Below are 72,089 nucleotides of genomic sequence, written 5' to 3'. Positions count from 1 at the left end.
TAGTCATATGTGCTTATGGAAAAGAACTTGCATGACATCTTTTGTCCTACCCTCCCGTGGCAGCGGGGTCCTAATGGAAACTAAGGGATATTAAGGCCTCCTTTTAATAGAGAACCGGACCAAAGCATTAGCACATAGTGAATACATGAACTCCTCAAACTACGGTAATCACCAGAAAGAATCCCAATTATTGTCACCTTGGGGTATGCGGATCATAACTCGTAATAGGTATCTACAACTTGGAAGATCGGATCAATAACACATATATATTCATGAAAACGTAATAGGTTCAGATCTGAAATCATGGCACTCGGGCCCTAGTGACAAGCATTAAGCCTAGAAAATGTCATAGCAACATCAATCTGAGAACATAGTGGATACTAGGGATCAAACCCTAACAAAACTAACTCAAGTACATGATAAATCTCATCCAACCCATCACCGTCCAGCAAGCCTACGAAGGAATTACTCACTCTCGGCGGTGAGCATCATGGAATTGGCGATGGAGGAAGGTTGATGATGTTGATGACGATGAATCCCACTCTCCGGAGCCCCGGACGGACTCCAGATCAGCCCTCCTGGTGAAGAACAGGAGGCGACGGCGGCTCCATATCGTAAAACACGATGAATCCTTCTTCCCTATTTTTCTCTCCCCGAATAGGGTTATATAGAGTTGGAGTTGAGGTCGGAGGAGGTCCAGGGGGCCCACAAGCCCTCTAGGCACGCCCCAGGGGGGTGGCCCCCAGGCTTGTGGCCTCTGGGTGGACCCCCTGGTTAATTCTTGCGCCAGTATTTTTTTATATATTCCATAAAAATTCTCCGTAAATTTTCAGGTCAATCCGAGAACTTTGATTTCTGCACAAAAATAACACCATGGCAATTCTGCTGAAAACAGTATCAGTCCGGGTGAGTTCCATTCAAACCATGCAGATTAGAGTCCAAAACAAGGGCAAAAGAGTTTGGAAAAGTAGATATGATGGAGACGTATCACGGAGTACTCAGACAATTCATCCTATGACATACAGTTCGCCGATTAGGCACGCTCATCGCACAAGACACTGATCTGGAAGGTTTGGGCTCCAGAGAAGATCAGAATGTTCAGTTGGCTGCTTCACCACAATAGGCTATGGTGCAATTACTGCCTACAATGGAGGGGATGGGAAAATAACTACTTTTGTTCTTGTGCAACAGAAGCCTTGAATCTTCGGTGCATCTATTCTGGGAATGCCCGATCTCCAGGAGCATTTGGGCGAAAGTGAAGTCTTGGAACGGTTGCACGCTAGATCCAGATACCTGGGCAGCAGGAGAAGGGACGACGGCGAGGACTGAAATCATGTCGGGTTGCTAATGTAGTGTCGTGTCGACAGGAAGGGAACCAAGACATTGTTGACACTTACCCTATGGCACATATGGCTGGAGCAAAATCGCTGCACATTCGCAGTGCAAGTTCCAAATATAAACATGGTAGAAAAAGCAATCAGAAGCTACATGGAGCAATGGTAGCTGGCCGGAGAAAAATGCATAGTGTCCCCATTCAGGGTACAGAGATGAGAGATTATTATTGTTGTTCTTGTAATGTGATAGGCGTATCCTCTCATGTTTTTTCTTTCCATTTGGTCACTTGATCGGCAATGTTTGCTGCCACTCTTCTGCTAAATCAATGAAAAGCTAGTGATCATTTGGATCTTTCAAAAAAAGTTTGTATCCTCTCCTTGCTTCCTTTTTTACTTGTTTTATTTCCTTAACTAATTTGGGTACTTTTCAACTAGTACTTCATGTCACAAATCCAACCAACAGAAAACTCCTTTTCATTTTTATAAGCTAGGAGAGAAATCATGTCATTCCCACATATCTGCCCTAAAATATCTCTCCCTTGTTGGATTTTCTCCTGGTTGATAAAAAATCAACTAGTTTTCTTTTCAACATAAGTGATGAACAACGGGGGCAAGAAAGTGAAGAAGGGATGACGTTAGCGGTGGCACGGAAAAAATGGCGACGAAAGATCGCAATGAACTGGACAATGGTATAGGTGGATGCGGATGCGGCTGCAGTGTGAACAAAAAGTTACTAGAACTCGAAAATCTAAAATTTAAGACACTAAAAACAAGCAACCCGACACATGATGCAACCGGAAATTCAACAATGAAGAAACTAAGTGGTAATGCCAAAAAGGCTTAGACTGTCTTGGACAAGGATGAATAGATCTAACTTTCTTTTCTGGCTTTTTCTTGAAAGATAGGTAATAAAACAAAAGCTAAACTATGGATAACTAGAAATTCTCACCGAGCAACCTAAAAACTGATACCGCTTGATAGATGTGAAGGTGTCCCGATCCTTTGATGAGATAATAACTATTGATTTGGTGGAGTCTACTTTAACGATCCGGCTGCAACTGTGCATAATGCTGCGCCTTAGTAATCGCTAAACCAATCTCCTAGAGGTTACTGATGATGCCAGAAGCACGATCAACCTGACCACGAATGTCTATTCCTGCAAGCAATTGAAGAACGAGCAAGAATCTGATAAAAGCAAACTGAATATTGCGTATATGGATGAAGTATTGATAAAGTGGGGTTCCAAAAGCGGTCTTGGTCTGGTCGTTCGATAAAAACGAAGTACACGAAGTTGTAGCAATGACTAACTTTTAACTAATTAAAACCCAAAGAGAACACTGAAACGTCTCCAACGTATCTATAATTTTTTATTATTCCATGCTACTATATTATCTATTTTGGATGTTTATATGCATTAATATGCTATTTTATATTATTTTTGGGACTAACCTATTAACCTAGAGCCCAGTGCCAGTTTATGTTTTTTCCTTGATTTTGAGTTTCGCAGAAAAGGAATACCAAACGGAGTCCAAACGGAATAAAACCTTCGTGATGAATTTTCTTGGACCAGAAGACACCTAGGAGACATGGAGTTCAAGTCGGAAGAGCCACGAGGCGGCCACAAGGGGGGAGGGAGCGCCCAGGGTGGTAGGGCACGCCCCCTGCCTTCTGGGCCCCCGTGACTCCACCGACCTACTTCTTCATCCTATATATTCACATACATTCCCAAACACTCAGAAGCATCCACGAAAACACTTTTTCGCTGCCGCAACCTTCTGTACCTGTGAGATCCCATCTTGGGGCCTTTTCTGGCGTCCTGCCGGAGGGGGATTCGATCACACAAGGCTTCTACATCAATTCTATTGCCCTTTCGATGAAGCGTGAGTAGTTTACCTCAGACCTACAGGTCCATAGCTAGTAGCTAGATGGCTTCTTCTCTCTCTTTGATTCTCAATACCATGTTCTCCTCGATGTTCTTGGAGATCTATCCGATGTAATATTCTTTCGCGGTGTGTTTGTCGAGTTCTAATGAATTGTGGATTTATGATCAGCTTATCTATGAATATTATTTGAATCTTCTCTGAATTCTTATATGCATGATTTGATATCTTTGTAATTCTCTTCGAACTATCGGTTTGGTTTGGCCAACTAGATTGTTTTTCTTGCAATGGGAGAAGTGCTTAGCTTTGGGTTCAATCTTGCGGTGTCCTTTCCCAGTGACAGTAGGGGCGGCAAGGCACGTATTGTATTGTTTCCATCAAGGATAAAAAGATGGGGTTTAGATCATATTGCTTGAGTATATTCCTCTACATCATGTCATCTTACTTAATGTGTTCCTCTGTTCTTCATGAACTTAATACTCTAGATGCAGGCAGGAGTTGGTCGATGTGTGGAGTAATAGTAGTAGATGGAGAATCATTTTGGTCTACTTGACACGGACGTGATGCCTATATTTCATAATCATTGCCTTAGATATCGTCATAACTTTGTGCTCTTCTATCAATTGCTCGAGAGTAATTTGTTCACCCACCATATTATTTGCTATCTTGAGAGAAGCCTCCAGTGAAACCTATGGCCCACGGGTCTATTTTCCATCATATAAGTTTCCGATCTACTATTTTGCAATCTTTTACTTTCCGTTCCATAAACCAAAAAACCCAAAAATATTTACTTTACCGTTTGTTTAGTTTCATCTATCTCTATCGGATCTCACTTTTGCAAGTAACCGTGAAGGGATTGACAACCCCTTTATCGCGCTAGGTGCAAGTTGTTTGATTGTTTGTGCAGGTATTGGTGATTTGTGCGTTGTCTCCTACTAGATTGATACCTTGGTTCTCTAACTGAGGGAAATACTTATCTCTACTTTGCTGCCATCACCCTTTCCTCTTCAAGGGAAAAAACAACACAAGCTCAAGAAGTTGTAGGAAGAATTTCTGGCACTGTTGCCAGGGAGATCTATGCCAAGTCAAGACATACCAAGTACCCATCATAAACTCTCATCTCTTGCATTACATTATTCGCCATTTGCCTCTCATTTTCCTCTCCCCCGCCTCTAAGACAATTTTCGGAAAGATTTTCATTTTCTTCACCCTTCTTCGGTTCGTCTTCTTTGTTTGCTTTTTGTTTTCTCGTGTGTTAGATCGTTCATCTGGTTTTTAGGGCTAGTCCTCCCATTATTGTTAGCACTCCTGATAATGAAGTACTCAATTTTAAACAGAGGGAGAAAATTTAAAAGATGCTTGGTATAGAATTTGCAATGCTCAGAATAGATCTACTCAAAAGCAATCTACTGTCGTTCTTCTTCGCAATTTTTATGTGGGCATTACTCCTTGGAATAGATATGTTCTAGATACCATTACCGGTGGTAATTTCTTGGGGATCCATACTTGTGATTCTTACAATGCTATGATAGATTTGTTAGGCCCACCACCTCTTTTGATTAATGGAACTGTTTAAACCTTGGAACATGTGATGCAAAGGCTTGATATTATTGAGAATAAAATTGCTACCACAGAGTTGATTGAAAATTTGGATTAAAAGATTCATAATCAGATTACTCAGTATGGATCTAAGGTAGGAGTTACTTTAAATAATCTTAGAGAAAAGGAACCCGTAGTTAATGAAAAGATAGATCAAGATTCTACTAGAATTGGCAAACTAGAAGATGGGTTCCGCTTTTTCTTCCGTTAAAACTACTCAAAATCTTCCTCCTACTAAGACTGCCAGGTTTATTTATGTTGCTAAGAATAAGGGTGAATTTTCTAGTAAAGACAATGAAGATTTCAAAACAATAAGAGTCCATCCCAATTTTCTCGATATTATTAAGGAACCAATTACCACGAGTGAATTTCTTGATTTCTTGCCTAGGAGTTTGATCATTGATAAAACTAAATAATCTCCTAAGGATTATAAGTGTGCAATTGAGGATTTGCATACCAAAGATGATTATACCTAGACCTATCTATGTATTATGCCTAGCTAGGGGTGTTAAACAATAGCGCTTGTTGGGAGGCAACCCAATTTCATTTTTTGTGCCTTTTGTTTTGCTACTGTTTTTTAATAAATTACACATTATTACCTCTGTAGTAATTGTGTTTTGGTGTTTTAATTAGTGTTTGTGCCAAGTAAGACCTTTGGGATAGCTTACGGTGATAGTTGATTTGATCTTGCTGAAAAACAGAAACTTTTGCGCTCAGTTCCAGAATTGTTAAAAATCACAGAAGCGCGATAATATACTGATTATTTTTGTAGAAGATTCATATAAAAATTTCCCCTATTGTCCTAATGTTTCAGAATTTTTGGAGTTACAGAAGTATTCTATGTTTACAGATTGCTACAGACTGTTCTGTTTTTGATAGATTCTGTTTTCTTTGTGTTGTTTGCTTATTTTGATGAATCTATGGGTAGTATCGGGGGGTATGAACCATGGAAAAGTTGGAATGCAGTTGATATTACACCAATATAAATAAAGAATGAGTTCACAACAGTACCAAAAGTGGTGATTTATTTTCTTATACTAACGGAGCTTATGAGATTTTTTGTTGAGTTTTGTGTTGTGAAGTTTTCAAGTTTTGGGTAAGGATTTGATGGACTATGGAATAAGGAGTGGCAAGAGCCTAAGCTTGGGGATGCCCAAGGCACCCCAAGGTAATATTCAAGGACAACCAAGAGCCTAAGCTTGGGGATGCCCCGGAGGGCATCCCCTCTTTCGGGCTTCACATATATGCTTCGGGGCATCCCCTCTTTCGTGCTTCACATATATGCTTTTGAGCTAGGAAATTTCGCTCTAGTGCTTCACATATATCTTATTAGAGCACGGCGGTGGCTTTATTTTGTAGAAATTATTGAACTCTCATGCTTCAGTTATATTATTTTGAGAGTCTCTAAACAACATGGTAATTTGCTTTTGTTATAAATTTACTCCTAATATGATAGACATCCAAGAGGGATATAAAAAAAGTTCCATATAAAATGCATCGAATACTATGAGAACTTTGATTCCTTATGATTGTTTTGAGATATAAAGATGGTGATATTAGAGTCATGCTAGTGAGTAATTGTGAATTGGATAAATACTTGTGTTAAGGTTTGTGATTCGCGTAGCATTGACGTATGGTGAACCGTTATGTAATGAAGTCGGAGCATGAGGTATTTTTTGATTGCCATCCTTTGTGTGGAGGTCGAGATCGCGCGATGGTTAACTCCTACCAACCGTTCCCCTAGGAGCATGCACGTAGTACTTTGTTTTGATGACTAATAAATATTTGCAATAAGTATGTGAGATTTTTATGACTAATGTTGAGTCCATGGATTATACGCACTCTCACCCTTCCACCATTGTTAGCCTCTCTTGTGCTGCGCAACTTTCGCTGATACCATACGGCCACCATAGACCTTCCTCAAAACAGCCACCATACCTACCTATTATGGCATTTCCATAGCCATTCTGAGATATATTGCCATGCAACTTTCCACCATTCTGTTTTATTATGACACATTCCATCATTGTCATATTGCTTTGCATGATCATGTAGTTGACATCGTATTTGTGGCAAAGCCACCGTTCATAATTCTTTCATACATGTCACTCTTGAGTCATTGCACATCCCGATACACCGCCGGAGGCATTCATATAGATTCATATTTTGTTCTAAGTATCAAGTTGTAATTTTGAGTTGTAATTAAATAAAAGTGTGATGATCTTCATTATTAGAGCATTGTCCCATGTGAGGAAAAAATAAAAAAAGGAAAAAGAAAAAAAGAAAGAGAAAAAATGAGAGAAAAAGAGAGAAGGGGCAATGTTACTATCCTTTTTCCACACTTGTGCTTCAAAGTAGCACCATGGTCTTAATGATAGAGAGTCTCCTATGTTGTCATTTTCATATGCTAGTGGGAATTTTTCATTATAGAACTTGGCTTGTATATTCCAACGATGGGTTCCTCAAATTGCCCTAGGTCTTCATGAGCAAGCAAGTTGGATGCACACCCACTTAGTTTTCTTTGAGCTTTCATACACTTATAGCTCTAGTGCATCTGTTGCATGGAAATCCCTACTCACTCACATTGATATCTATTGATGGGCATCTCCATAGCCCGTTAATACGCCTAGTTGATGTGAGACTATCTCCTTCTTTTTTTTCTTCTCCACAACCACCATATTCTATTCCACCTATAGTGGTATGTCCATGGCTCATGCTCATGTATTGCGTGAAAGTTGAAAAAGTTTGAGAATACTAAAGTATGAAACAATTGCTTGGCCAATATCGGTGTTGTGCATGATTTGAATATTTTGTGTGGTGAAGATGAAGCATAGCCAGACTATATGATTTTGTAGGGATAAGCTTTCTTTGACCATGTTATTTTGAAAAGACATAATAGCCTTGTTAGTATGCTTGAAGTATTATTGTTCCTATGTCAATATTAAACTTTTGTTTTGAATCTTATGGATCTGAACATTCATGCCACAATAAAGAAAATTACATGTATAAATATGTTAGGTAGCATTCCACATCAAAAATTCTATTTTTATCATTTACCTACTCGAGGACGAGCAGGAATTAAGCTTGGGGATGCTTGATACGTCTCCAACGTATCTATAATTTTTTATTGTTCCATGCTCTTATATTATCTGTTTTGGATGTTTTATATGCATTAATATGCTATTTTATATTATTTTTGGGACTAACCTATTAACCTAGAGCCCAGTGCCAGTTTTTGTTTTCTCCTTTTTTTGAGTTTCACAGAAAAGGAATACCAAACGAAGTCCAAACGGAATAAAACCTTCGCGATGATTTTTCTTGGACCAGAAGACACCCAAGAGACTTGCAGTTCAAGTCGGAAGAGCCACGAGGCAGTCACAAGGGGGGAGGGTGTGCCCCTGATAACCCACAAGTATAGGGGATCGCAACAGTTTTCGAGGGTAGAGTATTCAACCCAAATTTATTGATTCGACACAAGGGAAGCCAAAGAATATTCTCAAGTATTAGCAGTTGAGTTGTCAATTCAACCACACCTAGATAACTTAGTATCTGCAGCAAAGTATATAGTAGCAGAGTAATATGATAGTAGTGGTAACGGTAACAAAAGAAACGGTAGCAAAAGTAATATTTTTGGTGTTTTGTAGTGATTGTAATAGTAGCAACGGAAAAGTAAATAAACGAAGAACAATATGGGAAAAGCTCGTAGGCATTGGATCGGTGATGGAGAATTATGCCGGATGCGGTTCATCATGTAACAATCATAACATAGGGTGACACAGAACTAGCTCCAATTCATCAATGTAATGTAGGCATGTATTCCGAATATAGTCATACGTGCTTATGGAAAAGAACTTGCATGACATCTTTTGTCCTACCCTCCCGTGGCAGCGGGGTCCTAATGGAAACTAAGGGATATTAAGGCCTCCTTTTAATAGAGTACCGGAACAAAGCATTAGCACATAGTGAATACATGAACTCCTCAAACTATGGTCATCACCGGGAGTGGTCCCGATTATTGTCACTTCGGGGTTGCCGAATCATAACACATAGTAGGTGACTATAGACTTGCAAGATAGGATCAAGAACTCACATATATTCATGAAAACATAATAGGTTCAGATCTGAAATCATGGCACTCGGGCCCTAGTGACAAGCATTAAGCATAGCAAAGTCATAGCAACATCAATCTCAGAACATAGTGGATACTAGGGATCAAACCCTAACAAAACTAACTCGATTACATGATAGATCTCATCCAACCCATCACCGTCCAGCAATCCTACGATGGAATTACTCATGCACGGCGGTGAGCATCATGAAATTGGTGATGGAGGATGGTTGATGATGAAGAATCCCCCTCTCCGGAGCCCCGAACGGACTCCGGATCAGCCGTCCCGAGAGGTTTTAGGGCTTGGCGGTGGCTCCATATCGTAAAACGCGATGAATCCTTCTCTCTGATTTTTTTCTCCCCGAAAGAAAATATATAGAGTTGGAGTTGAGGTCAGAGGAGCTCCAGGGGGCCCACGAGGTAGGGGGCGCGCCCTCCACCCTCGTGGACAGGGTGTGGGCCCCCTGGTCTTCATCTTTTGCAAGGATTTTTTATTATTTCCAAATAGACGTTCCGTGGAGTTTCAGTTCATTCCGAGAACTTTTGTTTCTGCACATAAATAACATCATGGAAAGTCTGCTGAAAACAGCGTCAGTCCGGGTTAGTTCCATTCAAATCATGCAAGTTAGAGTCCAAAACAAGGGCAAAAGTGTTTGGAAAAGTAGATACGACGGAGACGTATCAACTCCCCCAAGCTTAAACCTTTGCTTGTCCTGAAGCAATTCAGTTGATAAACTGAAAGTGATAAAGAAAAACTTTTACAAACTCTGTTTGCTCTTGTTGTTGTAAATATGTAAAGCCAGCATTCAAGTTTTCAGCAAAGATTATGACTAACCACATTCACAATAACTCTTAGGTCTCATGTTTACTCATATCAATGGCATAATCAACTAGCGAGCGATAATAATAAATCTCGGATGACAACACTTTCTCAAAACAATCATAATATGATATAACATGATGGTATCTCGCTAGCCTTTTCTGAGACCGCAAAACATAAATGCAGAGCACCTTTAAAGATCAAGGACTGACTAGACATTGTAATTCATGGTAAAAGAGATCCAATCATAGTCATACCCAATATAAATTAATAGTAATGGATGCAAATGACAGTTGCGCTCTCTAGCTAGTGTTTTTTAATAAGAGGGTGATGACTCAACATAAAAGTAAATAGATAGGCCCTTTCAGAGGAAAGCAGGGATTTGTAGAGGTGCCAGAGCTCGATTTTGAAATAGAGATAAATAATATTTTGAGCGGCATACTTTCATTGTCAACATAACAACCAAGAGATGGCGATATCTTCCATGCTACACACATTATAGGAGGTTCCCAAACAGAATGGTAAAGTTTATACTCCCCCTCCACCAACAAGCATCAATCCATGACTTGCTCGAACAACGAGTGTCTCCAACTAGCAACAGTCCTAGGGGAAGTTTTGTTTGCAATTATTTTGATTTAGTTTGCATAAAGCATGGGACTGGGCATCCCGGTGACTAGCCATTTTCTCGTGAATGAGGAGCGGAGTCCACTCCTCTTGAGAATAACCCGCCTAGCATGGAAGATACAGACAGCCCTAGTTGATACATGAGCTATTCGAGCATACAAAACAGAATGTTTATTTGAAGATTTAGAGTTTGGCACATACAAATTTACTTGGAACGGCAGGTAGATACCGCATATAGGAAGGTATAGTGGACTCATATGGAATAACTTTGGGGTTTAAGGGATTGGATGCACAAGCAGTATTCCCGCTTAGTACAAGTGAAGGCTATCAAAAGACTGAGAAGCGACCAACTAGAGAGCGACAACAGTCATGAACATGCATTAAAATTAATAAACATTGAGTGCAAGCATGAGTAGGATATAATCCACCATGAACATAAATATCGTGAAGGCTATGTTGATTTGTTTCAACTACATGTGTGAACATGTGTCAAGTCGAGTCACTTAAATCATTCAAAGGAGGATACCACCCCACTATACCACATCACAACCATTTTAATAGCATGTTGGCATGCAAGGTAAAGCATTATAACTCATAGCTAATCAAGCATGGCATAAGCAACTATGATCTCTCATTGTCATTGCAAACATGTTTATTCATAATAGGCTGAATCGGGAACGATGAACTCATCATATTTACAAAAACAAGAGAGGTCGAGTTCATACCAGCTTTTCTCATCTCAGTCGGTCCATCATATATCGTCATAATTGCCTTTCACTTGCACGACCGAACAATATGAAAATAATAAGAGTGCACGTGCATTGGACTAAGCTGGAATCTGCGAGCATTCAATAAACAGGAGAAGACAATGCAATATGGGCTCTTGGTTAAATCAACAATAATGCATATAATAGCCACTTCAACAATTTAATCATGATCTTCTCCTATCGACCCCCAAAGAAAAGAAAAGAAATAAAACTATTTACACGGGAAAGCACCCAACAAGCAAAAGAAGAACGGGAAATCTTTTTGGGTTTTCTTTCAATTATTACTACTACAACAAGAAAGTAAACTAGCTAAAAGCTACACTAATTTATTTTTGGTTTTCTTAAAGTTTATTAAACACACAAGAAGAAAGCAAGAAAAAGAAAATAAACTAGCATGGATATTACAGTGAAAGAGTATGAGCACCGACATCTAGCAATGAGTGTGTGAACATAAATGTAATGTCGGTGAGAAATACGTACTCCCCCAAGCTCAGGCTTTTGGCCTAAGTTGGTTTATTGCCAAGGATGGCCTGGCGGATATCCGTAGTTGTAGCTGGGGTCGTACTGAGCTACGGCGGTTATTGCCTCCTGAGCTGCAGCGTGGCGGCGAGCTGCCTCCGCCCTCCTCTCGTACTCATCTGCCTCCTCTCTGGTAATAACATATCTTCCTTTTGCCTGATAATCAAAGAAGGCAGGAGCAGGAAGAGTAATACGGACAGCACGACATTTGTCAAAGATTAAGCGATACCGGAGAGGTGATTCATTCCTCTCGATAAACTGGTGGTGGACCATAGCATTATAGTCTAAATAAGTAGGAGGCAACTCAATATCATGCTCACGAATATCCACACCAGGAAAATCAGCTAAGCGGGTTGCATAAATTCCTCCAAAGAAATCTCCGTTAAATCTATTATGATGCAACCTACGTGCAACAATGGCTCCCAAATTATAAGATTTGTCTCCTAACATAGCACTCCTAAGAATACTGAGGTCAGGGACACACATGTGACATGCTTCATCCTTACCATTTATGCATCTACCTATGAAGAGAGCAAAATAAAGTATAGCAGGAAAATGGATGCTCCCTATGGTAGCTTGTGCTATGTCTCTAGATTCCTCCACAGTTATACTAGCAAGAAAATTTCTAAATTCAGATTTGCGAGGTTCACTAGCACTAGCCCATTGTGGAAGTTTGCAAGCAGCGGTAAAATCCTCTAAGTCCATGGTATAAGATTTTTCATAAAGATCAAACAAGACAGTTGGAGAATTACGTGAAGATGAAAATTCAAACCTCCTCACAAATGTACTAGTGAGATAGTGGTACTGGCGGCATTTGTCTGCCTTGAAGCTCATAAGATCAGCGTTATGCAAATATGCGTTAAATTCTTCCTTGATTCCCGCTCGATCCATAAAGTTCTCTGAAGGCCATTCACAAGGCCGCACTGGAGCGTCCCTTGGTGGCTCATCGTCAGCATCACGCATTGCAAGCCTGGGTCCTTGCTTCCTTGAAGAACCACCTTGGAACATTTTCCTAAGCATATTTCTTCCTCTGAAAAATTTCTGAAATTTTTAGTAACTTCAAATAAAATTAAACCAAACTCTACAAAATTGATAGCAACTACTCCTACAAGTGCCTAGAGACTATATCATGCATTAGAACTACTTGGAACCATATAAATTTGACATGCAAGCTCAAGAACATGGTCACCTAGGCAGCACAAATTTGCAATGAATAGAGCACTAGAACAAAAACTAATTGGACCAATGGAGGAGTCACATACCAAGGAACAATCTCCCCAAGCAGTTTTGTGAGAGGTGCTTTGAGCAAGGAGATCGAAAATCGCAGCAAAATGAGCTAGAACTCGTGCTTGAGCTGGATATTGGTGTTTGTGGGAGGAAGAAGAAGTGTGTGGGTGCAGGAATAAGTGGAGGGGAGCCACCATGGGCCCACGAGGCAGGGGGGCGCGCCTAGGGGGGTACGGTGCGCCCTCCACCCTCGTGGCCAGGTGCTTGCCCCTCCGGCTGTGTTCTCAGTGCCAGATATTCTCAAATATTCTAGAAAAATTTCATATTCCATTTTCAGGGCATTTGGAGAACTTTTATTTTCGGGGTATTTTTATATTGCACGGATAAATCAGAAAACAGACAGAAAAATACTATTTTTACTTTATTTCAACTAAATAACAGAAAGTAGAAAGAGGGTACAGAAGGTTGTGCCTTCTAGTTTCATCCATCTCATGCTCATCAAAAGGAATCCACTAATAAGGTTGATCAAGTCTTGTTAACAAACTCATTCCGACTAACATGGAACCGGAGAAATTTCGAATAACACTATGTTACCTCAACGGGGATATGCACATCCCCTATAATAAGAATATCATATTTCTTCTTGACAGTAGGAAGAGGAAATTCAAAACCTCCAAAAATAATCGATGGAATTTTTCAAATAGAATTTATACTGTGGACTTGAGGTTGTTTCCTCGGAAAGTGTACCGTATGCTCATTACCATTAACATGAAAAGTGACATTGCCTTTGTTGCAATCAATAACAGCCCCTGCGGTATTCAAAAAAGGTCTTCCAAGAATAATAGACATACTATCGTCCTCGGGAATATCAAGAATAACAAAGTCCGTTAAAATAGTAACGTTTGCAACCATGACAGGCACATCCTCACAAATACCGACAGGTATAGCAGTTGATTTATCAGCCATTTGCAAAGATATTTCAGTATGTGTCAACTTATTCAAATAAAGTCTATGATATAAAGAGAGAGGCATAACACTAACACCGGCTCCAAGGTCACATATAGCAGTTTTAACATAGTTTCTTTTAATGGAGCATGGTATAGTTGGTACTCCTGGATCTCCTAGTTTCTTAGGTATTCCACCCTTAAAAGTATAATTAGAAAGCATGGTGGAAATCTCAGCTTCAGGTATCTTTCTCTTATTTGTAACAATATCTTTCATATACTTAGCATAAGGATTCATTTTGAGCATATCAGTTAATCGCATACGCAAAAAGATAGGTCTAATCATTTCAGCAAAGCGCTCAAAATCCTCATCATCCTTTTTCTTGGATGGTTTGGGAGGAAAAGGCATGGGTTTCTGAACCCATGGTTCCCTTTCTTTACCATGTTTCCTAGCAACAAAGTCTCTCTTATCATAACATTGATTCTTTGATTGTGGGTTATCAAGATCAACAGCAGGTTCAATTTCTACATCATTGTCATTACTAGGTTGAGCATCATCATGAACATCATCATTAACATTTTCATTGGGTTCATGTTCATTACTAGATTGTGTTTCAGCATCAGAAATAGAAATATCATTTGGATTCTCAGGTGGTTCAGCAATAGGTTCACTAGAAGCATGCAAAGTCCTATCATTTTTCTTTTTCTTCTTTTTAGAAGGACTAGGTGCATCAATATTATTTCTGTGAGAATCTTGCTCAATTCTCTTAGGGTGGCCTTCAGGATACAAAGGTTCTTGAGTCATTCTACCAGTTCTAGTAGCCAATCTAACAGCATAATCAGTTTTCTTACTATTCAATTCATTGAGCAAATCATTCTGAGCTTTAAGTACTTGTTCTACTTGAGTGGTAACCATAGAAGCATGTTTAGTAATGAGTTTAAGTTCACCTTTAACTCTAGACATATAATCACCCAAGTGTTCAAGCGTATCGGAAATTTATTTCAATTGTCTACCAAAATAAGCATTGAAGTTTTCTTGTTTGACAATAAAATTATCGAACTCTTCTAAGCATCGTCTAGCACACTTATAGTGAGGAATATCACCTTCATCAAATCTATAGAGAGAATTTACCTTTACTACCTGTGTCGGGTTATCAAGACCATGTGTTTCTTCAATAGGTGGAGGATTAAGATCATATGTTTCTTCAACAGGCGGTAAATTAAGACCATGTATTTCTTCAATAGGAGGTAAATTCTTAACATCTTCAGCTTTAATACCCTTTTCTTTCATAGATTTCTTTGCCTCTTGCATATCTTCAGGACTGAGAAATAGAACACCTCTCTTCTTCGGAGTTGGTTTAGGAATACGCTCAGGAATTGGCTCAGGAGCTGGCTCCGGAATTGTCCAATTATTTTCATTTGTCAACATATTATTCAATAGAATTTCAGCTTCATCCGGTGTTCTTTCCCTGAAAACAGAACCAGCACAACTATCCAGGTAATCTCTGGAAGCATCGGTTAGTCCATTATAAAAGATATCAAGTATTTCATTTTTCTTAAGAGGATGATCAGGCAAAGCATTAAGTAACTTGAGAAGCCTCCCCCAAGCTTGTGGGAGACTCTCTTCTTCAATTTGCACAAAATTGTATTTATCCCTCAAAGCAGCTTGTTTCTTATGAGCAGGAAAATATTTAGCAGAGAAGTAATAAATCATATCCTGGGGACTACGCACACTACCAGGATCAAGAGAATTAAACCATATCTTAGCATCACCCTTTAATGAGAACGGAAATATTTGAAGGATATAAAAGTAACGAGATCTCTCATCATTAGTGAACAGGGTGGCTATATCATTTAATTTAGTAAGATGTGCCACAAAAGTTTCAGATTCATAGCCATAAAAAGAATCAGATTCAACCAAAGTAATTATATCAGGATCAACAGAGAATTCATAGTCCTTGTCGGTAACACAGATAGGTGAAGTAGCAAAAGCAGGGTCAGGTTTCATTCTATCATTAAGAGATTGCTGCTTCCATTTAGCTAATAATCTATTGAGCTCATATCTATCTTTGCAAGCTAAAATAGCTAAAGAAGCTTCTTTATCAAAAACATAACCCTCAGGAATAGCAGGCAAGTCTTCATCATCACTTTCATCAATATAATCTGTTTCAATAATTTCTTTCTCTCTAGCCCTAGCAATTTGTCCATCAAGAAATTCACTAAGTGGCACAGTAGTATCAAGCATAGAAGTAGTCTCATCATAAGTATCATGCATAGCAGAAGTGGCATCATCAATAACATGTGGCATATCAGAACGAATAGCAGAAGCAGGTTTAGGTGTCACAAGCTTACTCAAAACAGAAGGTGAATCAAGTGCAGAGCTAGATGGCAGTTCCTTACCTCCCCTCGTAGTTGAGGGATAAATTGTTGTCTTAGCGTCTTTCAAGTTCTTCATAGTGACCAGCAGATATAAATCCCAAGTGACTCAAAGAATAGAGCTATGCTCCCCGGCAACGGCGCCAGAAAATAGTCTTGATAACCCACAAGTATAGGGGATCGTAATAGTTTTCGAGGGTAGAGTATTCAACCCAAATTTATTGATTCGACACAAGGGGAGCCAAAGAATATTCTCAAGTATTAGCAGTTGAGTTGTCAATTCAACCATACCTGGATAACTTAGTATCTGCAGCAAAGTATTTAGTAGCAGAGTAATATGATAGTAGCGGTAACGGTAACAAAAGTAACGGTAGCAAAAGTAATATTTTTGGTGTTTTGTAGTGATTGTAACAGTAGCAACGGAAAAGTAAATAAACAAAGAACAATATGGGAAAAGCTCGTAGCCATTGGATTGGTGATGGAGAATTATGCCGGATGCGGTTCATCATGTAACAATCATAACATAGGGTGACACAGAACTAGCTCCAATTCATCAATGTAATGTAGGCATGTATTCCGAATATAGTCATACGTGCTTATGGAAAAGAACTTGCATGACATCTTTTGTCCTACCCTCCCGTGGCAGCGGGGTCCTAATGGAAACTAAGGGATATTAAGGCCTCCTTTTAATAGAGTACCGGAACAAAGCATTAGCACATAGTGAATACATGAACTCCTCAAACTATGGTCATCACCGGGAGTGGTCCCGATTATTGTCACTTCGGGATTGCCGGATCATAACACATAGTAGGTGACTATAGACTTGCAAGATAGGATCAAGAACTCACATATATTCATAAAAACATAATAGGTTCAGATCTGAAATCATGGCACTCGGGCCCTAGTGACAAGCATTAAGCATAGCAAAGTCATAGCAACATCAATCTCAGAACATAGTGGATACTAGGGATCAAACCCTAACAAAACTAACTCAATTACATGATAGATCTCATCCAACCCATCACCATCCAGCAATCCTACGATGGAATTACTCACGCACGGCGGTGAGCATCATGAAATTGGTGATGGAGGATGGTTGATGATGACGAATCCCCCTCTCCGGGGCCCCGAACAGACTCCAGATCAGCCGTCCCGAGATGTTTTAGGGCTTGGCGGCGGCTCCATATCGTAAAACGCGATGAATCCTTCTCTCTGATTTTTTTCTCCCCGAAAGCAAATATATAGAGTTGGAGTTGAGGTCGGAGGATCTCCAGGGGCCCACGAGGTAGGGGGCGCGCCCTAGGGGGCAAGCGCGCCGTCCACCCTCGTGGACAGGGTGTGGGCCCCCTGGTCTTCATCTTTTGCAAGGATTTTTTATTATTTCCAAATAGACGTTCCGTGGAGTTTCAGGTCATTCCGAGAACATTTGTTTGTGCACATAAATAACATCATGGAAAGTCTGCTGAAAACAGCGTCAGTCCGGGTTAGTTCCATTCAAATCATGCAAGTTAGAGTCCAAAACAAGGGCAAAAGTGTTTGGAAAAGTAGATACGTCGGAGACGTATCAGCCCCCTGCCTTGTGGCCCCCCCGTGACTCCACCGACCTACTTCTTCGTCCTATATATTCACATATATTCCCAAACCGTCAGAAGCATCCACGAAAACACTTTTCCGCCACCGCAACCTTCTGTACCCATGAGATCCCATCTTTGGGCCTTTTTCGGTGTCCTGCCGGAGGGGGATTCGATCACGGAGGGCTTCTACATCAACTCTATTGCCCTTCCAACAAAGCGTGAATAGTTTACCTCAGACCTATGGGTCCGTATCTAGTAGCTAGATGGCTTCTTCTCTCTATTTGATTCTCAATACCATGTTCTCCTCGATGTTCTTGGAGATCTATCCGATGTAATATTCTTTTGCGGTGTGTTTGTCGAGATCCGATGAATTGTGGATTTATGATCAGCTTATCTATGAGTATTATTTGAATCTTCTCTGAATTCTTATATGCATGATTTGATATCTTTGTAATTCTCTTCGAACTATCGATTTGGTTTGGCCAACTAAATTGGTTTTTCTTTCAATGGGAGAAGTGCTTAGCTTTGGGTTCAATCTTGTGGTGTCCTTTCCAAGTGAAAGTTGGGGCAGCAAAGCACGTATTGTATTGTTGCGATCGAGGATCAAAAGATGTGGTTTACATCATATTGCTTGAGTTTATTCCTCTACATCATGTCATCTTCCTTAATGCGTTACTCTGTTGTTCATGAACTTAATACTCTAGATGCAGGCAGGAGTCGGTCGATGTGTGGAGTAATAGTAGTAGATGCAGAATCGTTTCGGTCTACTTGACACGGACGTGATGCCTATATTTCATAATCATTGCCTTACATATCGTCATAACTTTGCGCTCTTCTATCAATTGCTCGACAGTAATTTGTTCACCCATCGTATTATTTGCTATCTTGAGAGAAGCCTCTAGTGAAACCTATGGCCCCTGGGTCTATTTTCCATCATATAAGTTTATGATATACTATTTTGCAATATTTTACTTTCCGTTCCATAAACCAAAAAACCAAAAAATATTTGCTTTACCGTTTGTTTAGTTTCATCTATCTCTATCAGATCTCACTTCTGCAAGTAACCGTGAAGGGATTGACAACCCCTTTATCGCGTTGGGTGCAAGTTGTTTGATTGTTTGTGCATGTATTGGTGATTTGTGCGTTTTCTCCTACTGGATTGATACCTTGGTTCTCTAACTGAGGGAAATACTTATCTCTACTTTGCTGCATCACCCTTTCCTCTTCAAGGGAAAAACCAACGCAAGCTCAAGAGGTAGCAAACACTACTAGATTGATCTACTTATATAGGACCAAGGGGTGACGGCCAAGGAGGTGGGAGGATGTCCCATGGTAGCCTAAACCTAACCCTAGGTCGTACAAGGCCCATGGGCCCAAGTGGAGGTGATGTAACACCTTTTGACTTGCAGTTTGACTCAAATTCTGTAGCAGCGTCAGACTTTTTTGGTGATGTCTTCGCGCTTCATACGAATTTGAAGGTGAATCCAATTGGGTTGAATGTGCATGAGATAAGTTTGTTGGGGAGCATGGTGGGAAGCAGCCCATTTGGTGGAGCAATGTTGGAAGAGGGCCCCCATGGGGGGCCACATGGGGCAACATCCTGCCTTTTGGTAGGATGATGTTTGTGGAGGAGGGTGCTTCTTATGCAACCATGCTCCACCCCTCCCTCCAGTATAAATAGAGGTGGAGAGGCACTGTCCAAGTAATCTCATTTTCTCACCACCAAGGCATGCAATGATCTACCTCTCTCTCTCTCTCAATCTATCTATCTCTCTCTCTCTCTCACCCTACACGAAATTGTTTCCTTCTGCCGCAAGGCTGCCTAGTCTCCAATAGCGATTATTTCTGGACAGTCAAGTTTGCCGCATAGATGACATGGGATGTGCGCAACCCAGTAGAGAGATCGTACGTTCGATCTTCTGTTTGAGTGACTGTCTAAGCGACTATTGTGATTGTTCGAGGGAGAAAACCCTCATGGTTGGGAGGTTGTAAATTCCTAGCTGCTGGGATATGCACCAATGATCTTCACAAACTCTCCTTCTGCCACGCTACGAGTTGGTAATGACAGATCAAACTTTGTATGCATCTTCATAGTGGTCCAGGGCTGGTGCATAGCACAGGAATTTATTTTTTATACTACGTTGCCCTACAAAGGGGTGGCGGCCAAGGAGATGGGAGGACGTCCCAAGGTAGCCCAAGCCTATGATGGGGAACATTGCATGAAAATCAAAAAAATTCCTACGAAACACCCAATATCCAATCTAGGAGATGTATAGCTACAAGAGGGGAGTGTGTCTACATACCCTTGTAGACCGAAAGCATTAGTGTTGTAACACGGTTGATGTAGTCGTACTCTTCACGATCCAGTGCGATCCAATCTGATCTAGTGCCAAACGGACGACACCTCCGAGTTTAGCACATGTACGGCTCGGCGATGTCCTCTCCTTCTTGATCCAGCAAGGGAGGGAGAGGAGGTAGATGAGATCTGAACCAACACGACAGCGTGGTAGTGGTGGCAGCGGAATTCCGATAGGGCTTCGCCAAGTGCGTACCGGTGAAACGTGGGAGGAGTTGGGAGAGGTCACGGGCAAGGGGCAAGGGAGGCTGCCCCCAACGCCTCCCCACCTTTATATAGGCATGGAGGGGTCTGTGTTGGGGAACATAGTATTTCAAAAAAATTCCTACGATCACGCAAGATCTATCTAGGAGAAGCATAGCAAAGAGCGGGGAGAGTGTGTCCATGTACCCTCGTAGACCGAAAGCGGAAGCGTTTATCAACGCAGTTGATGTAGTCGTACGTCTTCACGATCCGACTGATCTTAGCACCGAACGTACGGCACCTCCGTGTTCAGCACACATTTTGATCGATGGCATCCCTCGTACTCTTGATCCAGTTGAGGCCGAGGGAGAGTTCCGTCAGCACGACGGCGTGGCGACGGTGATGATGAAGTTACCGGCGCAGGGCTTCGCCTAAGCACAACGACGATATGACCGAGGTGCGTAACTGTGGAGGGGGGAACCGCACACGGCTAAAAGGTCAACTTGTGTGTTCTAGGGTGCCCCCCTCCCGACGTATATAAAGGAGGGAGGGGGAGGCCAGCCGGCCCTAGGGGGCATGCCCAAGGAGGGGGAGTCCTACTAGGACTACTAGTCCTAGTAGGATTCCACCACAAGGGAGAGAGGGGGGAGGAAGGAGAGGGAGAGGGAGTTGGAAAGGGGGGCGCCCCCCTTCCCTTGTCCAATTCGGACTGCAAGGGGGGAGGCGGCCTGCCCTGGCTGCCCTCCTCTCTCTCCAACAAGGCCCATGGTCGCGCATTAGTTCCACCCGGGGGTTTCCGGTAACCCCTCCGGCACTCCGTTTTAACCGAAACTATCCGAAACACTTCTGGTGTCCGAATAACATGGTCCAATATATCAATCTTTATGTCTCGACCATTTCGAGACTCCTCGTCATGTCCGTGATCTCACCCAGGACTCCGAACAACCTTCGGTCATCAAATCACATAAACTCATAATACAAATCGTCATCGAACGTTAAGCGTGCGGACCCTACGGGTTCGAGAACTATGTAGACATGACCGAGACACATCTCTGTTCAATAACCAATAGCGGAACCTAGATGCTCATATTGGCTCCTACATATTCTACGAAGATCTTTATCGGTCAAACCGCATAACTACATACGTTGTTCCCTTTGTCATCGGTATGTTACTTGCCCGAGATTCGATCGTCCGTATCCTCATACCTAGTTTAATCTCATTACCGGCAAGTCTCTTTACTCGTTCCGTAATGCATCATCCCACAACTAACTCATTAGGCACATTGCTTGCAAGGCTTATGGTGACGAGCATTACCGAGAGGGCCCAGAGATACCTCTCCGATACACGGAGTGACAAATCCTAATCTCGATCTATGCCAACTCAACAAACACCATCGGAGACACCTGTAGAGCATCTTTATAATCACCCAGTTATGTTGTGACGTTTGATAGCACACTAAGTGTTCCTCCGATACTCGGGAGTTGCATAATCTCATAGTCATAGGAACATGTATAAGTCATGAAGAAAGCAATAGCAATAAACTAAACGATCATAGTGCTAAGCTAATGGATGGGTCTTGTCCATCACATCATTCTCTAATGATGTGATCACGTTCATCAAATGACAACTCATGTCTATGGCTAGGAAACTTAACCATCTTTGATTAACGAGCTAGTCAAGTAGAGGCATACTAGGGACACGCTGTTTTGTCTATGTATTCACACATGTACTAAGTTTCCGGTTAATACAATTCTAGCATGAATAAAGAAACATTTATCATGATATAAGGAAATATAAATAACAACTTTATTATTGCCCTAGGGCATATTTCCTTCAGTCTCCCACTTGCACTAGAGTCAATAATCTTGATTACATAGTAATGCTTCTAACACCCATGTAGTATTGGTGCTGATCATGTTTTGCTCGTGAGAGAGGCTTAGTCAACGGGTCTGCAATATTCTGATCCGTATGTATCTGGCAAATCTCTATGTCTCCTTCTTTGACTTGATCGCGGATGGAATTGAAGCGTCTCTTGATTTGTTTGGTTCTCTTGTGAAATCTGGATTCCTTCGCCAAGGCAATTGCTCCAGTATTGTCAAAAAAGATTTTCATTGGACCCGATGCACTAGGTATGACACCTAGATCGGATATGAACTCCTTCATCCAGACTCCTTCATTCGCTGCTTCCGAAGCAGCTATGTACTCCGCTTCACACGTAGATCCCGCCATGACGCTTTGCTTAGAACTGCACCAACTGACAGCTCCACTGTTCAATATAAATACGTATCCGGTTTGTGACTTAGAGTCATTCGGATCAGTGTCAAAGCTTTCATCGACATAACCATTAACGACGAGCTCTTTGTTACCTCCATAAACGAGAAACATATCCTTAGTCCTTTTCAGGTATTTTAGGATGTTCTTGACCGATGTCCAGTGATCCACTCCAGGATTACTTTGGTACCTCCCTGCTAAACTAATAGCAAGGCACACATCAGGTCTGGTACACAGCATTGCATACATGATAGAACCTATGGCTGAAGCATAGGGAATGACTTTCATTTTCTCTCTATCTTCTGCAGTGGTCGGCCATTGAGTCTGACTCAACTTCACACCTTGTAACACAGGCAAGAACCCTTTCTTGCTTGATCCATTTTCAACTTCTTCAAAACTTTATCAAGGTATGTGCTTTATGAAAGTCCAATTAAGCGTCTTGATCTATCTCTATAGATCTCGATGCCCAATATATAAGCAGCTTCACCGAGGTCTTTCATTGAAAAATTCTTATTCAAGTATCCTTTTATGCTATCCAGAAATTCTGTATCATTTCCGATCAATAATATGTCATCCACATATAATATCAGAAATGCTACAGAGCTCCGACTCACTTTCTTGTAAATACATGCTTCTCCAAAAGTCTGTACAAAACCATATGCTTTGATCACACTGTCAAAGCGTATATTCCAACTCGGAGATGCTTGCACCAGCCCATAAATGGATCGCTGGAGCTTGCACACTTTGTTAGCACCTTTTGGATCAACAAAACATTCTGGTTGCATCATATACAACTCTTCTTTAAGACATCCATTAAGGAATGCAATTTTGACATCCATTTGCCAAATTTCATAATCATAAAATGCGGTAATTGCCAACATGATTCGGACAGACTTAAGCATCACTACGGATGAGAATGTCTCATCGTAGTCAACTCCTTGAACTTGTCGAAAACCTTTCGCAACAAGTCGAGCTTTGTAGACAGTAACATTACCGTTAGCGTCAGTCTTCTTCTTGAAGATCCATTTATTCTCTATGGCTTGCCGATCATCGGGCATGTCAACCAAAGTCCACACTTTGTTCTCATACATGGACCCATCTCAGATTCATGGCCTCAAGCCATTTCGCAGAATCTGGGCTCATCATCGCTTCCTCATAGTTCGTAGGTTCATCATGGTCAAGTAACATGACCTCCAGAATAGGATTACCGTACCACTCTAGTGTGGATCTTACTCTGGTGACCTAGGAGGTTCGGTAGTAACTTGATCAGAAGTTTCATGATCATCATCATTAGCTTCCTCACTAATTGGTTTAGGAATGACTGGAACTGATTTCTGTGATGAACTACTTTCCAATAAGGGAGCAGGTACAATTACCTCATCAAGTTCTACTTTCCTCCCACTCACTTCTTTTGAGAGAAACTCCTTCTCTAGAAAGGATCCATTCTTAGCAACGAATATCTTGCCTTCGGATCTGTGATAGAAGGTGTACCCAACAGTCTCACTTGGGTATCCTATGAAGACACATTTCTCCGATTTGGGTTCGAGCTTATCAGGTTGAAGCTTTTTCACATAAGCATCGCAGCCCCAAACTTTAAGAAACGACAACTTGGGTTTCTTCCCAAACCACAGTTCATATGGTGTTGTCTCAACGGATTTAGATGGTGGCCTATTTAACATGAATGCAGCCGTCTCTAAAGCATAACCCCAAAATGATAGCGATAAATCAGTAAGAGACATCATAGATCGCACCATATCTAATAAAGTGCGGTTATGACGTTCGGACACACCATTACGTTGTGGTCCGGGTGGTGTGAGTTGCGAAACTATTCCACATTGTTTCAAATGAAGACCAAACTCGTAACTCAAATATTCTCCTCCACGATCAGATCGTAGAAATTTTATTTTCTTGTTACGATGATTTTCCACTTCACTCTAAAATTCTTTCAACTTTTCAAATGTTTCAGACTTATGATTCATTAAGTAGATATACCCATATCTGCTCAAATCTTCTGTGAAGGTGAGAAAATAACGATACCCGCCGCGAGCCTCAACACACATCGGACCGCATACATTAGTATGTATTATTTCCAACAAGTCAGTCGCTCGCTCCATTGTTCCGGAGAACGGAGTTTTAGTCATCTTGCCCATGAGGCATGGTTCGCAAGCATCAAGCGATTCCAAAAGCCCATCAGCATGGAGTTTCTTCATGCGCTTTACACCAATATGACCCAAACGGCAGTGCCACAAATAAGTTGCACTATCATTATTAAACTTATATCTTTTGGCTTCCATACTATGAATATGTGTGTCACTACTATCGAGATTCAACAAAAATAGACCACTCATCAAGGGTGCATGACCATAAAAGATATTACTCATATAAATAGAACAACCATTATTCTATGATTTAAATGAATAACCGTCTCGCATCAAACAAGATCCAAATATAATGTTCATGCTTAACGCTGGCACCAAATAACAATTATTCAGGTCTAAAACTATTCCCAAAGGTAGATGTAGAGTTAGCGTGCCCACGGCGATCACATCGACTTTGGAACCATTTCCCACGCGCATCGTCACCTCGTCCTTAGCCAATCTTCGCTTAATCTGTAGCCCCTGTTTCGAGTTGCAAATGTGAGCAACAGAACCAGTATCAAATACCCAGGCGCTACTACGAGCATTAGTAAGGTACACATCAATAACATGTATATCGAATATACCTTTCACTTTGCCATCCTTCTTATCCGCCAAATACCTGGGGCAGTTCCGCTTCCAGTGACCAGTCCCTTTACAGTAGAAGCACTCAGTCTCAGGCTTAGGTCCAGACTTGGGCTTCTTCACTTGAGCAGCAACTTGCTTGCCATTCTTCTTGAAGTTCCCCTTCTTTCCTTTGCCCTTTTGCTTGAAACTAGTGGTCTTGTTGACCATCAACACTTGATGCTCCTTCTTGATTTCCACCTCCGCAGCCTTTAGCATCGCGAAGAGCTCAGGAATTGTCTTATCCATCCCTTGCATATTATAGTTCATCATGAAGCTTTTGTTGCTTGCTGGCAGTGATTGAAGAACTCTGTCAATGACACTATCAACCGGAAGATTTACTCCCAGTTGAGTCAAGTGATTGTGATACCCATACATTTTGAGTATATGTTCACTGACAGAACTATTCTCCTCCATTTTGCAGCTATAGAACTTATTGGAGACTTCATATCTCTCAATCCAGGCATTTGCTTGAAATATTAACTTCAACTCCTAGAACATCTCATATGCTCCATGACGTTCAAAACGTCGTTGAAGTCCCGCTTCAAAGCCGTAAAGCCGTAAAGTCATCAGCTTTGCTCTGCCAGGCGTTCACAACGTCTGGTGTTGCTCCTGCAGCGGGTCTTGCACCTAGCGTTGCTTCCAGGATGTAATTCTTCTGTGCAGCAATGAGGATAATCCTCAAGTTACGGACCCAGTCCGTGTAGTTGCTACCATCATCTTTCAACTTAGCTTTCTCTAGGAACGCATTAAAATTCAAAGGAACAGTAGCATGGGCCATCGATCTACAACAACATAGACATGCAAAATACTATCAAGTACTAAGTTCATGATAAATTAAAGTTCAATTAATCATATTACTTAAGAACTCACACTTAGATAGACATCCCTCTAATCATCTAAGTGATCACGTGATCCAAATCAACTAAACCATGTCCGATCATCACGTGAGATGGAGTAGTTTTCAATGGTGAACATCACTATGTTGATCATATCTACTATATGATTCACGCTCGACCTTTCGGTCTCACTGTTCCGAAGCCATATCTGCATATGCTAGGCTCGTCAAGTTTAACCCAAGTATTCTGCGTGTGCAAAACTAGCTTGCACCCGTTGTATGTGAATGTAGAGCTTATCACACCCGATCATCACGTGGTGTCTCGGCAGGACGAACTGTAGCAACAGTGCATACTTAGGGAGAACACTTGTACCTTGAAATTTAGTGAGAGATCATCTTATAATGCTACCACCGTACTAAGCAGAATAAGATGCATAAAGGATAAACATCACATGCAATCAATATAAGTGATATGATATGGCCATCATCATCTTGTGCCTTTGATCTCCATCTCCAAAGCACCGTCATGATCACCATTGTCACCAGCTTGACACCTTGATCTCCATTGAAGCATCGGTGTCGTCTCGCCAACTATTGCTTCTACGACCATCGCTACCGCTTAGTGATAAAGTAAAGCAATTACATGGCGATTGCATTTCATACAATAAAGCCACAACCATAAGGCTCCTGCCAGTTGCCGATAACTTCTACAAAACATGATCATCTCATACAACAATTTACATATCATCACGTCTTGACCATATCACATCACAGCAAGCCCTGCAAAAACAAGTTAGACGTTCTCTACTTTGTTGTTGCACGTTTTACGTGGTTGCTACGGGCTTAGCAAGAACCATTCTTACCTATGCATCAAAACCACAACAATTTTTCGTCAAGTGTGTTGTTTTAACCTTCAACAAGGACCGGGCGTAGTCACACTCGATTCAACTAAAGTTGGAGAAACAGACACCCACTAGCCACATGTGTGCAAAGCACGGCGGTAGAACCAGTCTGATGAACGCGGTCATGTAATGTGCTCTGGGCCGCTTCATCCAACAATACCGCCGAATCAAAGTATGACATGCTGGTAAGCAGAATGACTATTATCGCCACAACTCTTTGTGTTCTACTCGTGCATATAACATCTACGCATAGACCTGGCTCGGATGCCACTGTTGGGGAACGTAGTATTTCAAAAAAAATCCTACGATCACACAAGATCTATCTAGGAGAAGCATAGCAATGAGCGGGGAGAGTGTGTCCACGTACCCTCGTAGACCGAAAGCGGAAGTGTTTATCAACGCGGTTGATGTAGTCGTACGACTTCACGATCCGACCGATCTTAGCACCGAACGTACGGCACCTCCGTGTTCAGCACACGTTCAGCTCGATGACGTCCCTCGTACTCTTGATCCAGTTGAGGTCGAGAGAGAGTTCTGTCAGCACGACGGCGTGGCAACGGTGATGATGAAGTTACCGGCGCAGGGCTTCGCCTAAGGACTACGACGATATGACCGAGGTGTGTAACTGTGGAGGGGGGCACCGCACACGGCTAAAGGATCAACTTGTGTGTTCTAGGGTGCCCCCTCCCCACGTATATAAAGGAGGGAGGGGGAAGCCGGCCAGCCCTAGGGGGCGCGCCAAGGAGGGGGAGTCCTACTAGGACTACTACTCCTAGTAGGATTCCACCACAAGGGAGAGAGGGGGAAGAAGGAGAGGGAGAGGGAGTAGGAAAGGGGGGCGCCGCCCCCCTTCCCTTGTCCAATTCGGACTGCAAGGGGGGGCGCTCGGCCTGCCCTGGCTGCCCTCCTCTCTCTCCAACAAGGCCCATGGTGGGCCATTAGTTCCCCCGGGGGTTTCCGGTAACCCCTCCGGCACTCCGGTTTTACATGAAACTATCCGGAACACTTCCGTTGTCCGAATAACATGGTCCGATATATCAATCTTTATGTCTTGACCATTTCGAGACTCCTCGTCATGTCCGTGATCTCATCCGGGACTTCGAACAACCTTCGGTACATCAAATCACGTAAACTCATAATACAAATCATCATTGAACGTTAAGCGTGTGGACCCTACGGGTTCAAGAACTATGTAGACATGAACGAGACACATCTCCGGTCAATAACCAATAGCGCAACCTGGATGCTCATATTGGCTCCTACATATACTACGAAGATCTTTATCGGTCAAACCGCATAACTACATACATTGTTCCGTTTGTCATTGGTATGTTACTTGCCCGAGATTCGATCGTCGGTATCCTCATACCTAGTTTAATCTCGTTACCGGCAAGTCTCTTTACTCGTTCCGTAATGCATCATCCCGCAACTAACTCATTAGTCACATTGCTTGCAAGGCTTATAGTGACGAGCATTACCGAGAGGGCCCAGAGATACCTCTCCGATACACAGAGTAACAAATCCTAATCTCGATCTATGCCAACTCAACAAACACCATCGGAGACACCTGTAGAGCATCTTTATAATCACCCAGTTACATTGTGACGTTTGATAGCACACTAAGTGTTCCTCCGGTATTCGTGAGTTGCATAATCTCATAGTCATAGGAACATGTATAAGTCATGAAGAAAGCAATAGCAATAAACTAGACGATCATAGTGCTAAGCTAATGGATGGATCGTGTCCATCACATCATTCTCTAATGATGTGATCCCGTTCATCAAATGACAACTCATGTCTATGGCTAGGAAACTTAACCATCTTTGATTATCGAGCTAGTCAAGTAGAGGCATACTAGGGACACTCTGTTTTGTCTATGTATTCACACATGTACTAAGTTTCCAGTTAATACAATTCTAGCATGAATAATAAACATTTATCATGATATAAGGAAATATAAATAACAACTTTATTATTGCCTCTAGGGCATATTTCCTTCAGTCTAGTGGCTTGGTGCACCTGGACTAGGGTTGTGGGGACTTTCCCCGCTACCCACATTCATGTGGGTCCCCCATGCAGGTGGGTCCCACTCCAGAACCTTCCCGGTACAATACCGAAAAAACTCGAACTTTTTTCGGAACCCCGATATCAACTTTCCATATATGGATCTTTCGCTCCGGACTATTCCGGACCTCCTCGTGATGTCCCGGATCCCATCCGGGACTCTGAACAACTTTGGTACTTCACCATATTAGTATCTCAAAATACTACCCTAGCACTACCGAACATTAAGTGTGCGACCCTAAGGGTTCGAGAATCATGTAGACATGACCGAGACTCCTCTCTGGTCAATCACCAATAGCGGGACCTAGATGCCATATTGATTCCTACATATTCAATGAAGATCTTTATCGATTGAACCACGATGTCAAGGATTCGGTCAATCCCGTATGCAATTTCGTTTGTCCGGTGATATGTTACTTGCCCGAGATTTGATCATCGGTATCTCCATATCTAGTTCAATCTCGTTACCTGCAAGTCTCTTTACTTATTACGTAATACAAGATCCCGTGACTAAACTCATTAGTCATATGAAACTTCTTATGATGTTGCATTACCGCGAGGGCCCACAGATATCTCTCAGTCACACGGAGCAACAAATCCCAGTCTTGATCCATTAACCCAACAGACACCTTCGGAGATACCTATAGAGAACCTTTATGATCACCCAGTTACGAAGTGACTTTGATAGCACACAAAGTATTCCTCTGGTATCCGGGAGTATCATGATCTCATGGTCGAAGGAACTGATACTTGACATGAAGAAAGCTATAGCAAATATTTAAAGGATCTGATGCTAAGATTACGGTTGGGTCTGTCCATCACATCGTTCTCCTAATGATGTGATCCCATTATCAAATGACAACTCATGTCTATGGTTAGGAAACCATAACCATCCTTAATCAATGAGCTAGTCTAGTAGACGCTTACTAGGGACACGGTGTAGTTTATGTATTCACACATCTATAATACCTAAATAGTTGATCCCCACTATCTTATTTCCCTTGACATGCAGCCTATCCAAATCATCACACAAGCTCCACATGCCACCTCACCTCATCTACAGCTAATACTTATTCTCAAGAAAAAACTACAACTAATAGTTGATCCCTTCCGTTCGCTTCTCCTTGACCGGCGCCTGAAGAGAACCTTTCTCCAATCGAAGCGTCTTCCCTAGAATCGCTCCTCATAAGATGGCCTCCCCGTCTCCCATCTCCCCATCTTTGCCTAAGCGACACAACCCCCACGTGGTGGTAGACGCACTAGAACCCAACCTCCTCTAGGGTTTGAGGCCGCCAACGGGGATAGAACCAGCGGCGAGGCTTGCAGGGCAAGGGCAAGATCACAAGACGATCAATCTGGAGGATGGGTGGACATGTAGAAGGGCATCAACATCTTTGAGGGCAAGCAAGAGCTGCAGGACATGTTCGAGGATCACATCATGCGCTCTACACATACATAAGTCACCTCTGTCCGACCATGCCTAGGATATGCCCGATTCGATCTGTTCCGGTGCTGACATGTGTGTTGTGTGTAAAAATTATTCCCTTGTTTAGGTCAGTTTATTTAGCTCCATGGGCCAAACAAATAGCATTAGGAAGCTGGAAAACAGAAACCTTCATTTTGACAGCTTGGAGTAATGCTGGATCCAGCCCCCATCTTTGCTGGGTTGTATATACATATGCTCTCACTTGGCGTATATGAGGTGAGTATTCAACGATCTCCGATCTTCTAGCATGGCAATGGCAGTGTTGGAAACAAAAATAGCTATGCTGATTTTGATGCACTATTTTCATGTATTTAACAGGCTACTGTTTCCGGTCTACGCAAGCAAGTATGTACATCCTTTGAAAGATATGTTTGCCGGAAATGCTTTGATGGACAGGAAGTCACTGTTTAATTTTTGACATGGTTTATTTCTCCACACTAAAACATTTAGCAACAAAAATATCCCACATCAACGCGCGGGGAATCATCTAGTGTATTTAAGTTTCCACACAATACAATTCTAGCATGAATAATAAAAATTTATGATGAACGAGAAATATGATAAAAACCAATTTATCATTGCCTCTAGGGCATATTTCTAACAGTCTCCCACTTGCACTAGAGTCAATAATCTAGTTCACCTTGCTATGTGATTAACACCCAATGAGATCTGGGGTTTGATCAAGTTATGCTTGTGAGAGAGGTTTTAGCTCCAACATTCAGATCCGTGTGTACTTTGCAAATGTCTATGTCATACTGTAGATGCTGCTACCACGCTCCACTTGGAGCTATTCCAAATGACTGCTCCACTACATGTATCCGGTTTGTGACTCAGAGTCATCTGGATTGATGTCAAAGCTTACATTGACGTAACCCTTTACGATGAACTTATTATCACCTCCATAACCAAGAAACATTTCTTTAGTCCTCTTTAAACACCTAAGGATAATTTTGACCGATGTCCAGTGGTCCACTCCTGGATCACTTTGTACCCCCTTGCCAGACTCTTGGCAAGGCACACATCAGGTTTGGTACACAGCATGGCATACATTATAGAGCCTATGGCTCAAGCATAGGGGACGACTTTCATCATTTCTCTTTCTTCTATCGTGGTCGAGCCTTGAGTCTTACTCATCTTCACACCTTACAATATAGAAAAGAACTCCTTTAACTAATCCATTTTGAACTCCTTCAAAATCTTGTCAAGGTATGTGCTTTGTGAAAGTATTATCAGGCGTCTTGATCTATCTCTGTAGATCTTGATGCCCAATATGGAAGCAGCTTTACCCAGGTCTTCCTTTGAAAAACTCCTTTCAAACAACCCTTTATGTTTTCCAGAAATTCTACATCATTTCCAATCAACAATATGTCATCCACATATGCTATCAGAAATGCTATAGAGCTCCGACTCACTTTCTTGTAAATACAAGTTTTTCATAAACTTTGTATAAACCCAAAAGCTTTGATCACCTTCTCAAAGTGTATATTCCAACTCCGATATGCTTTCACCAGTCCATAAATGGATCACTGGAGCTTGCATACTTTGTTAGCATCCTTAGGATTGACAAAACCTTCCGGTTGCATAATATACAACTCTTTCTTGAGGAACCCGTTTAGGAACGCTGTTTTGATGTCCATCTGGCAGATTTCATAGTCGTAATATGCAACAATTGCTAACATAATTCTAACAGACTTCAGCATCGCTATGGGTGATAAAGTCTCATTGTAGTCAACTCCTTGAATTTGTCGAAAACTATTTGCGACAAGTCGAGCTTTTTAGACGGTAACATTACCATCCGGGTTCGTCTTCTTCTTAAAGATCCACTTGTTCTCGATGACCTGCTAGTCATCGGGTAAGTCTACCAAAGTCCACACTTGGTTCTCATACATGGATCCTATCTCGGATTTCATGGCATCAAGCTGTTGGAATCCGGGCTCGTCATTGCTTCTTCATAGTTCGCAGGTTCGTCATTGTCCAATAACATGACTTCCAAGACAGGATTACCGTACCTCTCTGGTGCGGAACATATCCTGGTCTACCTACGAAGTTCGGTAGTAACTTGATCTGAAGTTTCATGATCATCATCATTAGCTTCTTCTCTAGTTGGTGCAGGCATCACGGGAACTACTTTGTGTGATGTGCTACTCTCCAATTCTAGAGAAGGTGTGATTACCATATCAAGTTCTACTTTCCTCCCACTCACTTCTTTCGAGAGAAACTCCTTCTCTAGAAAGGACCCATTCTTAGCAACAGAAACTCTTGCCCTCGGATCTGTGATAGAAAGTAAACCCAATGGTCTCGTTAGGGTATCCTATGAACATGCACTTCTCCGCTTTGGGTTTGAGCTTATCAGGCTGGAGTCTCTTAACATAAGCGTCGCATCCCCAAACTTTAAGAAATGACAGTTTAGGTTTCTTGCCAAACCATAATTCATACGGTGTCGTCTCAATGGACTTAGATGGTGCCCTATTTAAAGTGAATGTGGTTGTCTCTAATTCATAACGCCAAAATGACAATGGAAAATCAGTAAGAGATATCATAGAACACACCATATCCAATAGAGTATGATTACGATGTTCAGATACACCATTACGCTGTGGTGTTCCAGGTGGCGTGAGTTGTGAAACAATTCCACATTATCTTAAATGAGCACCAAACTCATAACTCAAATATTCACCTCCACGATCAGATCGTAGAAACTTTATTTTCTTGTTACGATGATTCTCCACTTCACTATGAAATTCCTTGAACTTTGCAAATGTTTTAGACTTGTGTTTCATTAAGTAAACATACCCATATCTACTCAAATCATCTGTGAAGGTAAGAAAATAACGATATCCACCACGTGCTTCAACACTCATCGGACCACAGACATTAGTCTATATTATTTCCAACAAGTCACTAGCCCGCTCCAGTGTTCCAGAAAATGGGGTTTTAGTCATCTTGCCCATAAGGCATGGTTCACATGTATAAAATCATTCATAATCAAGTGATTCCAAAAGTCCATCAGCATGGAGTTTCATCATGCACTTTACACCAATATGACCTAAGCAACAGTGCCACAAGTATGTGGTACTATCATCATTAACTTTGCATATTTTGGCATCAATATTATGAATATGTGTATCACTATGATCGAGATTCAATAAGAATAAACCATCCACAAGGGGTGCATGACCATAAAAGATATTATCCATATAAATAGAACAACCATTATTCTCTGACCTAAATGCATAATTGTCTTGCAATAAACAAGATCCAGCTATAATGTTCATGCTCAACGCAGGCACCAAATAACAATTATTTAGGTTCATAACTAACCCCGAAGGTAAACGTAGAGGTAGCGTGCCGACGGCGATCACATCAACCTTGGAACCATTTCCGATGCGCATTGTCACCTCGTCCTTAGCTAGTCTCCATTTATTCCGCAGCTCGTGTCTCGAGTTACAAATATTAGCAACCGAACCAGTATCAAATACCCAGGCGCTACTTCAAGCACTAGTAAGATACACATCAATAACATGTATATCACATATACCTTTGTTGACGTTGCCATCCTTCTTATCTACCAAGTACTTTGGGTAGTTCCGCTTCCAGTGGCCCTTCCCCTTGCAATAGAAGCACTAAATCTCGGGTTTGGGTCCAGTCTTGGGTTTCTTCACAGGAGCGGCAAGTGTCTTGCCATTCTTCTTGAAGTTACCTTTCTTTCCCTTGCCCTTCTTAAAACTGGTGGTCTTATTGACCATCAACACTTGATGCTCTTTCTTGGTTTCTACATCCGCGGCCTTAAGCATCGCGAAGAGCTCAGGGATCATTTTCTCCATCCCTTGCATATTATAGTTCATCACAAAGCCCTTGTAGCTTGGTGGCAGTGACTGAAGAACTCTATCAATCGCTTCTTCATCCAGAAGATTAAATCCCAAATGATTCAAGCGGTTGTAGTACCCATACATTTCAAGTACATGCTCACTAACAGAGTTGTTCTCCTCCATCTTGCAGCTAAAGAACTTGTCGGAGGTGTTATACCTCTCAAGCCGGGCATGAGCCTGTGCTACCTCTTGAGCTTGCGTTGGTTTTTCCCTTGAAGAGCAAAGGGTGATGCAGCAAAGTAGAGTAAGTATTTCCCTCAGCTTTTGAGAACCAAGGTATCAATCCAGTAGGAGACAACGCGCAAGTCACTGAATACCAGCACAAACAAACACCAACTTGCACCCAACGCGATAAAGGGGTTGTCAATCCCTTCACGGTTATTTGAAAAGTGAGATCTGATAGAGATGGATAAATGGTAAAGTAATTTTTTTTGTGTTTTTGGTTTATGGAATGGAAAGTAAAAGATTGCAAAGTAAGTAAATAGGAAACTAAAATTGTAGATCGGAAACTTATATTATGGAAAATAGAACTGGGGGCCATAGGTTTCACTAGAGGCTTCTCTCAAGATAGAAATTATTACGGTGGGTGAACAAATTACTGCCGAGCAATTGATAGAAAAGCGCAAAGTTATGACGATATCTAAGGCAATGATCATGAATATAGGCATCATGACCGTGTCAAGTAGACCGAAACGATTCTGCATCTACTACTATTACTCCACACATCGACCTCTATCCAGCATGCATCTAGAGTATTAAGTTCATAAAGAACAGAGTAACGCATTAAGCAAGATGACATTATGTAGAGGAATTAACTCAAGCAATATGATGAAACCCCCATCTTTTTATCCTCGATGGCAACAATACAATACATGCCTTGCTGCCCCTACTGTCACTGGGAAAGGACACCGCAAGATTGAACCCAAAGCTAAGCACTTCTCCCATTGCAAAAAAAACCAATCTAGTTGGCCAAACCAAATCGATAGTTCGAAGAGACTTACAAAGATATCAAATCATGCATATAAGAATTCAGATAAGATTCAAATAATATTCATAGATAAGCTGATCATCAATCCACAATTCATCGGATCTCGGCAAACACACCACAGAAGAGTATTACATCGAATAGATCTCCAAGAACATCGAGGAGAACTTTGTATTGAGAATCAAAGAGAGAGAACAAGCCATCTAGGTACTAGCTATGGACCCGTAGGTCTTTGGTAAACTACTCACGCATCATCACAGAGGCAACGGTGTTGATGTAGAAGCCCTCCGTGATCGAATCCCCCTCCGGCAGGACGCCGGAAAAGGCCCCTAGATGGGATCTCATGGGTACAGAAGGTTGCGACGGTGGAAACGTGGTTTCGCGGCTCCCCCAGAAGTTTTTGGGGTATAAGAGTATATATAGGAGGAAGATCTAGGTCAGGGAGTTGCCGAGGGGCCCACAAGTTCGGGGGGTGCACCCTACCCCCCTGGGCGCCCTCCACCCTTATGGCCGCCTCGTGGCTCTTTAGACTTGCGTTCCAAGTCTCCTGGGTGTCTTTTGGTCCAAGAAAAATCATCGCGAAAGTTTTATTCTGTTTGGTATTCCTTTTCTGCGAAACTCTAAAACAAGGAAAAACAGGAACTGGCACTGGGCTCTAGGTTAATAGTTTAGTCCCAAAAATCATATAAAATTGCATATTAATGCATATAAAACATCCAAAACAGATAATATAATAGCATGGGACAATCAAAAATTATAAATACGTTGGAGACGTATCCGGCATCCCCAAGCTTAATTCCTGCTCGTCCTCGAGTAGGTAAATGATAAAAACAGATTTTTTGATGTGGAATGCTACCTAACATATTTATCCATGTAATTCTCTTTATTGTGGCGTGAATGTTCAGATCCGTAAGATTCAAAACAAAAGTTTAATATTGACATAAAACAATAATACTTCAAGCATACTAACAAAATAATTATGTCTTCTCAAAATAGCATGGCCAAACAAAGCTTATCCCTACAAAATCATATAGTCTGGCCATGCTCCATCTTCATCACACAAAATATTTAAATCATGCACAACCCCGATGGCAACCCAAGCAATTGTTTCATACTTTTGATGTTCTCAAACTTTTTCAATTTCACGCAACACATGAGCGTGAGCCATGAACATAGCACTATGGGTGGAATAGAAGGTGGTTGTGGAGAAGACAAAAAGAATGAGATAGTCTCACATCAACTAGGTGTATCAACGGGCTGTGGAGATGCCCATTAATAGATATCAATGTGAGTGAGTAGGGATTGCCATGCAACGGATGCACTAGAGCTATAAGTTTATGAAAGCTCAAAAAGAAACTAAGTGGGTGTGCATCCAACTTGCTCGCTCACGAAGACCTAGGGCAATTTGAGGAAGTCCATCATTGGAATATACAAGCCAAGTTCTATAATGAAAATTCCCACTAGTATATGAAAGTGATATCATAGGAGACTCTCTATCATGAAGATCATGGTGCTACTTTGAAGCACAAGTGTGGTAAAAAAGGATAGTAACATTGCCCCTTCTCTCTTTTCTCTCATTTTTTATTGGGCCTTCTTTCATATATTTTTGGCCTCTTTTTTTTCGTCCAGAGTCTCATCCCGACTTGTGGGGGAATCATAGTCTCCATCATCCATTCCTCACATGGGACAATGCTCTAATAATGAAGATCATCACACTTTTATTTACTACTCAAAAATTACAACTCGATGTTAGAACAAGATATGACTCTATGTGAATGCCTCCGGCAGTGTACCGGGATGTGCAATGAATCAAGAGTGACATGTATAAAAAATGATGAACAATGGCTTTGCCACAAATACGATGTCAACTACATGATCATGCAAAGCAATATGACAATGATGATGCATGTCATAATAAATGGAACGGTGGAAAGTTGCATGGCAATATATCTCGGAATGGCTATGGAAATGCCATAATAGGTAGGTATGGTGGCTGTTTTGAGGAAGGGTATACTGTGGGTTTATGGTACCGGCGAAAGTTGTGCAGTACAAGAGAGGCTAGCAATGGCGGAGAGGTGAGAGTGCGTATAATCCATGGACTCAACATTAGTCATAAAGAACTCACATACTTTTGCAAAAATATATTAGTCATCGAAACAAAGTACTACGTGCATGCTCCTATGGGGATAGATTGGTAGGAAAAGACCACGGCTCGTCCTCGACCGCCACTCATAAGGAAGACAATCAATAAATAAATCATGCTCCGACTTCATCACATAACGGTTCACAATACATGCATGCTACAGGACTCACAAACTTTAACACAAGTATTTCTCAAATTCACAACTACTCACTAGCATGACTCTAATATCACCATCTTCATATCTCAAAACAATCATAAGGAATCAAACTTCTCATAGTATTCAATGCACTTTGTATGAAAGTTTTTATTATATCCCTCTTGGATGCCTATCATATTAGGACTAATTTTATAACCAAAGCAAATTACCATGTTGTTTAGATAATCTCAAAATAATATAAGTGAAGTGCGAGAGTTCATCAATTTATATAAAATAAAACCACTGACGTGCTCTAAAAAGATACAAGTGAAGCACTAGAGCAAATTTGCCTAGCTCAAAAGATATAAGTGATGCACATAGAGTATTCTAATAAATCGCGATTCATGCGTGTCTCTCTCAAAAGGTGTATACAGAAAGGATGATTGTGGCAAACTAAAAGCAAAGACTCAAATCATACAAGACGCTCTAAGCAAAACACATATCATGTGGTGAATAAAAATATAGCCTCAAGTAAAGTTACCGATAGACGAAGACGAAAGAGGGGATGCCTTTCCTGGGCATCCCCAAGATTAGGCTCTTTGGCCTCCTTGAGTATTACCTTGGGGTGCCTTGGGCATCCCAAGCTTAGGCTCTTGCCACTCCTTATTCCATAGTCCATCAAATCCTTACCCAAAACTTGAAACTTCACAACACAAAACTCAACAGAAAATCTCATAAGATCCGTTAGTATAAGAAAATAAATCACCACTTTTTGTACTGTTGTGAACTCATTATTTATTTATATTGGTCTAATATCTACTATATTCCAACGTTTCCATGGTTCATACCCCCCGATACTTGTACATCCCAAAATTTTCTAAATTTTGGAATGTTAATAATAAAATTATATTGATTGAATTGCTATGATTTTGAGGGGAAATTTAAAACTTTTAAGTCCTTGTTTAAATATTTTTAAACCATGTTATAAAAGTTGGATAACATTTTTTTATCCAATAAAGAAAGCTATGGCTGGAAGGTTTATTCAATGGCATTCCATTTACTTTTGAACTTTCTGAAATATTTTCGAACCACATTCAAATGGATGGAGTGAGAATGAAAGGGCTTTCTCAAATGTGGTGTGAATATTTTGTTTGGAGTTCCATTTGAAATTATATCTTATTTAGAATTTTAATGCCATTTAAATGTTTCCAATAAACTTAATGAGAGGAGATAATGTGACTTCTCCAAAAAATGGAAATATTTAAATATGGCAAAATTATCCTTTTGTGAATTTGCAAAACTCTAAATTGAATTTTTGAGTAATTCAATTATACTCATATAGTAGTGTGGATAAAAGTAGCTAACTACATTCTGTTCTAAGCCTCCTTATGTCAGCCCATCTATCTCTTCATGTCTTTTGTTTTTCTTCTTGTTCCTTTTTGCTCTTGGGCCAAATTTCCCACTTAGGCCCATATCAGGCGCTGGCCTTCTTCCTCCTCCTCTGTATGTTCTTCTGAAGCTGGAACAGAACAGGAACAGCCATGGCCTCCTCCCATCCCTTTCCTCCTCACATTTAATTCCTTGTCCGTTTCACTCCGGTGTCTGCACGAAAAATGTGGAGAACAATATGAAGAATCCATTCAGGGAATAAAAAACTTAACATTATTACTTTAATTCATCGAACGGATCCACGAAACGTACATGCACAAACAACCATTAATGGCCACATTGAGCTCCCTTGATCTCCCCGTACCGGCTCCCTCGGCCACTATAAATTGACCCCAAGGAACCCCTCTCCACCCCGCACCTCCCAGTCCACGAGCCCCTCTCCAAAGCCCTCCAACTCCCGAGCAATTTCTCGTCGGAGCTGAGCGTCGCCGCCTTCTTCTGTTGAAGCTTGCGACCTCTGCAGTAAGCCCCTCGCGCCCAAACTTCTACCCTGGGCGAGTTATTTCCGTGCGAATTCCCTAACAAGTTCTTTCCCTCAAACATCCAGCTGGAGCACTACCTCCGCAAAGATCGCGACCGACCGGAGCTCCAAGCAACTCCGGCGGCATCTTCACGACGCTTGAGGACGGGGACGAGCACCTCTCCGTGTCCTTCGTGACTGCCTCACGCCCTCTACGTCGTCCCGCTCTCACCGGACACCAGAACAAGCTCCATCGCCGGATCTTCCCCATGTCCGAGCCACGCCGCCCGTCTCCGGCGACCTAGTCGTTCAACTCCGGTGAGCCTCCTCCTCCTCTTTTCTTGGCCACTGGATCTAGATCCAACAACCCACGGTCTCCTCTGTGCATATTAGATGTGAAGAGGTATCAGCCAACAGAAATACAACACGTGGCAGATCAAATTTAATCCCGTAATTGATTTCCAGAAAAATGTCCAATCTTTAGAAATTCATATCTTTTGATCTACTTATCCAAATTTGATAAATAAGATATCCCTGAGTTGCTTAGAACATCTAGTTTATTATAAAAATTTGAGACCTCAATTTTTGGCAAGTTAAAATTTAGTCTTGATTTAAATGGTAAATTGAGTATTTTTACTATGTCTTTTATTCCGTAAATCATATGAAAACATTTTAATATGAAAATTGGTCCTTGGAACCATACCAATCTTCTAGAACTCGTAGAATAAATTTTCAGTAAGGTTTAGTTACGGTTTTAGCACAATACCGTAACTTTGACCTTCTTTAATCATCCATTAATAAATTAATTAAACTAAAATTTGTTTCATTGTTAAAACCATTAGATGATCGGTAGAAACCTCTCTGGTCATAGGTTACCACCACACAAATATTTGGAGTTAGTAAATTATTAGTTCCAATTCCCTAAACTCATATGACTTTCAATTCCCATAGTCGACCACAAGTCTAATATTCTAAATAGTTTCTTCATGGAAATTTGGTTATCAAAACTTGTCTCTCAATCATTCTATATATTGACACCATGATCTTCACTTGAACCAACTTGACCGACCCTAGAATAAAATCTATGACATATTCCCATCCAAAGAGACTTCTTATCTCAACCATAGTCATGACTCGATAATTATCATAAGGATGTATTTATATTGTTGATTGCATCTTTCATTTGGATCTTTGTTTGGATTTGTTGTGTGTTGAAGTATTTTGTTTTATAGCTAGATATGTCATAAAGTGAAGGAGTGACGGTAACAAGTAGGAATCAACTTCAAGACACAGGCAAGTTGCAAATTGATCATGCTTTGACCTATGTTCTCATATTGTGCATATTCCTTTATATTTTAATACTATGCATATTTTATAAAAGATTTACAAGTTTTATTACTAGCTAGAGCCATAGGTTCAAGACTTGCAACCATGCTTGGCCACGCTTCCACAAAATGGGTGGGATGAAAACCAAAATTGTTTTAAACCTTTAAACTTGCCTCTTTTGGGGCAACATTTTGTGAAAACTTTAGGAAAACAAAACTATATACTATTTTACTTCTACTCCCTGCGCGGAATGGTACGGGAGCGTCTACAAGTGATTGCGCCCATCGGGGTCATGCAGTGAATGCGCCCGACTGGGGTCTTGCACACAGGTTTTTTGGTGGGGATTGTCGTCCAGGGGACTGAGATCTTCCAAGTACAGTTTGATGTAGCTTCCAGTACAGCTGCATGCTACTATGGGCTCTGGCTTAGCTTAGTACTAACGGGAAACCCTACCCCAGGACCGCCATCGGAGAGAGGCCTTCGTGCCGAAGTTGCAGGCGGCTTGGTGGTATAGGGGGCTGTTACGGAAAGGCTTCGTCAGAACCTCCTCCTAGTCGTACACCCAAGTGTGTAACGATAAACGGGGTTGGTTGTGTCATGTGGGGAACGTGTACGACTCTGCAGAGGGTTTAACCTAATCGATTAGTCGTGCCCCCGGTTACGGGCAATTTTGAGCAACTGAAGACTTGGACTGAAGAAGAATCTCCCCTCTCTTTTCTAAAAATCTGTTTTAGGGGTTAAAGTTGAGGAATGAGCACAGTGAATGTGTTTCACTTCAACCTTATGTATGTTTTAAACTATTTTTGGAGAATGAGCACTGGTGCGTATATCCAAGTGTCTCACTCCTACCTTTTATACTAAAAACTATTTCTATTTCAAAAGAAGTTTACAAAATTTACTATAGGAGAAAATAGGCTTTATGCAAAGGAAACCTCCACCAATACTTACCCTGCATATATAATCTGTTATACTTTCCTTTGCAACTTGCGAGTACATTCCACGTACTCATTTGCACCTGTCATGTGCAGATCTCGACAGGTTAAGAGACGATAGGGTTATGGTCTACACTCAACGAGCCCAGTGGCGTTGATGGAGCCTAACTTAGTGACTACGTATAATTCCGCTGTATTATCTGCCAACTAGAGTTGTGCCTAAGGTATGATTTATATATATCTGGATCTACCGTTGTAGTAGAATGATGTATGTCTTACTGATATTCATTTTTGTTACTGTGTGTGCTAGCTATTATCCAGGGATAGCACAGTAAGCACAGAGACTTGGATCTTGCCAAATCCGGGTCGTTACAATACTAGTCATAGATGCATCAAAATAAGCAAACAACATGCAAAAAACAGAATCTGTTAAAACAGAACAGTCTGTAGCAATCTGGATAGTTCGCATACTTCTCTAACTCCAAAATTTATGAAATATTAGGAAAGCAGGGGCAATTTGTATATAAATCTATTGGAAAACATTCAGGATTTTATCACAGTTCTGTGATTTTAAACAATTGTGGGACTGAGCGCAAAGTTCCTGTTTTTTTCTGCAAGATTAAATCAACTATCACCGTAAGCTATCCCAAAGGTCTTACTTGGCACAAACACTAATTAAAACACAAAACCACATCTAACCAGAGGCTAGATGATTTATTCAAAGAAAAAAAGAAACCTAAAAAGCAAAAACATAAAATAAAATTGGGTTGCCTCCCAACAAGTGCTATTGTTTAACGCCCTTAGCTAGGCATAAAACACGAATAGATCTAGGTGTTATCATCTTTGGCATGTGATCCATAAGTGGCTCTCATTATAGATTCATAAGGAAATTTAATTTTCTTTCTTGGAAAGTTTTTCCATGCCTTTCCTTAATGGAAATTGAAATTTAATGGTTGCTTCTTTCATATCAATAATTGCACCAATCGTTCTAAGGAAAGGTCTACCAAGAATAATAGGACATGTAGGATTGCAATCTATATCAAGAACAATGAAATCTACGGGCAAATAATTCCTATTTGCAACAATAAGAACATCATTAATTCTTCTCATAGGTTTCTTAATAGTGGAATTCACAAGATGCAAATTTAAGGAACAATCATCAAATTCACGAAATCCTAACACATCACATAAAGTTTTCGGAATTGTGGAAACACTAGCACCAAAATCACACAAAGCATAGCATTCATAATCTTTAATCTTAATCTTAATAGTAGGTTCCCACTCATCATAAAGTTTTCTAGGAATAGAAACTTCCAAATTAAGCTTTTCTTCATAAGATTGCATCATAGCATCAACGATATGTTTAGTTAAAGCTTTGTGTTGATTATAAGCATGAGGAGAATTCAACATGGTTTGCAACAAGGAAATGCAATCTATCAAAGATCAATTATCATAACTAAATTCCTTGAAATCCAAAATAGTGGGTTTATTGCTATCTAAAGTTTTGACCTCTCCAAACCCACTTTAATCAATTTTTGCATCAAGATCTAAAAACTCTGAATCATTGGGATGCCTTCTAACTAAAGTTTCCTCATCTTGAGTCCCATCTTTATCAAGATTTATATTGTAAAACAAAGATTCAATAGGAGTCACATCAATCACTTTAAGATCTTGATCATTATTTTCACGGAAACTAGAAGAACACGTTTTTATAAACCAATATTTTTTGGCGCGCATCTTAGCGGTTCTTTCTTTGCACCCATCAATGGAAATTCTCATGGCCTTGAGATACTCATTGATATCATGCTTGGGTGGAATAGATCTAAGTTTCAAAGAATCAACATCAAGAGAAATTCTATCCACATTCCTGGCCACATCATCAATCTTAAGCAATTTTTCTTCAATCAAAGCATTGAAATTCTTTTGCGAACTTATAAATTCTTTAACACTATTCTCAGATTCAAAGGGAATCTTATTATAATTTCCATAAGAATTGTTGTAGGAATTAGCCTAATTATTAGAGGAATTACTAGGAAACGGCCTAGGACTAAAATTACCTCTATACGCGTTATTACCAAAATTGTTCCTACGAACAAAATTCACATCCATAGATTCATTCGTGTTCTCAATCAAAGTAGACAAAGGAATATCATTAGGATCAATAGGAGCACTCTTATTAGCAAATAATTTCATAAGTTCATACATCTTTCCACTCAAAACATTAATCTCTTCAATTGCATGTACTTTTTTACTAGTGGAAGATCTTTCGTTTTGCCATTGAGAACAATTAACCATAATATTATTTAGGAGTTTAGTAGCTTCTCCTAGAGTAATTTCCATAAAAGTGCCTCCCGCGGTCGAATCTAAAAGATTTCTAGAAGCAAAATTCAATCCGGCATAAATTTTTTGTATAATCATCCACAAATTCAAACCATGAGTAGGGCGATTTCGTATCATCAATTTCATTCTCTCCCAAGATTGTGCAACATGTTCATGATCAAGTTGCTTAAAATTCATAATATCATTCCTAAGGGAGATGATCTTAGTAGGAGGAAAATACTTGGAAATAAAAGCAGCTTTACACTTATTCCATGAATCAATACTATTTTTAGGCAAAGATGAAAACCAAGTTTTAGCACGATCTCGAAGCAAGAACGGAAATAGCTTCAATTTAACAATATCATTATCCACATCTTTTTTCTTTTGCATATCACACAAATCAACAAAATTATTAAGATGGGATGCGGCATCTTCATTGGGAAGGCCGGGAAATTGATCTTTCATAACAAGATTCAGCAAAGCGATATTTATTTCACAAGATTCCGCATTAGCATCGGGAGCAATCGGAGTACTAATAAAATCATTATTATTGGTGTTGGAAAAGTCACACAATTTAGTATTGTCTTGAGCCATCGCGACAAAGCAAGCAATCCAACACACAAGCACACAAAAAGCAAGCGAAGAAGAGGAACGGAAGAGGGGCGAAGAAAAGGCAAATCTTTTCGAAAATCGTTTTAGAAGTGGGGGAGAGGAAAACGAGAGGCGAATTGCAAATAATGTAATGCGATGGATAAGAGTTTATGATGGGTACTTGGTATGTCTTGACTTGGCGTAGATCTCCCCGGCAACAGCGCCAGAAATTCTTCCTGCTACCACTTGAGCTTGCGTTGGTTTTTCCCTTGAAGAGGAAAGGGTGATGCATCAAAGTAGAGTAAGTATTTCCCTTAGCTTTTGAGAACCAAGGTATCAATCCAGTAGGAAACAACGCACAAGTCACTGAATACCTGCACAAACAAACACCAAATTGCACCCAACGATAAAGGGGTTGTCAATCCCTTCACGGTTATTTGCAAAGTGAGATCTGATAGAGATGGATAAACGGTAAAGTAACATTTTTGGTTTATGGAACGGAAGTAAAAGATTGCAAAGTACGTAAATAGGAAACTAAAATTGTAGATCAGAAACTTATATGATGGAAAATAGACCCGGGGGCCATAGGTTTCACTAGAGGCTTCTCTCAAGATAGAAATTATTACGGTGGCTGAACAAACTACTGCCGAGCAATTGGTAGCAAAGCGCAAAGTTATGATGATATCTTAGGCAATGATCATGAATATAGGCATCACGTCCGTGTCAAGTAGACCGAAACGATTCTGCATCTACTACTATTAGTCCACATATTGTCCGCTATCCAGCAAGCATCTAGAGTATTAAGTTCATAAAGAACGGAGTGACGCATTAAGCAAGATGACATGATGTAGAGGAATTAACTCAAGCAATATGATGAAAACCCCATCTTTTTATCCTCGATGGCAACAATACCATACGTTCCTTGCTGCCCCTACTGTCACTAGGAAAGGACACCGCAAGATTGAACCCAAAGCTAAGCACTTCTCCCATTGCAAGAAAAAACAATCTAGTTGGCCAAACCAAATCGATAGTTCGAAGAGACTTGCAAAGATATCATATCATGCATATAAGAATTCAGAGAAGATTCAAATAATATTCATAGATAAGCTGATCATAAATCCACAATTCATCGGATCTCGGCAAACACACCGCAAAAGAGTATTACATCGAATGGATCTCCAAGAACATCAAGGAGAACTCTGTATTGAGAATCAAAGAGAGAGAAGAAGCCATCTAGCTACTGAAGGAAATATGCCCTAGAGACAATAATAAAGTTGTTATTTATATTTCATTATATCATGATAAATGTGTATTATTCATGCTAGAAGTTTATTAACCGGAAACTTGATACATGTGTGGATACATAGATAAAACACAGTGTCCCTAGTAAGCCTCTACTAGACTAGCTCGTTAATCAAAGATGGTTAAGTTTCCTAACACATGTGTTGTCATTTGATGAACGGGATCACATCATTAGGAGAATGATGTGATGGACAAGACTCATCCATTAGCTTATCATAATGATCGTTAAGTTTTATTGCTATTGCTTTTTTCATGGCATATACATATTTCTTTGACTATGAGATTATGCAACTCCCGGATACCGGAGGAATACCTTGTGTGCTAACAAACGTCACAACATAAATGGGTGATTATAAAGATGCTCTACAGGTATCTCCGAAGGTGTTTGTTGGGTTGGCATAGATCGAGATTAGGATTTGTCACTCTAAGTATCGGAGAGGTATCTCTGGGCCCTCTCGGTAATACACATCATAAGAAGCCTTGCAAGCAATATGACTAACGAGTTAGTTGCGGGATGACTAAGGAGTAAAGAGACTTGCCGGTAACACGATTGAACTAGGTATGAAGATACCGGCAATCGAATCTCCGGCAAGTAACATACCGATGACAAAGGGAATAGCGTATGTTGTCATTACGGTACGACCGCTAAAGATCTTTGTAGAATATGTGGGAACCAATATCAGCATCCAGGTTCCGTTGTTGGTTATTGACCGGAGAGGTGTCTCGGTCATGTCTACATAGTTCTCGAACCCGTAGGGTCCGCACGCTTAACGTTCGATGACGATTTTGTATTATATGAGTTATGTGATTTGGTGACCGAATGTTGTTCGGAGTCCCGTATGAGATCATCGACATGACGAGGAGTTTCGAAATGGTTGAGAGGTAAAGATTCATATATAGGACGATGATATTCGGACCCCGGAAGTGTTCTGGGGGTACCGGGTACATATCGGGTCACCGGAAGGGGTTCCGGGCATTCCCCCGGCAACTACATGGGCCTAATGGGCCAAGAAGGGGACAGACCAGCCCCTAGGGGGCTGGTGCGCCCCATGTAGGCCAAAATAAGGGGGAAGGAAAGACGAGAAGAGAGAAAGGAAGGGAAGGGATTCGACCTCCCCCTTCCTTCTCTCCTCCCTCCTCCTTCCTTCCCCCTCCGGATGAATATGGAAGGGGGGAGGCTGAATTGGGAGGCGCCCAAGTAGGTTTCCTCCTACTTGGGGCGCCCCCTTGGCTGCCTCTCCTCCCCTCCAACCTATGTATATGAGGGGGCACCGCTAGAACACACACCAACAATTGTTAGCTGTGTGCGATGCCCCCTCCATAGTTTACGCCTCCGGTCATATTCGCATAGTGCTTAGGCGAAGCCTTGCGCAGATCACTTCACCATCACCGTCACCATGCCATCGTGCTGACGGAACTCTCCCTCGACACTTTGCTGGATCAAGAGTTCGAGGGACGTCATCCAGTTGAACGTGTGCAGAACTCGGAGGTGTCGTACGTTCGGCGCTTGATCGGTTGGAACGAGAAGAAGTTCGACTACATCAACCGCATTGTCAAACGCTTCTGCTTTCGGTCTACGAGGGTACGTGGACACGCTCTCCTACTCTCGTTGCTATGCATCTCGTGGATAGATCTTGCGTGAGCGTAGGAATTTTTTTGAAATTGCATGTTATGTTCCCCAACAGTGGTATCAGAGCCAGGTCTATGCGTAGATGATTTGCATGAGTAGAACACAAAGAGTTGTGGGCGGTGATCATCATATTGCTTACCACCAATGTCTTATTTTGATTCGGCAGTATTGTTGGATGAAGCGGCCCGGACCAACCTTACATGACCATGTTCATGAGACCGATTCCACCGACAGACATGCAACTAGTTTTGCATAAAGGTGGCTGGCGGGTGTCTGTTTCTCCAACTTTGGTTGAATCAAATTTGACTGCGGCCGGTCCTTGTTGAAGGTTAAAACAACAAACTTGATAAATCACCGTTGTGGTTTTGATGCGTAGGTAAGAACGGTTCTTACTAGAAGCCTGTAGCAGCAACGTAAAACTTGCAACAACAAAGTAGAGGACGTCTAACTTGTTTTTGCAGGGCATGTTGTCATGTGATATGGTCAAGACATGATGTGATATACGTTATTGTATGAGATGATCATGTTTTGTAGAAGTTATCGGTAACTAGCAGGAGCCTTGTGGTTGTCGCTTTATTGTATGAAATGCAAACGCCATGTAATTGCTTTACTTTATCACTATGCGTTAGCGATAGTTATAGAAGCAATAGTTGGCGAGACGACCACGACGCTACGATGGAGATCAAGGTGTCAAGCCGGTGACGATGGAGATCATGACGGTGCTTTGGAGATGGAGATCAAAGGCACACGATGATGATGGCCATATCATGTCACATATTTTGATTGCATGTGATGTTTATATTTATACATCTTATTTTGCTTAGTACGGCGGTAGAATTATAAGATGACCCCTTATTAAAATTTCAAGGTATAGGTGTTCTCCCTGAGTATGCACCATTGCGACAGTTCGTCATGCTGAGACACCACGTGATGATCGGGTGTGATAAGATCTACGTTCACATACAATGGATGCAAGACAGTTTTGCACATGCGGAATACTCAGGTTAAACTTGACGAGCCTAACATGTACAGACATGGCCTCAGAACACTGGAGACCGAAAGGTCGAATGTGAATCATATAGTAGATATGGTCAACATAGAGATGTTCACCATTGAAGACTACTCCATCTCACGTGATGATCGGACATGGTTTAGTTGATTTGTATCACGTAATCATTTAGATGACTCGAGGGATGTCTATCTAAGTGGGAGTTCTTAAGTAATATGATTAATTGAACTTAACTTATCATGAGCTTAATCTTGATAGTATTTGCATATCTATGTTGTAGATCAATAGCTCGCGTATAGCTCCCCTGTTTTATTTTTGATATGTTCCTAGAGAAAACTAAGTTGAAAGATGATAGTAGCAATGATGCGGACTGGGTCCATGATCTGAGGATTATCCTCATTGCTGCACGGAAGAATTATTTCCTTGATGCACCACTAGGTGACCAACCTGTTGCAGGAGCAGATGCGGACGTTATGAACGTTTTACAAGCTCGGTATGATGACTACTTGATAGTTTAGTGCACCATTCTTTACGGCTTAGAACCGTGACTTCAAAAATGTTTTGAACACCATGGAGCATATGAGATGTTCCAAGAAGCTGAAAATGATATTTCAGACTCATGACCGTGTTAAGAGGTATGAGACCTCTGACAAGTACTTTGCCTACAAGATGGAGGAGAATAGCTCAGCTAGTGAGCATGTGCTCAGAATGTCTGGGTACTACAATTGCTTGAATTAAGTGGGAGTTAATCTTCCAGATAAGATAGTGATTGACAGAGTTCTCTAGTCACTATCACCAAGTTACTAGAACTTCGTGATGAACTATAATATGCAAGGGATGACGAAAACGATTCCCAAGCTCTTTGCGATGCTGAAATCAGCAAAGGTGGAAATCAAGAAATAGAAGTGTTGATGGTTAACAAGACCACTAGTTTTAAGAAAAAGGGCAAGGGAAAGAAAAGGTAACTTCAAAAATAATGGCAAGAAAGTTGCCACTCCCATGAAGAAGCCCAAAGCTAGACCCAAGCCCGAAACTGAGTGCTTCTACTAGCAAGGAAATGGTCACTGGAAGTGGAACTGCCCTAGATACTTGGCGGATAAGAATGATGGCAAAGTGAACAAAGGTATATTTGATATGGATGTTATTGATGCGTACTTTACTAGTGTTTATAGCAACCCCTCGGTATTTGATACTGGTTCAGTTACTAAGAGTGGTAACTTGAAACAGGAGTTGCAAAATAAATAGAGACTAGTTAAGGATGAGGTGACGATGTGTGTTGGAAGTAATTCCAAGGTTGATACGATCACCATCGCACACTCCCTCTACCTTCGGGATTAGAATTGAACATAAATAAATGTTATTTGGTGTTTACGTTGAGCATTAATATGATTAGATCATGTTTATTGCAATACGGTTATTCATTGAAGTCAGAGAATAATTGTTGTTCTGTTTATATGAATAAAACCTTCTATGGTCATACACCCAATGTGAATGGTTTGTTGAATCTCGATCGTGGTGATACACATATTCATAATATTGATGCCAAAAGATGCAAAGTTGATAATGAGAGTGCAACATATTTGTGGCACTGCCGTTTAGGTCATATTGGTGTAAAGCGCATGAAGAAACTCCATCGGATGGAATTTTGGAAACACTTGATTATGAATCATTTGATGCTTGCGAACCATGCCTCATGGGCAATATGACTAAAACTCCGTTCTCTGAAACAATGGAGCGAGCCACTAACTTACTGGAAATAATACATACTGATGTATGCGGTCCAATGAGTGTTGAGGCTCGCGGCGGGTATCGTTATCTTATGACCTTCACAGATGATTTGAGCAGATATGGGTATATCTACTTAATGAAACACAAGTCTGAAACATTTGAAAAGTTCAAAGAATTTCAGAGTGAAGTGGAGAATCATTGTAACAAGAAAATAAAGTTTCTATGATCTGATTGGGGAGGCGAATATTTGAGTTACGAGTTTGGCCTTCATTTAAAACAATGTGGAATAGTTTCACAACTCACGCCACCTGGAATACCACAGCGTAATGGTGTTTCCGAACGTCGTGACCGTCCTTTATTAGATATGGTGCGACCTATGATGTCTCTTACCAATTACGCCAACTCAGCAGCCTGCCAGCCTACATGGCGCTGCATACCTTGTTGGCCTGGACGCGTGCCGGAGCAAGGCGGAGCGGCGACGGACGGGACGGGCCTCGTTACCGCCTCCGATAAAGCGAGTGGATACCTAAATAGCGCATTGAATGCACTTTGTCCTGTAATGACAAGCGATAAGCTTGTACACCGTATAGCTTTCCATCTCTTGTGTGCCACTGTGGTAGCCCCTTTGTCTATAAAAGGAGGCCCGCGGCGTACCAAGAGAGGATTCAGATCTTTTGGACAACGCACGCACTGTAGCTAGTTCAGAAGCTCAAGAACACTCAAATGTACACTAAAGCAGGACTAGGGTATTATGCATCCTCGCGGCCCGAACCTGAATAAACGATCTTTGTGCTGGCTCCTAGACCTGCTCTTTGCAAAACCCCGCGCCCACCAACCGCAGGAGGGATTCCAGTGATCCCATAGGTGTCGTTTCCCCTGACACCACTTTAGAAGATCTCAAGAAACAATATCCTGGGTACCCATAATGCTGGCAAGATGCTTAGCAAGCTTATTAACTTTCTCTTGTTTGGCGCTTAAATCCTCCAACGCTTGCTGTTGCACCAGAAAGTATGCATCTAAATTCTGCAGGGACTTCCCCAGTCCTTCAGCTTCCTGTCGCAGCACATCTGATCGATGTCTTTCAACTTGAAGTTGAGACTCAAGAAGACGAACTGATTCAGGCAGCGAGTTCGAAGAGCTTGTGCCAGCAGTAGTGGCCAGTAACTCGAACACTACATCAAGACAGGACTTTTGGGTTCTCTCACTATCGTCAAGGTAGTTTTTATCAGCTTTCTTGGAGACCAATAGGGATGTCTCACTATCTTGAACCTTATCTGCATTACTTCCTTTACCATTGCATAACGGGGTACTGTTCTCCAATATTTTGTCCGCATTCTAAAAGAGAAACAAGCAGACACATCACAGGTTTACCATGTTGTATATGAAACTCATTTTGGTAAATCAATTCAGTAGTAAAGTGCACAGGATAACAACATGACAAACATATATCTATGAACCATGGTCACTTTATGGTCTATATCATTCTATTTTTTGTTGCCAAATCAAGATAGAGACACAGTTCAAATAATATTTGTTCAAGACAAAGCAGAATAGACAGAATATAAGTGTGGGAAACTATAGAGCAATAACAACACTTGTAATGTGCATGACATGAGAACATAACTGTTTATTCAGTTGAAACTGAAATCAACATAGAGCAAGTTACAACAGCGAACCAGTTAAAGAAACAGGTTTAAAACATACCTGTTGCACCATTGGAGTTTCAATTCCATCCTTCAAATTTGAAAATAGTTGGTCTGAGTAAATAAAGTGATGCAAGAGCAAAGGAGTATGAACCATAGCTACAGAACCTGACCTGAGAACAATTCTTCTTCTCCTTTAAGCATTGAGTTGGGATTCGAAGTGGTGGTCCTCGTGCTTTGGGCACTGCAGTTCCCTTACTAACTGCTTGTGTTTGGGTGCTCTGTGGTGGAGATGGTGCTGTGTCAACTGGAAATGGGTTACTATTTGCTGGGGTTGGGGTTAGAAGGGGTGTAGCTGGTTCTTTGTCCAACTGGGTAGGGGTACAGTCTGCGAGAGTCTGGGTTATGTGTGGTGGGGCTGGTTCTTGGGCAAGTACAACCGTGGTTCTATCTGCATCAACTGGTAGCACTATCTTTTCTGAAGACCGTGTTGTTACTCCCTTAGATACTTCCATCACCCTCTCCAATTCAAATGGCTGATAAGCAAGAAAAGTAATTGAATGTACAAACATTGTATGATAGATAGGTGCAATGGATAGTGGGGAATAATAGAGGGCATGAAATAATTCACATTTATGTTGTCTAACCAAATAGGATAGCATGACATAATTTCACATATATGATGGCTAACTAAACATGATAGCATGACACAATTTCACATTATGATGGCTAACAAAAAAAGATGGAAAGACATAGTTCAAAATATGATGACTATGTAAACAGGATGACATGATATAACTATATAATGTGTTTATTAAATAGGTTGGCATGCCATAATTCACATACATGCCGCCTATGGAAACATGATAGCATGATATAATTCCCAGATAGAATGACATAATTCAAAATATGATGACTGTAAACACTAAACAAGATGAGATGATATAACTATATGATGTCTTTATTAAGTGGGTTGCCATGCCATAATTCAGATAGATGTTGTGTATATAAACATGATAGCATGATATAATTCAAATATATGATTTATATAGTAAGCAAGTAAGCAGATGGCAATCCATATATGATGTAAAAACTAAGCAATGCAAGACAACATGCATGACATGGGTAATATAACCCTGCCAAGTTTGAGCATAGACCTCAGGGGGGAAATAGGACTGATCATCAATCTCTGAATCCTCCTCTGAGGAGCTCTCTGTATCCAGCAAGATGTCTGCTTCAGCAGGTAGCATTGTCTGCTCTGAATACCTTGTTTTCACTCCAGATACTTCCATCACCGCTTCAAATGGCTAATGCACAGGAAGAGTAGTTGAATATACAATTGTTGTCGACAAATGGAACACGTAATAGAAAAAAATGATAGCATGATATAATTCACATACATGATGATTGGCTCAACAGCATGGCATTGCATAATTCACATATATAATGCCTTTGCAACAAGATAGCATTGCATAATTCACATATATAATGTCTTGCAACAAGATGGCAATGCATAATTCACATATATGGTAATTAGACACTAAACATGTGGCATCCACACAAAGCATGTCTAAACTAATCAAATAACATAGCAATGCAAGACACCATATGCACGATATGAGCAACATAACCCTGCCAAGTTAGAGCATACACCTCGGGGGGGGGGGATAGGACCGGTCATCTGTCTCCGAATCCTCCTCTAAGGAGCTATCCATAACCAGCGAGATATGCGCTTCGTCAGATAGCATAGTCTGCTCTGAAGACCTTGTTTTCACTCCAGAATTTTCCATCACCGTGTCAAATGGCTGATGCACACGAAGAGTAGTTGAATGTACTAACATTGTTGACAAATGTAATACGTAATGAAAAAAAGGATGGCCTGATATAATTCACATATAAGATGACTGGCTAAGCAGGATGGCATTGCAAAATTCACATATATGATGCCTGGCTAAGCAAGATGGCGTTGCATAATTCACATAAATGATGAATAAACTAAACAGATGGCATTCACACAAAGCAAGTCTAAACTAAGCAGTTGACATATTTGATGTATAAAGTAAGGAATGAAAGGCACCATATGCATGATATAACCAACATCAGCATGCCAAGTTAGAGCGAAGACCTTAGGGGGTAAATAGGAGTGGTCTTCTCCTTCTGAATCCCCCTCAGAACAGATACTCCTCTCGATTACAATCCGAAATGGGTGGAGGGGGGCTGCCTTTGCGCCTACCATGGAGCGACGTCTGCATGAAATTTTATTGCCACGCAAGGCTCGTCTCTTTTGCTCTACATGTTCAGTTCCATTGTGTACAATAACTGACATGCATAGGAATAAAACATAGTGAGATTATGTAAGGAGTGCATGCAGAAATCTAGAGTGATGGTAGCAACCTGTGGATAGACCCAAAACCAATGATAGTAGGTAGATAATGGCTTCAGTTAAAAAATACAGATAATGGCTTCTTTACTGTTTGTTTCCCACCCAACATGAAACTCATAGTAGACACCAGAGATTAACCAGATAGTAGATACATACTATTGATTGCGGCCCCGATATGTACCCCACAACCATTTAAAAACTCAAGTTTGACCATTAGTTTGGAGCTGAGTCTAATCGGTGAACAGGACGATAAAGTAGCATGTAATATTAAGCGATGCATAACGTAAGCAGACACGAAAGAGTGCGACCTCTCTTGCGGACCCGTGTAGTCCTCGAGGTCATCTGCTCGGTTGATGATGGTAATGCAGTTTTCATGGCTGCCGGCGGCGGGGAAGAAGATCTGAGGCGGCGAAAGACAGTCTGGAGGCCGGATCCCTACTGTGCTGGACCCTTTTGTCGTTGGAGCAGCTGAGCTTGGGTGGACGACGGCGCAGCAGGAGCGGGACAAACCACACAAGGTTTTCTTTGACAACTATCTGTAAGAGAAGTAATTCTGTAAGGGCCCGTTTGAATTGGAGGATTCTAACAACGCAGGGATAGGAAATACACAGTAATAGGATAGGAATGCACGTGCAAAACAGAGAATTTAGAAACACAGGATTTCTGCCAATCTGGGTGTTTGGTTCACAAAAATTGGAAGATCACAGGATGCAAAGAAGCATGGTGAGATTAAGTCAAACCACAAGAAAATGTACGGTTATAATGCTATTATGCTACTATCTCTTAGTCTTGTTCTTCATGAATAGGAATTTGAAAAGGAGGACAAGTGGAAATTAAAATCCGTACGATTTTTCTTTCAAGGAGACACTAAAGGAACAAATCCTACAGTTTTCATTTGCTCCATTCCTTTGAACCAAATGCATGAATAGTAGTACCATAGGAAACTTTCCAATTCCTATGTTTTCCTTCACTTTTCCTTTCAAGCACTGGCGATTCTAGTAGGCAGGCTTGAGCAAGGAAAAGCTACACTCAAAAAATGTTTTTGTGCTACTTGCCTACTTCTACTACTTTGGACCCAGGCCACTGCCGTACTAGCTCAACTCCCAGGCCCATCGACAAATGCACAGCTCAAACACGCAGAGATAAATAATGATGGCATTCAAGAGAGTCCATCACGAATAGCTAAGTTTCCTGGTACCTCACTACTTGTCATATAGTAGGAGAAACTAATCGTATTTCACGTTACTGCGTGTGCTCAGTGGACAATATATATAACATGTAGAGTAAAAAAGAGATGCAACAAGTGTACAACCTCTTTGGCGAAACCATGTCGATCTCAGCGTGATTGGGTTGGTCGGTGAGGATGATCCGGCTGACTTGGCTGTCGGAGGAGGGGAAGAAGATCTTAGGCATCTTGAGATGGAGCCCGGGGTACTGCTCCGCTGTGATGGATGGTTTCGTCGTTGGAGCAACTCCGGTGAGTTGTACGACGCCGAGCCTGAAGCAGGACAAGAGAGACAACGTTAACCTGAGTGGAATTCTAATATCATCTCCAATAGATGACGTAAAATACATAACCACAAAGTGCTAGATGTAAAATACATCAGCCACTCATCTCTGAACTTAACTGTCGAAACTGAATTTAACTGTCGAAACTGAACATAACTATCGAAACTGAATTTTGCTGTCGAAACTAAATTTTACCGAAGATATACGTAACGCGTCCGTGCATTTTTACAGGTCGGCGCAGAGTGTTTCTCGGCAATCCTCTTCTTCGGGAGGTCTCCTCCCAGAGATGATGGAGAGCGAGACGCCTCCCCCAACCTCCTCACCCAATAAGGCGGACAACTCTGAAGTGTCGTCGCAGAGGGTTCTTCTTGATCAACAAGTTACGCAGGGGATAAAAGAGGCAGTACCCGAAGGTGGATCTCCGACCGTCCGAGATTCTGGGGCTAATAATAAAGGCCCCGGACTGTCTGGCTCATAGCCGACGGTGATTCTGGAGACGGGTGAACAGATTCCTTCAAAGGATGGTGGTGCTCCTTGATACGTCTCTAACGTATCTATAATTTTTTAGTGTTCCATGATATATTATATTCTGTTTTGGACATTAATGGGATTTATTATACACTTTTATACTAATTTTGGGACTAACCTATTAACCGGAGGCCGAGCCCAGAATTGCTGTTTTTTGCCTATTTCAGAGTTTCACAGAAAAAGAATATCAAACGGAGTCCAAACGGAATGAAACCTTCGGGAACGTGATTTTTGGAACGAACATGATCCAGAGGACTTGGACCCTACGTCAAGACATCAACCAGGAAGGCACGAGGTAGGGGGCGCGCCTACCCCCCTGGGCACGCCCTCCACCCTCGTGGGCCCCACGTTGCTCCACCGACGTACTTCTTCCTCCTATATATACCTACGTACCCCCAAACTACTAGATGCGGAGCCAAAAACCTAATTCCACCGCCGCAACCTTCTGTACCCGTGAGATCCCATCTTGGGGCCTTTTCCGGAGCTCCACCGGAGGGGGCATCGATCAAGGAGGGCTTCTACATCAACACCATAGCCTCTCCGATGATGTGTGAGTAGTTTACCTCAGACCTTCGGGTCCATAGTTATTAGCTAGATGGCTTCTTCTCTCTTTTTGGATCTCAATACAATGTTCTCCCCCTCTCCTGTGGAGATCTATTCGATGTAATCTTCTTTTGCGGCGTGTTTGTTGAGACCGATGAATTGTGGGTTTATGATCAAGTTTATCTACGAACAATATTTGAATCTTCTCTGAATTCTTTTATGTATGATTGGTTATGTTTGCAAATCTATTCGAATTATCAGTTTGGTTTGGCCTACTACATTGATCTTTCTTGCAATGGGAGAAGTGCTTAGCTTTGGGTTCAATCTTGCGGTGTCCTTTCCCAGTGACAGTTGGGGCAGCAAGGCACGTATTGTATTGTTGCCATCGAGGATAACAAGATGGGGTTTATATCATATTGCATGACTTTATCCCTCTACATCATGTCATCTTACTTAATGCGTTACTCTGTTATTATGAACTTAATACTCTAGATGCATGCTGGATAGCGGTCGATGTGTGGAGTAATAGTAGTAGATGCAGGCAGGAGTCGGTCTACTTGTCTCGGACGTGATGCCTATATACATGATCATACCTAGATATTCTCATAACTATGCTCAATTCTATCAATTGCTCAACAGTAATTTGTTTACCCACCGTAATACTTATGCTCTCGAGAGAAGCCACTAGTGAAACCTATGGCCCCCGGGTCTATCTTCCATCATATTAATCTCCCGACAACAAGCTATTTCTGTCGCCATTTTTATTTTGCTTTCTTTACTTTGCATCTTTATCATAAAAATACCAAAAATATTATCTTATCATATCTATCAGATCTCACTCTCGTAAGTGACCGTGAAGGGATTGACAACCCCTTTATTGCGTTGGTTGCGAGGATTTATTTGTTTGTGTAGGTGCGAGGGACTCGTGCGTGGCCTCCTACTGGATTGATACCTTGGTTCTCAAAAACTAAGGGAAATACTTACGCTACTTTACTGCAACACCCTTTCCTCTTCAAGGGAAAACCAACGCAGTGCTCAAGAGGTAGCAAGAAGGATTTCTGGCGCCGTTGCCGGGGAGTCTACGCAAAAGTCAACATACCAAGTACCCATCAAAACCCTTATCTCCCGCATTACATTATTTTCCATTTGCCTCTCGTTTCCCTCTCCCCCACTTCACCCTTGCCGTTTTATTCGCCCTCTCTTCTCCGTTTGCCTCCCTCTTTCTTTTTGCTCCTCGCACTTTCTGCCGTTATGTCTGAAATTGGGGAAACTATTGTCGATATGGATAATAGTAATAATATGGAAAATTCAGATGCTCTCGCTGAAGAACCCCCTATCTTGCATACAAAAAAATTCCGAATTGGTAGTGGTAACATTATTGGAAAAGGGGTTATTCAAGATTTCTTTACTTGTGCCGGTGCTTTGCCTTCTATGGGCAGTTCTATTCTTCATAGAACTAGTAGTCTTGCGGACGCTATTGCCATGCTTATAGTTGAACTTGAAAGGCAATTTATGCACATGCACCCTTGCATACAAAGGATTTTCCTAGAATTTTCTAATATTGAGCATTCTTCTATTAAGCGTGCCGCTACTATCTTTTTGGCTCATGAGTTCAGATTTATAATAAAAGAGGCCAAAGAAATCTTTGCGCATTATAGGGTAGACGTTGGCCGTCCTCCCATAGAAACTATCTTATTCGATCAAGAGGAAATACTGCGTTTTCAATCTCTAGACTATGTTGCTTTTAATGAGAACCTTAGAAAAAAGGTTCCTACCAATGTTCTAGTTGATAGAATTTCTGAACTTAATAATGCTTTTGCTATCCGAAATAATGAGCTAGGATATTCTCTCGAGTATAGGCTCACAAAGTTTTGTCAAAAGAATGCTTATAATGATGAATTGGTTGTGCAATACGAAGGGCTGAAGGAGGAACCTATACCTCCTAAAGTTGATCTTGGGGACTTTTGTCCCATTAAATTTAGCCGTTTTGATTAATTTTGCTTGCCTCAAAGAAAACTCACTGCTGAACGTAGAGAATATGAAATGATTTTTAATGATCTATCCTATTATTATGGCGATACCTAGATCTATCCTTGCTATTATGCCTAGCTAGGGGCGTTAAACGATAGCGCTTGTTGGGAGGCAACCCAATTTTATTTTTAGTCTTTTACTTTTTGCTTCTGTTTAGGAATAAATATTTGATCTAGCCTCTGGTTAGATGTGTTTTTATGTTTTAATTAGTGTTTGTGCCAAGTTTAACCTATAGGATCTCCTTGGATGATAGTTATTTGATCTTGCTGAAAATTCCAGAAACTTTCTGTTCACAAAAATAATTGTTAAAAATCACCAGAACGCGATAAAATATTGATTCGAATTTCTACTGATCAATTAAAAAATTGTCTAGGTCTTCCTATTTTGGCTGAATTTTTTGAGTTCCAGAAGTTTGCGTTAGTTACAGATTACTACTGACTGTTCTGTTTTTGACAGATTCTGTTTTTCGTGTGTTGTTTGCTTATTTTGATGAATCTATGGCTAGTAAAATAGTTTATAAACCATAGAGAAGTTGGAATACAGTAGGTTTAACACCAATATAAATAAATAATGAGTTAATTACAGTACCTTGAAGTGGTGTTCTGTTTTCTTTTGCTAACGGAGCTCACGAGATTTTCTGCTGAGTTTTGTGTTGTGAAGTTCAAGTTTTGGGTAAAAGATTTGATGGATTATGGAACAAGGAGTGGCAAGAGCCTAAGCTTGGGGATGCCCATGGCACCCCAAGATAATCTAAGGACACCAAAAAGCCAAAGCTTGGGGATGCCCCGGAAGGCATCCCCTCTTTCATCTACTTCCATCGGTAACTTTACTTGGGGCTATATTTTTATTCACCACATGATATGTGTTTTGCTTGGAGCGTCTTGTATTATTTGAGTCTTTGTTTGTTAGTTTGCCACAATCATCCTTTCTGTACACACCCTTTGAGAGAGACACACATGATTCGGAAATTGTTAGAATACTCTATGTGCTTCACTTATATCTTTTGAGTTATATAGTTTTTGCTCTAGTGCTTCACTTATATCTTTTAGAGCACGGTGGTGGATTTGTTTTATAGAAATTATTGTTCTCTCATACTTCACTTAGATTATTTTGAGAGTTCTACAAAACAACATGGCAATTTGCTTTAATTATGATAGGCATTCAAGATTAGTAAAAAAAATCTTATGAGTGTGTTGAATACTATGAGAAGTTAGATACTTGATAATTGTTTTGAGATATGGAGATGATGATATTAGAGTCATGCTAGTTGAGTAGTTGTGAATTTGAGAAATACTTGTGTTAAAGTTTGTGATTCCTGTTGAGGGAGTCCTGGATTAGGGGGTCCTCGGACAGCCGGACTATATCCTTTGGCCGGACTGTTGGACTATGAAGATACAAGATTGAAGACTTCCTCCCGTGTCCGGATGGGACTCTCCTTGGCGTGGAAGGCAAGCTTGGCAATACGGATATGTAGATCTCCTCTCTTGTAACCGACTCTGTGTAACCCTAGCCCCCTCCGGTGTCTATATAAACCGGAGGGTTTAGTCCGTAGAACAACAACAATCATACCATAGGCTAGCTTCTAGGGTTTAGCCTCTTCGATCTCGTGGTAGATCAACTCTTGTAATACTCATATCATCAAGATCAATCAAGTAGGAAGTAGGGTATTACCTCCATCGAGAGGGCCCGAACCTAGGTAAACATCGTGTCCCCCGCCTCCTGTTACCATCCGCCTTAGACGCACAGTTCGGGACCCCCTACCCGAGATCCACCGGTTTTGACACCGACATATGTGCTTTCATTGAGAGTTGAACTGTGCCGTCATCATAAGGCTGGATGGCTCGTCTCGTTGTCAAGGACAACATCACCTCTGGGGGAGCCCTGGCTGTAGGCCAAACTCTCCGGCTAGGCGGTTTTGTCATGACCGCCCGTTCGGCCGCTGCGCCGACGATGACTTCTCGGGTCATCGAAAACGGCCTCCACGTCGGCTCGGAATTCGCCGAGCAGTTGGATCCAATGGAGCTCTCTTCCTTGAACGAGCTCTTGGATCGCATCGCCGCCTTGGGAGTTGCTACGGACTATGATCAGATCGGGCTTAAACCCGACCAAAGGGAGATTAACTCCCCGCCGGTCACCCATTAGATAGCGGTGGTGGAGGAGCAATGCAGCAATTCTTCCTCTATCTTGAGGACAAACTATGTCCGGATTCCCGAGCTCTCCGAGTCGGATACCCGTCTACGGGAGGACATGGCCCAAGCCTTGAACCTAGAATCAGGCAGCGGGCCAGACCTATTGGGCAACATCCCGGAGCCCGAACTACCAAGCTCGGAAACTCCTCCGCCCCTGGGTCTCAGATCGGGTCAGGGTTCGGACCTAAATCCACCCACCCACCCAGATATAAATGATCTTTCCCACATTAGACAAGAGCCCCAAGAGACAGTACACCACTATTGGGCCAGATTCCTCCTTGTAATGAGCAAGGTTAAGGACTGTCGCGAGGAAGACGCAATTTCATTCTTTTACAAAAATTGCACGGACAGGGGAATCCTCAACGCCATAAGTCGCCGTGACATAGCACACTTCGCTGACTTGACGGCCATAGTACGGAAGTACTGTGCGATGGAAAGCGCCTGGAAAACCCAAACAAAATTTTGGGATCCTCCGGCTCTCACAAAACCCCCCGTTCGAACTAAAAGGGTGTACTCTTGTAAGTCACCCGATCCAATTACAAAGAAACAAAATCCCACTACAGGGCGTGGAACCGTATTGGAGGGATGGCTCAACGAGCCATGCAAAATTCACAGTACAGCGGATACCATGCCAACACACAGCCTTAGAGCATGTTGGGTACTCCGGCAGGTGGCCAAGAGCGGTGAGGATCTCCTCATCAACAATACCGCAAAGCACCATACCGCAGAAAACAGCAATACAGTATTGACAGTCTTCGAGACCTTCGCCTCAAATAATAGGCGTAAGCGAGCACTCCACAACCTTGCCGAAGTCTGCCACGTGGCAACAATAAACCCATGGAGTGATACGGCTATCACCTTCAATGCCAGTGACGAACCTAAATTCCGAACAGCCCGAGCACCAGCCGCTTTGGTCCTTAGTCCAATTGTGGACGGCTGCCGGCTTACTAAAGTGCTCATGGACGGTGGCAGCGGATTAAACCTCATCTATGAGGAGACTCTTCGAAAATGGAAATAGACAAAAGCCGCATTGAGCAAAGCAGCACGACCTTCAGAGGAATCATCCCTAGTCGGGAGGCACGATGCGCTGGGAAAATCACACTAGATGTGGTATTCGGCACGCCGAAGAATTATAGGTCCGAAGAAATCACATTCCAAGTGGCCCCGTTCAATAGCGGATACCACGCCCTTCTAGGGCGGGAGGCATTCACGATCTTCCAAGCTATACCCCATTACGGGTACATGAAGCTCAAAATGCCCGGGCCCAATGGAATCATCACTCTAGCTAGTGATCCAGACATAGCACTCCGCGCCGAAAATAAAACAGCCGCACTGGCCCTCGAGGCGTTATGCGAAGCCCTCGCGGCCGAAGAATTAACTGTGCTACGCTCCACAGTGGACAGGGACGACGTGATACTCGACAAAAGGTCCAAGTCCACCTCTTTTAAACCAGCGGATGAAATAGTCAAATTCCAAGTCCATCCAACGGACCCTACAAAAACAGCATCCATCGGGGTACAGTTAAACCCCACAGTAGACGCCGCGCTACGGGAGTTCTTGCACGCGAATTGGGACATCTTCGCTGGCATCCTTCAGACGTGCCAGGAATCCCACGCAGGCTGGCCGAGCATAGCCTTAACATTCTAAAGGGATTCAAGCCGGTCAAGCAAACTCTTCGGCGCTTCTCTGAGCCTAAGCGACAAGCCATGGGAGAGGAGCTAGCCAAGTTACTGGAAGCCGGATTCATTCGATAAATAAAACATCTGAACTGGCTAGCAAACCTGGTGATGGTACCAAAGAAAGACAAATCCTGGCGCCTATGTGTCGACTTCAAGGACCTTAACAAGGCTTGCCCAAAGGATCCCTTCCCCCTCCCTCGCATCGATCAAATTATCGATGCTACCACAGGACAAGACTCATTGTGTTTCCTCGACACATACTCTGGATACCATCAAATTAAGATGGCGGAGTCCGATCAAGCCGCAACGCCATTTATCACTCCATACGTCCCCTTCTGTTTTAACACCATGCCTTTCGGGCTCAAAAACGCCGGTGCAACCTATCAACGCATGATTCAGACATGCTTGGAGACACAGATCGGCAAAATAGTGGAGGCATACGTAGACGATGTGGTCATTAAAACCAGACATGTCGAATCCTTAATAGACGACTTGAGGCTCACGTTCGACAATCTCCGAACATACGACATTAAGCTCAATCCGGAAAAATGCATCTTCGGCGTGCCCGCCGGAAAGCTCTTAGGCTTCATCGTCTCCAACAGAGGAATCAAAGCAAATCCGACTAAAATCCGAGCTCTGTCATAGTTGGCCATCCCAACAGACCTCAAGCAAATCCAGAAACTAACTGGATGCGTGGCTGCCTTAAGCCGCTCATCTTCCGATTAGGAGAAAAGGCACTGCCTCTTTATCGCCTTCTTCGACACACCGAACACTTCAAGTGGACGGATGCGGCCACGACCAGATTAGAGGAAATAAAAGCCGTTTTGGCCACAAACCCCATCTTGGCCGCGCCAAATGTCGGCGAACCAATGCTGTTATATATAGCGGCAACACACCAAGTTGTAAGCGTAGTGCTCGTCGTTGAATGAGAGACGGACGGACATAAGTTCCCGCTTCAAAAGCCGGTATACTATGTATCCACTGTCCTCACTCCATGCAAATCACGGTACCCACATTATCAAAAGATAGCATACGCGGTCTTCATGGCATCCCGGAAACTACGACACTACTTTCAAGAGTGTTCAATTACGTTGGCCTCTGAAGTACCACTCAACGACATAATAAAGAACCGCGAGGCCATGGGCCAGATTGCTAAATGGGCTATTGAGCTCCTCCCGTTCGACATAATATACAAACCACGGCGAGCCATTAAGTCACAAGTACTGACTGATTTCGTTGCCGAATGGACAGAAGCCGAACTCCCTAAAGAGTACAGCGCATACTCCAATTGGATCATGCACTTTGACGGCTCTAAAATGCTGGCTGGTCTGGGGGCTAGTGTCGTCCTGACATCCCCCACCGGAGATACAGTCCAATACGTGCTCCAAATACTATACACAGACTCCAACAATGCAGCAGAATACGAGGCCCTGTTACATGGTCTCCGGATGGCAGTCTCCATGGGCATTCAACGCCTAGAGGTGCGTGGGGATTCGAACCTCGCAATATCTCAAATAAATGGAGACTTCGACGCCAAGGATCCAAAAATGGCGGCTTATCGCAACGCCGTCCTCAAAATGTCAGCTCGGTTCGAGGGGCTTGAATTCCACCATGTGGTCCGGGAAAACAATCAGGCGACAGATATCCTTGCCCGCATCGGCGCTAAGCGCGACCTTGTCCCACCTAATATCTTCTTGGAAAGGCTGTTTAAGCCATCTGTGGTATGGGAAGGAGAGACCGGAAATAATAGTACGGACCCGGACACAACGCCAGATCCCGAACACCCCGACGTAATCGGAGCTCTACCACCGAAATAACACCTTCCGCCCATGTGACTATGGCCGTCATCGCCCCATGGACAGAACCCTTCTTGGCCTACCTAACTAGGCAGAAACTACCTGAGGACCCAAACGAGGCATGTTGCATTGTGCGGCGATCTAAAGCCTACAAGGTCCACGAGGGAGAGCTTTATAAGAAAAGCGCTACCGGAGTCCTTCAAAGGTGCATCTCCGAAGAGGAAGGACGGCAACTTTTGGCAGAAATTCATGCTGGACTTGGCGGCCACCACGCCGCAGCCTGGGCCCTTGTAAGCAAGGCCTTCCATACAGGTTTTTAGTGGCCGACAGCCCGAGCAGACGCATAGGATCTCGTTCAACAATGCGTCGGTTGCCAGCTGTTTGCAAATCAAAGCCATATGCCGCCTACCGCTCTCCAAACAATCCCCATCACTTGGCCCTTTGTGGTCCGGGGGCTTGATATGGTCGGACCCCTCAAAGGGGGAAGCCATAAGAAAAAATACTTATTGGTCATGGTGGATAAATTCACCAAATGGATAGAAGCCAAACCAGTTAAAACGGCCGAGTCCGGACCAGTGATAGACTTCATATCCGGGGTTGTACACCGTTACGGCGTCCCCCATAGCATCATCACCGATAATGGCTCGAACTTTACAGCCGACGAGGTAAAAATTTGGTGCAGCAACATGGGCATTAAGCTCGATTATGCTTCTGTCTATCACCCGCAAACTAACGGTCAAGTCAAGCGAGCAAATGGTCTTATCATGAGCAGCATTAAACCCAGATTAGTGCGATCCTTAAAGGAATCAGATACGCACTGGGTAGAGGAGCTCGACTCCGTACTATGGGGGCTGCGGACCACGCCGAATCGCACTACCGGATACACACCGTTTTTTATGGTGTACGGCGCAGAGGCGGTACTGCCCTGCGACATAATTCATGACTCACCTCGAGTGCGCATGTACGAAAAGAAAGAAGCCGAGCTTGATCGGCAGGACAGTTTGGACGCCCTGGAGGAGGAGCGTGACGTGGCAAAAGCCCGTTCCGCATTTTATCAGCAACAGGCTCGAAGGTATCAAAGCAGAGAAGTACGGGCCAAAACTTATAATGTCGGCGAACTCGTTCTACGCCTACTGGAGAAGAAAAAGAACAAGCTCAAGCCCAAATGGGAAAGTCCCTTCGTTATTGACCAAGTTCTGACCGGTGGAGCGTATCATCTGCGGGATGCATCGGACAATCGACTCGAGCCAAACCCATGGAACGCAGCCAGACTCCGAAGGTTCTACGCCTAGTGCCGGACTCTATGTTCATCTCCTTACCTCCGTCAATTTTTTATATATCCCTTATCTCTCATTTCTTTCTTTCTTTCTTTCTTTCTTCCCTTTTTCTTCAAGGCCTTAAAAGGCTAAAATGTGTCTTGACTACACAATCTTGACGCGCTAGTCGCGCTCATTATACCTGGGGGCTTCTCATAGAGAAGCTTAATATAACCATTTTCCGGGCTCTATGCCCCACACATGTGTTATTCTTCCACATGTACCTTTTTCGCCATTATATGCATCGATATGACTTAAGTTTTGGCCAAGCTGGGTTGCCTGGCTCTTGTATTTATGCCCTACGTTCCCGTTAATTCGGCTAGGGCATAAGGGGAGCACCTCTGTGATTGTTACTGCCGGGTCAATCGGATGTGTACCTCAGACTGGGTGAAGCCGAAAGCTAGCGTTCTTAAGGGAATATTCGGTCGGTGAACAAAAGATGACCTTTATTTATTGTAATACATGCCCCCAGATGTTTATATCATGCGTCTCTTTTCGCAGTTCGGACATGCACATTAATGCATGCGTACCCAGGGAAAGGAACCCTTAACGGAACTATTCTCCCTGGAAGATGTTTCTTACTATCCATGTAATATAACATAGCTAGTTGGGTACTTGTCTGTTCAAGCACTTATGATCCCTACGCCTGGTTTCCACGCGTACCCCGGTTTTTACATAACTGAGCGGGTATTCTGATACACTTCGGACTGTCCGGTCCAGAGGTCGAAGCGAAAAGGTCCGCCATGACAAATGATTTACAATCCGGCTAGGGACAATACATGTCACTTGAAGTACACAGTCACTTAGACTGACTAAATTCTTCTTCTATACCATCCAACAGGCTGTCTAGCCTACAATCCTGTTGGGAAGACTTTGCGGCTAATTCTACTTGGTCATACACCAAGCTGACGGGGATCTCTTTCCCATCAGACCCCACAGGTCCAACCTCGGCCATGTGGTTCAGGTCAGCCTTGGTATATCGCGTATTCATCATGGCCCAGGCTTCCCTTGCACCTTGTTGGCAGGCTGATATCTTCCATAATCGGAAGCGCGGCCAAGCTCCCTTGAGCTTCTCTACAAGCTCCCCCATGCCTCCTAGCAGGGAGGCGGATGGCCACAAGGCTTGGGCAATGCCCTGCATCACCTACCGAACTTGTTCGTGCAGTTGTGAGAGCTCTGGTAGAAGATCACCCGCAGACCTGGGCATCTCCTCCGCGGGATGACCCGTCAGCATACCTGCAGACATAACTCTGTTAGCCGGTTTCTTCACCGAACTCTTTAAAATTTCATTCAAGCACTTACTGAAAATGCCGCGTCGAAGCCTCTTATTCTCCTTTACGGAGTCAGCAAGCTGGGCTCGAACATCTTTCAGTTCAACGCCCAGCCGGGTATTGGTGTCTTGGAGATCGTTTTTCTCCCGCCTAACCCGTGTAAGCACGCGCTCGCCAGCCTTTAGCTGTCATTGAGCATGTTGCTCATCCCCTCGCACGACCTCCGGATTCACTCCGGAGTCATCTGCAGAATCTATTGTTAGATTTGCATGTATGCCGCATACTACCTGGTACATGTCTTTCTTTGCAATAGAAATAAGTGTTACCAGATGGGGCCTTCTCGGACTCCTTCACTGCGGCAACTGCGGCCTGAAGCTGGACTTTGCACTCCTCCAGCTCTTGAGACAACCGGGTATTCTTCTCCGTAAGAACCTATGCAAACAATGATCCTTAAATCAGTTGTGCCAACCGTTTCAAGTCTCAGGGGCTACTGATATACATAATTATTAGATCTTCTTACCCGTATATCCTTTACATACTGGTCCGTGGCTCTGGCAAGACCATTTTGAGCAGCTCGGATGTACGTGTCTCCTGAGTTGAAGGCATCAAACACCTCTTGGGAGAAACAAGCGTCGCGGAGTACGGCCCGGCGACGCCTGTGATTCATGGCACTCTCCACTTCGGAATTCGTAGCGGACAGCCTATCCGCATCCTCTGTAGGAGGAACATCCGGTGTTGGACCCATGTTAGCGTCCGCCTCTAAGTCCGGCTCTGGAGCCCGGCTGGTGGAGGCGTGGCCGGCAACCTCTCCGGATATAGTCCGGTGAGCGTTTTTTCTACTAGGAAACATGGACGTTATTATATTTTAAAAGACGACAACCACGGAGCGGGGTTCTTTTTCATACCCTCTGCGACGGCGTCTCAGTCCTGACCGCCTTCCTTTTAAGCCTACCCGGCTTCGGTGCCCCTTGTTGGTGAGTCACTGCGGGTTCGGCATGGCGTCCCGAGGGCCTTCCCTGTAAGACACCATATGTGTGCGGTAGGTGAAGTGCAGAAAAAGGGATCCTTCTCGGAAGTTGGGACTCCGGTTTTACTTACATGCGATGCAGGGAGTAGTCCAGGATAATCGGCTATGATGGCCACCATGGCATCGTCGCAGCTCAATGGATAGAACGTCCTGTCAATAAGCTCCACAAATGTGTCCGGATCCTCTTCGAGGCCGGGGTCGAGGGCCCGGTTAGGGTCCTCTGGTTGTGGAGGTGGGCTGTGGACCTCCCTCACGGCTTTTCGCAGTTCCTGCTATGAAATAGCAAGGTAAATATTTATGACAAAGAATGCAAGAAGGTCTGGAGTAAAAAGTAGCAGCTCACCCAGTTTTGGGGGTTGTACATGGAGAATCCATCCCGTGGCTTGATACAGATGAACTCCTCTTCCTCTCCTTTATATAAATCGGACATTATTTTTGCTAGAGCATCGACGGAGTCCGGACCTTTACGACCGCAGCGGGTGGCATCGTCTTCTCCATTGAAGTGCCACATGGGTTGTCCCCGATATTGAAGTGGCTGCACCCCCCGCATTATACATATTGACATAACCTCAATTATTGTCAATCCTGATTTGGCCAGCGTTTGTATCCGGCCCATCAGGTAAAGGACCTCTCTGTTATCTTCCTCCCGGGGGCTCCGAGGGCGCCAGCTGCGGCGTTTCTTCAAAGGGGCGTTATTAAACTCAGGAAGGCCCATCCGAACAGGGTCCGGAAGGGAAACGTCCTCCATATAAAACCACTCCGAAGGCCAGTCTTCGGACGTCTTCTTCGGAGTACCGGACAGGTATCCGGTCCTGGCGATGTGCCATATCTCGGCTCCGCCCACTTGATATACCGACCCCTCCTGTGTACGGGGTACAAGGCAGAATAGCCTCTTCCATAGCTCGAAATGAGCTTCACAGCCCAAAAACAGCTCGCAAAGGGCGACATAGCCTGCGATGTGTAATATGGAGGCAGGAGTCAAATTCTGCAGCTGGAGGCCGTAGAACTCCAGGAGCCCGCGGAGGAACGGATGGATTGGAAATCCAAGTACCCTTAACAAGTACGGGACAAGGCATACCCGCTCCCCCATAGACGGGTTGGGAAAGCTCTCCGCTTGTTCCCCACCATTGTAAGTGGCTAGTCCAGCTCGGACGGGGACCATATACGCAGGAGGAAGAAACCCCTGGGTCAGTAACTCTACTAACTGTCTATGGGAAACAGAACACTTCTTCCAGTTGCCTGGCTTAGGGCTACGGGAGCGAGAGGACGAGCTGCGACGACCGGCCATGATAGGATGGATTTTTCCGGGCGCGCTCCGATGGATACTCGCTGAGGGAGGATGGTGTGATCTGGATCTGAGGATCCCCGGTCCCTTAAATAGATGATTTACTCACATGGTTAGGGTGGCAAGTGCAAAATGCCCCTGACTTCTCGCATTTGCTCGACACGTGGAGGATAGCCATTATTAGGCGCAGAAGCCGAGGAGTGCAACATTCATGGGAAACCGGACACTACTCGAGAGGTACTCAGGACTTGGAGAAGAACCCGCCTGGCACTGCCGAAGACAATCTGCGCGCCGGACTCATCGTCATTGAAGCCTGGTTCGGGGGTTACTGAGGGAGTCCTGGATTAGGGGGTCCTCGGACAGCCGGACTATATCCTTTGGCCGGACTGTTGGACTATGAAGATACAAGATTGAAGACTTCCTCCCGTGTCCGGATGGGACTCTCCTTGGCGTGGAAGGCAAGCTTGGCAATACGGATATGTAGATCTCCTCCCTTGTAACCGACTCTGTGTAACCCTATCCCCCTCCGGTGTCTATATAAACCGGAGGGTTTAGTCCGTAGAACAACAACAATCATACCATAGGCTAGCTTCTAGGGTTTAGCCTCTTCGATCTCGTGGTAGATCAACTCTTGTAATACTCATATCATCAAGATCAATCAAGCAGGAAGTAGGGTATTACCTCCATCGAGAGGGCCCGAACCTGGGTAAACATCGTGTCCCCCGACTCCTGTTACCATCCGCCTTAGACGCACAGTTCGGGACCCCCTACCCAAGATCCGCCGGTTTTGACACCGACACCCGTAGCATGCACGTGTGGTGAACCGTTATGTGATGAAGCCGGAGCATGATTTATTTATTGATTGTCTTCCTTATGAGTGGCGGTCGGGGACGAGCGATGGTCTTTTCCTACCAATCTATCCCCCTAGGAGCATGCGCGTAATACTTTGCTTTGATAACTTGTAGATTTTTGCAATAAGTATATGAGTTCTTTATGACTAATGTTGGGTCCATGGATTATACGCACTTTTCTTCCTTCCACCATTGCTAGCCTCTCTAATACCGCGCACTTTTCACTGGTATCATACACCCACCATATACCTTCCTCAAAACAGCCACCATACCTACCTGTCATGGCATTTCCATAGCCATTCCGAGATATATTGCCATGCAACTTTCCACCGTTTCGTTTACTATGACACGCTCCATCATTGTCATATTGCTTTGCATGATCATGTAGTTGACATCGTATTTGTGGCAAAGCCACCGTTCATAATTCTTTTATACATCTCACTCTTGATTCATTGCATATCCCGGTACACCGCCGGAGGCATTCACATAGAGTCATATTTTGTTCTAAGTATTGAGTTGTAATTGTTGAGTTGTAAGTAAATAAAAGTGTGATGATCATCATTTTTAGAGCATTGCCCCAAGTGAGGAAAGGATGATGGAGACTATGATTCCCCCACAAGTCGGGATGAGACTCCGGACTAAATAAAAAAAATGAGGCCATAAAAAAGGCCCAAATAAAAAATGAGAGAAAAAGAGAGAAGGGACAATGTTACTATCCTTTTACCACACTTGTGCTTCAAAGTAGCACCATGATCTTCATGATAGAGAATCTCCTATGATATCACTTTCATATAATAGTGGGAAATTTTCATTATAGAACTTGGCTTGTATATTCCAATGATGGGCTTCCTCAAAATGCCCTAGGTCTTCATGAGCAAGCGAGTTGGATGCACACCCACTTAGTTACTTTTGTTGAGCTTGCATATACTTATAGCTCTAGTGCATCCGTTGCATGAAAATCCCTACTCACTCACATTGATATCTATTAATGGGCATCTCCATAGCCCGTTGATACGCCTAGTTGATGTGAGACTATCTTCTCCTTTTTGTCTTCTCCAGCGCCACCATTCTATTCCACATATAGTGCTATGTCCATGGCTCACGCTCATGTATTGCGTGAAGATTGAAAAAGTTTGAGAACATCAAAAGTATGAAACAATTGCTTGGCTTGTCATCAGGGTTGTGCATGATTTAAATACTTTGTGTGGTGAAGATAGAGCATAGCCAGACTATATGATTTTGTAGGGATAACTTTCTTTGGCCATGTTATTTTCAGAAGACATAATTGCTTAGTTAGTATGCTTGAAGTATTATTATTTTTATGTCAATATTAAACTTTTGTCTTGAATCTTTCGGATCTGAATATTCATACCACAAATAAGAGAATTACATTGAGATTATGCCAAGTAGCATTCCACATCAAAAATTCTGTTTTTATCATTTACCTAGTCGAGGACGGGTAGGAATTAAGCTTGGGGATGCTTGATACGTCTCTAACGTATCTATAATTTTTTATTGTTCCATGCT

General features: G+C 42.4%; 1 long non-coding RNA gene across 1 annotated transcript; it reads left to right on the top strand.

Moving 5' to 3' along the window:
• The first annotated feature begins 39,064 nt into the window (after positions 1-39,064).
• On the top strand, positions 39,065-40,967 carry LOC120975735 (uncharacterized). Its single transcript, XR_005771277.1, has 3 exons — positions 39,065-39,676; positions 39,762-39,992; positions 40,907-40,967. It is a non-coding gene; the product is annotated as an uncharacterized lncRNA (long non-coding RNA).
• Positions 40,968-72,089: the final 31,122 nt, after the last annotated feature.

This window comes from Aegilops tauschii, chromosome 3, assembly GCF_002575655.3.
Source record: "Aegilops tauschii subsp. strangulata cultivar AL8/78 chromosome 3, Aet v6.0, whole genome shotgun sequence".
NCBI lineage: Eukaryota > Viridiplantae > Streptophyta > Magnoliopsida > Poales > Poaceae > Aegilops > Aegilops tauschii.
The sequence above is the reverse complement of the archived record's forward strand: the minus strand, read 5'-3'. Positions and strand labels throughout refer to the sequence as shown.